At 41.8% G+C, this 72,089-nt stretch overlaps 1 protein-coding gene and 1 pseudogene across 3 annotated transcripts; both read right to left on the reverse strand.

Moving 5' to 3' along the window:
• Window positions 1–1,220: 1,220 nt before the first annotated feature.
• On the reverse strand, window positions 1,221–19,845 carry LOC309654030 (diacylglycerol O-acyltransferase 2-like protein 6; annotated as a pseudogene). Its single transcript has 6 exons — window positions 19,831–19,845; window positions 13,414–13,513; window positions 3,982–4,086; window positions 3,383–3,458; window positions 2,810–3,014; window positions 1,221–1,395 (listed from the first exon to the last, which is right to left on the reverse strand). The product of its transcript is annotated as a diacylglycerol O-acyltransferase 2-like protein 6 (transcript).
• A 3,150-nt stretch (window positions 19,846–22,995) lies between these two features.
• Window positions 22,996–59,180, reverse strand: LOC309654029 (immunoglobulin-binding protein 1-like). Of its 2 annotated transcripts, XM_082478689.1 has the most exons (6): window positions 58,955–59,176; window positions 58,274–58,567; window positions 49,880–50,075; window positions 48,219–48,298; window positions 47,388–47,500; window positions 22,996–23,291 (listed from the first exon to the last, which is right to left on the reverse strand). In XM_082478689.1, exons 1-6 carry the CDS (start codon window positions 59,143–59,145, stop codon window positions 23,152–23,154), a joined length of 1,014 nt encoding a protein of 337 aa, XP_082334815.1. In that variant the 5' UTR covers window positions 59,146–59,176; the 3' UTR covers window positions 22,996–23,151. The 2 variants fall into 2 exon arrangements, with proteins under 2 accessions (XP_082334815.1, XP_082334816.1); XM_082478690.1 differs by lacking the exon at window positions 47,388–47,500 and having other exon boundaries at window positions 58,955–59,180.
• Between the last annotated feature and the right edge of the window lie 12,909 nt (window positions 59,181–72,089).

Raw genomic sequence — 72,089 nt, forward strand, 5'->3', positions numbered from 1 at the left:
AAGAGACCCACTTTATACCTAGGGAGACATACAGACTGAAAGTGAGGAGATGGCAAGAGACATTCCAGGCAAATGGAAATCAAAGGAAACCTGGAGTTACAATTCTCATATCAGACGAAATAGACTTTAAGATAAAGACTATTACAAGAAACAAACAAGGACACTACATACTGATCAAGGGATCAAACCAAGGAGAGAAATAAGCTTAAGACTTATTTGCAGGAATAATGTCCCAGACAGACGGGACAGCTAGAGCAAAGACCCTAAGGGAGGAATGTGTGGCTTGTTTGAGGGATAGCAAGGAGGCCAGTGTAGTTCTAATAGAGTGAGCAAGGGGGAGGGCAGTGGCTGATGAGATCAGAGAGGTGGCAAGATGATTTAGGGTCTTGCAGGTCCTTGCAAAGACTTTGGTTTTTCTCGGGGTGAAATGGGAGCCACTGGAGCATTTGGAGTAGTGACATGATCTGACTCACACTGAATAGGATCATCCTGGCCATGGTTGAGAATAGACTCTTGGATGTGAGGGAGGCAAGGATAGAAGCAGAGAGAGCACTTAGGAGACTGTTGTAATAATCCAGGGGCGAGACGATGGGCTGGTAAACCACGGGGCGATAGTTGAGATGGTAAGTGGTTGGCTTCTGGATATATTTTGTAATTATATGTGAACATGTCTGTCTTCCATCGGACTGTGAGTTCCTTAAAGGCAAGGACTAGGTCTTATTTATTTTTATATCCTTAATGCCTAGTACTATGCCTGACACACAGTAGCTGTTTAATAACTGCTGAATGAATGCATTCTATTTCTCAAAAAGATTATATGCTCTTTGGGGGCAGTATGCATGTCTTTTGCATCTTTGCAATCCGCTCAGCATCAAGCCCTGTGCCTTCCTTGCCCTGGGTAAGTTTTCTCGGCCTCACAGTTCATGGGTTGATATAGGCTAAAGCCCCACTTCCCCAGACCCCCAGCCTACCAGGCTAATGGGCAGAAGGTAAAGGTCTTTTACTGTTTTTTCTCCAACTTCAAGTTTTAAAAGTACCCACCAGAATGTGTCTGGAGGCCCAAACACCCTTAAGGCACAGTGTGAGCGAGTAGAGAAAAGCAATCAGAATGAAGAGGGAACCACCTCTAACAGGTTTCCAAGGAAGGTTACCATTCTGGAGAGGTGCTACAGAGGACCTATGGCACCCTGATGATAGGGCATCAGAACCTAGGGACCCACCCTGTCTTCAGTGCCAACCTCGCAAAACCTTTACACTGTTTAAGGAGGACGGTAGAGGCTCCTGGGTGGCACAAGAAGGCTTCAGCAGCTCCACACACCACAATAACCACAGCATTGCCCGAACCTTTCTTGGTCAGCAAATACTTCAAGGCCAACTCACTCACTGGGCACACACCTGTGAAACCAAAGAGTCAAGTGGTATAACAAACTTGGTGCTTGGGAACGGGATAAGGGGTTCCTCCAGGGTCTTCCTGCTGGAGACAGTTCTTCTGTCTCCTGACTGTGCTTGTTTCCACTCTTCTGTCTTTCACCTCCATATCCTGGGTTAGCCCTGAGGTTGGTCCTTAAGGTCAGCTTCTTGCCTTGCAGCTCTGAGCTACTACAGTTGGGGCTACATTGAGTTCTTCTGCCTAATTTCTCTTAACTCTATAGGATTTAAGCCCATCCCTTCCTTCTCTACCCAGGAACCACAGCTGTCTTCCACTCTCCCCAGGCTGATGGCAATGGAGGCTCTCCAGAGTTCTCTTCCCTAGGAGTAATGAGGAATAGTCACCACCAACATGTTTCCTCCTTAGAGCAACCTGGCAAAGGGAAGCCATTGGCTGGGGGTTCTGGAGAGTAGGCAGACCCAGAATCCTGTCCAAGCCAAATTGAAATGTAGATGAACCGTGGAATGAGGATGACATCTTGCTGCTCTACAACAGTCACAGAGTCTTTCCACACCTCTGTTTTCCAACTTTGCCCTGTGCAAAGTTCTGTTCTCTCTTGGGATGGCAGACATTGGCTCCAGGCCACAGTCCTAGAGATCCATGGTCATACCAACCTCAGAGGGGAGTAGAATCATCCTCTGGGACTCTAGTGGTCCCACCTGGCCCCTCCAGATATCAATGTATCTTACATTTAATGTTTGGCTTTGGTTGTTTTCTGGTGTCCAGAAGGATGGATATTCATCCAAAGAAAAGGACATTTGGCACAGTACCATGGCTTGAAGCCTGGCATGTGGAAGTTGTCCTGGATTCTGACGGATGCCTATCCTTTATCCCTTGATGTCTTATGCAAGTTCAAAGGGGTTCTCAGGAGATGAAGGTCATGGGCCAGGAGGGTACCAGCTAGTATGAAAGACTTAAAAGTGTCTTTGAGACACCCTGAGATGAGAGCTGCTAAATAAATGACTAGTCAAAAGAAGCCAGTTGACATCCCTCAAAAATCAGGCAAAGTTCATCTGAGCTGTCCCATTCATGCCTCATTTTCCCTCTGTTTGGTTTTGATATTTGGTTTTTGCTTTCTGCTTTCCACTTTGGCTTTGATCCTGAACTCCAGGCTTCTGCTTCCTCCTCTGAAAGGATCCATGGCAACGCTTACTAATGCATATAACTTATCCTGCTGCCTAATCAAACCCTGCCTCTCGGATCTTGGACAGAACCTGAGGCTTGGACACATATTCCTGTTACTGGCCCAGTGTGTTCTGGACTCATTTTCTACTAAGAAGTCCTCTTCCAGCAGGGAGTGAGAACTGGACTGACTGTCAAGTCTTATAGAAGTTGGAGTCCTGAGGTAGGTCAGAGAATGGAATGATTTCTTATACCCACCCACTGACATCATATAATCTCACACAATTGGGATCCAGAAGATCCCTTCCAAGGTCCCTACATAAAGAGTGATGGCTGGGAAATTCTGAGCAAAGCCAGTGGCCTCAGTGGCAAAGTTGATGAAGACACCATAAGAGAGAATGCCATGGGGGTGGTTGGCAATGATATAGTTGTGTTTGGGACAGAGGTCATGAGTCTTCACCAGCTGTTAGAGGGAGATTGGATCAGAGTAGTGGATAGAAGGAAGAGAGGACATGTGGACTCAGATCCCAGTAGGTAGCCTGTGTTGCCCTTGGGGAGCCCCAAATCCCTATTCACTGGGATGTCTTCACTGCCACAGGATTGCGAGGGATTATGATGCTCAGAGAGGCTGACCTGGGTCTGCCACTCTGAGGCAAGGTGTTATCCATTTGTCTCCCCACCTGCCCATCCGTCTTGGGTCTCTATTCTGCAATATGCCTCTGGGCCTTTATGTCCACTGCTGGCCACCAAAGCCTTTGAAACCATGGGGCTGAATAGGGAGGAAGAGTCTGAGTAAGAGGGAATGAGGGTACTCAGAGGTAGCATAGTCACCATTACTGGGAAGTAATTTGGAAATAATTCCAGAGCGTCCAGTTTCATACCCAAGTTGAACGCCTACCACCAGCAGGTATGGAAGGGAAGGGAAGACTGGGTGAGATCTTGCCAATCCCTCTACTTCTCTCGGAGGTGGAGGGTTCTTCCTAAAATCTTCAGGTCACTAGAGGGGCCTCCTTCTCACATTTCCATATCTTGGGCACAGAGCTATAGGTATTGTCCCTAAATCCAACTCCCAAGGAGACACAGGAAGTCCCGGCTCCTCTGGAGCAGTCAGAAAGGTGGGAGGGAAGTAGTAGGATGCTGGGAGCACCCTCCCAGAAACCAGGCTCAATTCTTCCTGGGAAACCTGGCAGAGACCTCTGTTCCTTGCTGGGCTTTGCCCTCCTGTCTCCCTTTGCCTTCCTGTGCTCCTCTCCCTCTCTCCTTCGCTTCGCCTCCCTGACCTCCTTTCCTTTCCCTTTCCTCTTCTTTCCTCTCCCCACCTCTTCTCCATCTGTTTCTCCCACTCTCTCCTTCCACGCCCACCCCATCCCTGTGGTTCCATCCTTGGTACATACAGGGACCACCACTCTTCCCCTGTTTCTTACCTGGACTGTGGGTGTTTCAGTCATAGGCGAGCCAGGCTAAGGCGAGCACGCACAGCATCCCGAATTTAGTGAACACCAGAAAGTAGGGTATAAGAAGAATAGGAATAGCTCCTGAGGGGACACAAAGGGTTCGTGCCCTTCAGTTCCCTTCAAGTTTAATACACCTATCATAACCCCAATCTCTGCTCTGTAGTGAAGGAGCAGGTCGAGGCCGGTGTGAGACTCTTCTCTCCTCATCACACCCCCCAACACCCTACCACACTCCTAGCTCTGCTGTGGTCCGGGATGACCTCTGAGTCCCTGGATCTGGGTCCCCTTGATGGCTGGTATCTTAACTGAGGAAACAGCAGATCCATGACGTTCTCAGAGGAGCTCCTCAGCTGGGGTCAAAGGACAGCACTACTTGGCAATTGGAAGGAAACAGCATCTTGGGTCGGTGGCTTACATCCCCATTCTGGGACCTCAGGAAGTCCTTTCTGAAAGCTCAACCCTCCTTCCTTTGTGCAAATGCTCTGTCAGCACATTCCAGTGGAGAGGGGCAGCCTGCAGTCTATGGGCTGTTTGATGCTGAGAAGAAAACACATATTAGAAACTGCTTTACTTTGTTCAATTTTGTCCCATTAGAAATCTCTCAAAAGTTCAGAAGGGAGAAAAATCATCTCTGTTAGCAAAGGGTCACAGCAGGCTGTGAAATGCAGACGGGATACATCTTACAGCAGTGGAAGTTGAATTCCATTTTAAAATCTGCATTCATGAGAATGAGGGGCTCAGTACAGATATTGTGAATTTAAAAATACCCAGCTAAAAGAATGACTTCTTTGACAAGATAATATCATAGTAGATAAAAGTTTCAGAGAAGGGGAAGAAACTCAAGAGTTACCTGCCAGCAGGTTTGTCTCTCGCATTTTGGGCTTAGATGAAAATAACAGGAAAAAGATGGAATGGAAATTAAAAAAAAAAAAAAAAGTCGTGTTATGGAGTAGAAGAAACCTTAATGATAGGCTGAATTCCCCTTACAAGAGCTGGCTGAAGGGGTTGTTGTAAGCATACCAATTAAATAGGAAAAATAACAGGGGGAGGAATTTATGGGAAGATTGCCATGGATACAAATCTTGCTACCTCTGACCCACATAAAAGATGAGAGTAAATTTGCTGGGTAAGCTTCAGAAGAAAACTTAGGTAATGTTAAATATGAATCATTATTATTATTTTTTCAACTTCTTTATTGGAGTATAATGGCTGTATAATGGTGTGTTATTTTCTGCTTTATAACAAAGTGAATCAGCTATACATATACATATATCCCCATATCCCCTCCATCTTGCATCTCCCTCCCACCCTCCCTATCCCACCCTTCTAGGTGGTCACAAAACACCGAGCTGATTTCCCTGTGCTATGTGGCTGTTTCCCACTAGCTACCTATTTTACATTTGGTAGTGTATATACGTCCATGCCACTCTCTCACTTCGTCCCAGTTTACCCTTCCCCCTCCCCATGTCCTCAAGTCCATTCTCTAGTAGGTCTGCATCTTTATTCCAATCCTGCCCCTAGGTTCTTCAGAACCATATTTTATTATTATTTATTTTTTTAGGTTCCATATACATGTGTTAGCATATGGTATTTGTTTTTCTCTTTCTGACTTACTTCACTCTGTATGACAGTCTCTAGATTCATCCATGTGTCTGCAAATGACCCAGTTTCATTCCTTTTTATGGCTGAGTAATATTCCATTTTACATATGTGCCACATCTTCTTTATCCATTCATCTGTCGATGGACACTTAGGTTGCTTCCATGTCTTGGCTATTGTAAATCGTGCTGCAATGAACATTGGAGTGAATGTGTCTTTTTGAATTATGGTTTTCTCAGGGTATATGCCTGGTGGTGGGATTGCTGGGTCATATGGTAACTCTATTTTTAGTTTTTTAAGGAACCTCCATACTGTTCTCCACAGTGGCTGTATCAATTTACATTCCCACCAACAGTGCAAGAGGGTTCCCTTTTCTCCACACCCTTAGAGGGATTTTTTTTAGTAGATTTTAAAAGTATTTAATTTAATGGGATTTTCTACACAGATGATCATGTCATCTGTGAATTAGGAAAGTTGTATTTCTTACTTTTCAATGTGTATGCTTTTCTTTCTATTTTTTTTCCCCTCTTGCTTTACTGCACTTGCTAGGACTTTTAGTATGATGTTGAATACAAATGGTGAGAGTGAACATCCTTGCTTTGCTCCCCATCTTAGGGAGAAAGCTTTCAGTCTTTCACCATTAAATATGATATTACCTGCAGGGTTTTTTTTTTTTTTACAGATGCTCTTTATCAAGTTGAGAAAATTGCCTTCTATTCCTAGTTTGCTGAGAGATTTTATCATGGATTAAAGTTTGTCAAATGCTTTTTCTACATCAACTGATATAATAGTGTGTGTTTTTTCTCCCTTTGGTGGTTAATATGTTAGGCTACATTGATTGATTTTCAAATATTTACACTTGCATTCTGAGACAGAGCTCACTTGGTCATGGTATATTAATCTTTGTTTGATTTGCTTGTATTTTTTTGAGGATTTTTGCATTTATATTCATGAGGAATATTGGACTGTAGTTTTCTTTTTTGTACTGTTTTGTCTGGTGTTGGTATCAGGGCCTGGCCTCATAAATGAGTTGAGAAGTGTTCCTTCCTCTTGTATTTTCTGAAAAAGATTGTTTAGAATTTGTTGATATATCATCTTTAAAATGTTTGGAAGAATATGCTGTTGAAACCAACTGGGTCTGCAGATTTCTGTGTTGGAAGGTTTATAACCTTCCAAAATTAAAATTTTCTTTAATTAATAGTTACAGGTTATCTATTTCTGTTGGGTGAGTTTTGGTTGTTTGTGGTTTTCAAGGAAGTCTTCAAATATAATTGTTAATTTGTCTATTTTTTTCCAGTTCTGTCAGGTTTCACTTCATATATTTTAAAGCTCTATTGTTAGGTGCCTAGAAATTTAGGATAGTTATGTCTTCTTGGTGAATTGACCCTTTTACCATTATGTAATATCCTTTTTCACCCTTGGTCTTGATTTAAAAAAAATAAATTGAAACCTGTACACCCTCACATTACTAATGATTACTAGTTTAAGTTAAAGATGGTACCAATATGAAGCTAAGTGGGTCCTTTCTTCAAATCATTTCTGATTCATTTTGCTTGCTAACTTTTCCCATATAGTAATAGTCAACATTTACTGTACACTCATCATGTAAAACTAAGTATTTTATTAGTGTATTTTATTTAATCTTCATAAAACACCCATTAGGACAATAATCATTCTCATTTTGTGAATGAGGAACCCAGGTTCAGAGAAGTTAAATAACCACTTAAGGTCACACAGCCAGCTAGTGGGTGATCCAGAGTTAAGAACTCACACTCTTCCTCCAGAGACTGTACTCTTTGCCACTTAGCTCTAATTATTGCTTTCCTTTAGTCAATTATTAATTCCCATCAGTTCTGTCCTCCAAACATCTTTCAAATTATTCTATTCCCCACCTCCATGCTACCATCCGGTGCAAGCCACCATTCTCTCTCTCTAAGCTGACTGCCAATGTCTTCCCAACAGGTTACCTGCTTCAATTTGAACCATGATGCAGCCAGCATGCTAAATGCAAATCTCTGTCCTTCTATAGTCTATAACCAAGAACATGGCTGGTTTGTCAAAGAGACATTTCTGTGGTCCTGTGATTACTTAATGGATCAAAATTAGTGATAAATGTGAGAACCTATGGGGGTTAATGGTAATTCAATAATTCAACAACTCACATGTCTTCCTATGACTCTTAGGATGCAGTCCAGTCTCATAACCTTGGTTCTGAAGGTCCTCGGTGATGGAGCCCCTGGCCATCCCCTGGTTCTCTGCATGCCACCATACTGTTCTTCTGTCAGTTTCTTCAACTCATTGTGTTCCCCAGTCTCTGGGCTTCTGTGCATGTTGTCCCTTTTGTCTGGAAGACTCTTTCCTCAGCTCGTTGCCTGGCTAGCTCCTATTCATATTTCAGGCCTCAGGATAAATGTCACAGTTTCAACATTTTGGAGCTATCTTTAACTTCTCTCTCTTTCCAAAAAAAAAAAAAAAAATCTCTCCCATTCATCCTCCTGCCTCTGTCTCCATTGCCACTGCTGTGGTCCAGAACTTGATCTCCTCTGGTCTGGACTGCAGCCTCTTGTCTATTCTTGCCTGCTGGTCTCTTCCCCTCCAGTTTATTTTCCATGCCGCAAATATATTTTTAAGGCACAGTCATAATGTTGTTTGCCTCCTCTGAAACCTTCAGTATTTTCCCACTGCTAACAGGATAAAGTCCAAACATGTTAGCCTGCTGTTTAAGGCCCTCCATGGGCTGGCCCCACACACCTTCTTGGCCTCATCTCTCAGCACCGGCACTCACACCCCTTATGATCTAGCATGAGGTGATCATAACCACACTACTGTAAGGACACAGGGTGATCTGAAGTGGTTCATGGATGGAAAGTTATTTTAATGTGTAGTGAATAAAAGTGAATTCATGGTGGTAATGTAAAGTTTCCTGTTAGAATATATTAACTTAGGTTACAGGAATGAGTCAATTTGGGGAAAAAATGTTAAGTAATAATAGCATAAGTGGTACTCAGCTGTGGGAAGAACCAGAAAGTGGGATGCAAATGACTGAAGAATGGGAAACGGGGGTCCAACCACCTTAGTCTGCTCCCGATTCTTTCAACCCACCGTGCAATTTCACCTCTCCATGCCTTTGGTGATACTGTTCCCTTATTCTGACTACCCGCTCTCCAACTTTCTGTCTATATCAAAATTCTCTCAGCCCTCAAAGCTTAACTCAAATGATACCTCCTTGATGATATCTTTGCTTATTCTCTGGTCAGAATGAAGAGTTCCCTCCTCTACACACCCACAGCACATTAATTCTGCATCTATTTGGCCCTGTTTCATTTTGCTGCTTGTGTAGTTAGCACCTTACATGGCTGGCCCTTTGCCTTTTAGACAGTAAGCTTCTTTTTTTTTTAATAAATTTATTTATTTTTGGCTGTGTTGGGTCTTTGTTGTTGTGCACAAGCTTCTCATTGCAGTGCCTTCTCTTGTTGCGGAGCATGGGCTCTAGGCACGCAGGCTTCAGTAGTTGTGGCTCTCGGGCTCTAGAGCACAGGCTCAGTAGTTGTGGCGCATGGGCTTCGTTGTGCCATGGCATGTGGGATATTCCCTGACCAGGGCTCGAACCGTGTCCCCTGCATTAGCAGGCGGATTCTTAACAACTGCGGCACCAGGGAAGCCCTAGACAATAAGCTTCTTGAAAACAGCCTTCAGCACAGTGCCAAGCACAGGAGGATGACTCAGGATAAATGTATTTGTTACATTCAGTTGTAGCACAGGGAAGTTTGATTTCAAAATTCTCCAAGTGACAGGTGAATGTTAACAGGGAAAGAAACCACCAATGCCCTTATTCCAAATAAAGAAAGGCCTTCTGAGGTTCCAGGGTGTGCATGAGTGTGTAAGGCTATGGACAGCCTGTCATTTCTAGTGTAAAACGAAAACCCGGTGTCTTAATCAGTTGGCTCAAAGCCTTCAGAAATCCAAGAATGTGGCTGGTTTGTCAAAGACGAGTTTCTGTGGCTTTGTGATTACTTATTGGATCTGTATTACCATAAATATGAGAACCCGCGAGAGTAAAAAAAAGATAACTTAGTAATTCAGCAAACATAGACGAAGCATACCTCATGTGAAATATCTGTGCTAGAAGCAATGGGGGCAGGCTTGGGGCCTGGAAGGAGGAGGGTGAAAAGCATAAGTATGAAAATGATGAAAATACCTTAAGTATGGTTACTGATAAGTTGTAAGAGCATTTATTGTCAACAAGCACACTGTTCAGCACTTAATGTACATTAGCTCATTTAATCCTCTCATGACCCTGAGAGGTAGATAATTTGTTATCCCCATTTTACATATGAAGAAACTGAGGTTCAGAGACATCACATATCTTCATTTCAAGCTTTGGGGAAGAAAGTAGGTAGCATTTGTTGAGTCTTTATTATGAACCAAGAGCTACTTTAAGCACTTTGTGTATGTTTAATTAATTTTAAGTCATATTAAGACATGTAAAAAATAAAGTTCCTGCTTTCCAGAAACTCATAGTCAAGAGGGGAATACTGACACCATAAATAATGGATATATCCTAGAGAGTGAGAACAATACAGTTAGGGTTCAAATGTCATTTTATGGGGACCAAAGTAGAAGGCCATTCTTTACTACCAGGCAACCTAGAAAGCCTTCTTGCAGAAGGTAAGAGTTAAATTGAATCTTGAAGGAAGAGTAGGGTTTTGACAGATGGATTTGTGCTGGAAGGGCCTTCCACGCACAAGGAAGAGCTCAAATGAAGGCCTGGAGATGGAAGAGTCCAAGGTCTGTGAGTAATACCATAACCTGCAAAATTACAGGGAGCATGGGAAGCCATGGAACAGGAGATGACACTGGGAGGGAGCAGGGGAGCTCAGGTCCCATGTTGAATGGAATGAGCAACCAATGATTGTTCTTAGCAGAGGAAGACCGTGATTATATCTGCGTATCAGTAAGATCATCTGAGACGACTGTACGAGCAGGAGAAACGGTAGGCAGAGAGGTCAGTTAAGAGTTGCAGTGACTTAGATGAGAGGCAATGGAAACGTGAAATCAGCCACTACTTCAGAAATCAATTTGAACGATACTATGGAGGTAGAATTTTCAGGGGTTTTCAGTTGACTGGATGTAGGGGGTGAAGGAGAGGGAGTAGTGAATGATGCCTTGAAAGGGCCTGTGGGAATGCTCGGCAGGTATCAGAGTCTCTGCCTCATTTTCTAGGATCTAGTTACTCATTAGTCTTCCTGAAGGTGCAATAAATTTAGAGTCTAGGGTGCCTGTCTCAGAAGTGGTAGTCACTCTTCTGTTGATCAAACGTCTTCTAAGGTGGGGTGGTTGGGCTCTGATGTCAATTTCTATAACAGAAAGAAAATGAACATCTACTGAGGGTTTTCTTTCCTCTTTGATTTTCAGAATGGTCTTGAGAGCTCTGTTCTACAATGGTAGAGGGTGACTGACTTACTTGCACAAGCTCACACAACAAGTAAATGGCAGACCTGGTCTGTCTGACTCCCAAGAGTATGTTCTATTTTTTGTATTATCAGCAACCAGAGATAGGAGGCAGACACACACACACACACACACACACACACACACACACACACACACACACACAAAGATGTCCATGAGAGAGAAAAAAGAACAAGAGGTGGACTGAAAGGTCTTTACTGAGGAGAAGAAATCTGAAAGAATCAACAGTGTCAAGCTTGGTCTTGCAAGAAACATAACAATGACAAGACGTGGCTCCTGTTTTCATGGAGCTTACTGGGTAGAGGAGGCATAGGGTATAAAGGCTGCTATGCAACCAATTTTTCCAAAGTGCTCTGGACTTTCAGAGATAATGTAGTCTCAGGTTGCCAGGAAAATGTTGCAGAGAAGGTATGACTTGAGCAATATCTCAAAGGAGGGGTTGTCCATGGATAGTCCAGGAAGGGTGTTCAGGGAATCTTTTAAGTGGAGGAAATAGAGCAGAGGTGAAGGAGTGCGAGAGTAAGTACCCTTCACATTTGTTCTGTGAATAGATTGCCTGGAATATGAGCTTTGCCTAGGGGAAGAGTAGGGGGATGAGCCGGTAAAGAGTTCGAGGCAGAGAGTGCAGCAGTGCTTTGAATGCCCAGGATAACACATTTGTACTTCATCAAGTAGGCAAGGGAAAACCGCTGACTATTTTTGAGCAGCAAAGGGCTGTAATCAAAGATGCATTTGAAAGACTCTCCTGGTTGTAGGCAGTGGAATATATGGGAGAGGGTGGAGAATAGAAGGCCAAGAAAGAGGATATTGCAACAGTTTAGATAGATGGCAATACAAGCCCAGAAAAGAAGAGACAGATGGAGAGCCATCTTTTAACTGGAAGCTGGGCCTCAGAGGGGCTCTCAGGAGCATTGCCTAATTCCAAGGGTCATGAATATTTATATTCCACATCTCCCCCAAACCATCTCTTCATTCTTCTCTCCTCGCTTCTTTTCTCCTTCTTGTCCCTCTGCCTTTTCTCTCCCCCTCTTCCCTACTTTTTCCCCCATCACTCCCAGTAGTGTTCAGTAATCAGCCATGATTCTCAACATCATTCAGGAAGGAGGAGAAGCGCTGAGGGAGGCTCTGAGCAAGACAGAAAGAATGAAGGAAAGAGGGTGAGAAAAAGAAGGAAGAAATGAATTAGGAAGGAGGAAGGGAGGGAGGAAGGAAGGAAGGACACTTTTCTGTAAGGAGCATTTACTGGGAACCAGGCCATGGACCCCTTTGGCAGTCTGGTGAAGCCCTTTTCTGAACAGTATTTTTTAATGCACAAAATAAAATACACAGAGTTACAAAGGAAACTCATCATAGTAAAATACCGTTATCAAAATATTGCCAAAAATGTCATACAGTAACATGGGCTTCTTGATTTATGCATTAAATAACCACACCTAATGGTAGTTCCAATAACTGTTGGAATTTGGACGTGGTAACGAGCATAAATGAACTTTTGAGATGACTGCAACAACTGGCATGTGAAATGTAAATCTCTGTGATGTCTATTATCGACAAATTCACAGGTATTTCTGTGGTTTGCTGCCTACATTCATCATTTCAATATGAAGTTAGTGAAAATAAACAGGTAAGTTTTTCCATCCAAATTCAACGTTGTCCCTCCCTGCCTCATTCTAGGTCTATAGGTCCTTAGTTAAGAACCACTGCTCTACGGGGTCATATAGCTTCCCACAGATTGGACTTGGCAGCCTCCTAACCTCTCCCATCCTTCAGGATGACATTTCTCCACGTCCAGTTTCCAAACTTGCCCCTGTAATTGGCTGCTCACAAAGCCCTGGTTTCTGACTGAGAAAAGCTTCAAGCTCTCAGCCCATTTGCCCAGCACTGATGACTGTCATTCTCTGAGTCCATTGAAGAACTGGCCCTTTCTCAAAATTCTGTCTAATGAGTCACTCATGCAGCCCATAGATTTTCCATAATTCTCTCATCATAGTCTTATCCTGGAAAATCACCTTACATCTACCAGTAACACCAACTCTGCCCCTGCCCCCGAATAGGTCTCTTTTCAGCTAGTTCACAGGGGACAGTCCTGAGAGAAGGTTGGGGTAATCTTTAAACCAGGAAACCTGCAGCCTCACTCCTGGTCTTCATGCCCCTCAGATGGGAGGAGAAAAATCTAATGAACTCAACAGTAGCCATCTCTCTGAGTGGAGAGGCACAGTCCTTCCCAGAGAGAGAGGACCAATGAAATGATCTCTTTGGAGCCCTCCTCATCTGGAGATTCCTGGTCTCTTTCTTCATCTGTTCCCTTGTGCTTTCCAGCCCCTGGGGTTCACTCACCTACAAAGACATAGGCTGGGATCCACTGCAAAACAGAGAGTGTTTGGAGGCTTTCCTGAAGATACCGATGGGAGAGAAAGGCAATGGCTACGGTGCTGTTCTGTTATGGTAAGAAGGCTGGTGCCTCCAAAGCTGAGCTGATTGCAGGTGCTTTGCTTTAATCTCATCACTGAGTCCTTTTATCTGCTGGAGGTTTTAGCCTTGACTTAACGTTTCTCCAGTCTTCCCTGTTCTCTTCTCACCTCAACTTCCTACACACACACACCAGGCTTTAGATCATACTTTCTAATCTCTCTAATATGCATCCTTTCCCCATAGATGCTCAATTGCCTCGGGCTGGTTCTAGCTGTGTGTGTGGGAGGTGGGGTGGGGAGGAGGGGTCCCTCACAAATTAGTGCAGGAAAAGGGAATGGCTTAGGCCTCAAATAGGATCTCTGAAAAGCAGTCTGCTCTGGTGGATGCTCTTTGACTCCTCCTGTCTTCTGCTGAGAGCCACCTAGTCGACTAGAGCCTTTTTTTGCATGAATATCTAGACTTCTCAGATCCCTCCTTGTGCCTCTGTTCCCAGGGGTTCTGTACCAGTGGCCAGTGGGAGAAGCATTGCACAGAGAGCAGACCTGGCTTTCGGTCCTGGCTCCGCCAAGTTCCTCCCCGGACGCTGTGGGGGAATCGCTCTGTTTCTCCAGATCTGTTGTTGGGAGGCATTCTAGTTGCTAAAGGCATGGACTTTAGAGCCAGATAGCTGGGGTTCAGATCTCAGCTCTTCCACTTACAAGTTGGCAAATCTCTGTGGCTCAGTTTCCCCAACTGTAAAATGGGGATAATAATGGCACCTGCTTCATAGGGTTGTTCTGAGGATTGAGTGAGTGAATGTAAAGCACTTAGCACAGGGCCTGGCTGGCACACAGGAGGTATTACTGTAAGTGTTTCCTATTATTATTCTTCGTTTAATTAAATGAATGACTACTGAACATCTATTATGTTTCAGGCTAAAAGGCTTGCTTCTGAACACCAGCCTTTTCAAATTTAAAGATTGTCTCCAGGTCCCAGGCCTGTGGATTCCTTTTTTCGGTAACTATCTGTTGAGTGATTACCGTTTGCCAGGTTCTGTTCTAGGTGTTGAGGATTCATTGGGGAAGAAGATGGGCATGATTCCTGCCTTCGCTGAACTCACAGTCTAGTGGAGGAGACAGACATTAAAAACTTACAAAACTGTCTATACACTTGAATTTCTGATAAGCATCCTAAAGGAAAAGGCCAGTAATTCTCAGCATAAGGCTTCTAATGTAGGTGCTCAAAAAAATCTTTTGAATGTAATCAAAAAGGTTGCTAGGAAAATCAAATACAAAAAGGTATCAAGTGTCTTACAAGTACAAGGAAATATTGATTCCTTAGCCTTTTCCAGGAATATTAGTGGAACTCTGTCTCCCTCCCTATCTCCCACTCTGGCTTGGGCCTCCTCGATTAGACTGACTAATATGAATCTTCGGAGTTTAGCTTAGGGGATGGTTTTGGTGCACCTTGGGATGTATTGTCCTCCCCAAATGTACCCTCCATGGCCACTTGACATGCCACCCTTCCTCCTCTTCCTCTTTCTTTTCTTCCCCTTGGTTAGCTGGGGTTACCAAACTGCTTCTTGGGGGCTAGTTGGCCACATACAGGGTGAGACATATAAGAGCACATCTGCTCAGAATCTGCAGGGGAGAAGGGAGAGAGGTAAGAGGTGGGCCTGGGCTCTTCCAAGGCAAAGCACAGATGTGGGGAGGGCGAGAGTATCCTGGATAGATGAGTTCCAAAATGCTGCCAGCTCCAAGGCTGCTTACAAATCAGGTCTCTACCCCGCTTCACTTTCAGATGGGTAAATGGAAGAGGCCTAGAAAGGGCTCACACATGGTGCTAGATGCAGGGCAAAGACGCACGGATTTCTATTTCTGTCTCCCTATTGTCCGGTTCAGGGCCTGGTACAGTGTAGGCATTCAAGTAAATGCTTGTGGAATAAATAATGAGGTCTGGTTTCCTGGTTCTTTAAGCAAGATGGACTGGCAGGGCTGGGCCATGACCCTGATTTGCCAGCCATTTCCCCCCCAAAACAAAGAGCATACCATCTGAGCTGGAGCCTCCCTGAGCCAACAGGACAAGGATAACACGAACACCAGTGAATGTAGTAAAAGCAGGAAGAAGAGAAGTAGGTGACCAGACAAATCCTGAATAACCAGCACTCATGATTTCTCAAGTACAATCCAACCAAGCAATAAGCAAACCCTTAGCTGCCTCAGAGTAAACAGTATCAAAGGAGAGGTGGCTGAGAAGCACAAAAGGGTCTGGTAGTTTCCTTCATAGACATTTAGGGCTGATATGATTGTAACCCTCAAGAAACTCACAGTCCAACATGTGAGGTGGATGGAATCACAGACACCCGAATGGGGTGCCGTGGGGTGTGCAGACACAGATGAGAGAAGCATCCGCCAGCCTGAGGAGGACAGGGAAGCCTCTATGGAAGCAGAGGTGCTGCGGTGAGGAGAAAGGGTGCAAAAGGCATGGAAGGACAGCACGGGGAAGACTGCAATTAGCTCACCAAACCAGAAGCTAAGAAGCTTTGCAGGAACAACAGAAAACCAAAGAAGACTGGAAGGAAAAGGAGAGCAAGGGCACTTAGGAGCTCAGGAGAAGTGGGTGGAAGTGAGGGAAATGCTGAGAAAGAAGCAGCCCTAGGATTCCTTCTTCCTGGATTCTGAAGGTTCACCCTCAGCCTTCAGAATGACTCATTTCTAGAAAGCTTTGGATAGCTGAGGTTTGCCATAATGTGTTTTCTTCTGATCGTTCCCCTTCAATCATACTCTTACTTGTTTCAGTACTGCAATTTCAGCAATACCTGCATAGGAGAACCTATTTAATGCCAGTCAATGGGCTAGGTACTATACAAGGGACATACATAGTCCCTTCTTTCACCAAAGTTTTATTGAGGTTCTACTCAAGCCTGGCATTATTCTAGGTTGATAATCATGTGTGTGGTGGGTCAGGGGGCTGGCAGGGAGTGAAAAGTACACACATCATCAACACAAGGATTGGGGCCATCAGAGAAGTATAAAGAAGACGGAGGGGAAGGCTAGTACCTGTGTGACCTTGGACAAGACACTTCCCTTCTCTGAGTCTTGGTTTCCTCCTCTGGAAAAAGGGACTAATCATATTTATTTGCTGTGAGGAGTAGTGGTAATGTTTGAAATGTTCTCGGGCAGTGTCTGCCACTCAGAAGCTTTTCCATGGTACTGGTACTCAGCTGTGCAGGGGGGTGGCATTTGCAATGGGCTTCAACAGGCAGAGAAGTAGGAAGAGTGATCTGTCTTGTGGTGGCTGGGGAGACACAAAAGTCTGCAGGTTTGCTTTGTTAGAGGGACTAGTTTCATTTGATAGGACCCTCAGGTTTGTGGAGGGGAGCAGAAAGACAGAAGATTGGACGTTGGCAAGTGGGGATGTCTTCCTCATAAATCCTTTTATGTCTGGAGATCAGCAGCTCTAGAAAGAACCTACAGAAAGTAAATGAACCCAGGAGTAGTGGCTGGAGGTGGGGACCGAGGAGGTAGAGGGTGGGACAGAACAGTGTATTTCAAAATCTCTTGGAAGTCACTGGATCACTTCTCAGGGCAGGCAGGCTCTGGGGAACAACAGCATATAGTGCCTTGGTTCAGGCTAGAATGACCAACTATGTCTATTTGCTAGGGGCTGAGGAGTTGCCCGGGACTCAGGACTTTCAGTGCTAAAACCAGGGTGGTTTGGGACTTATTGGGACAGCTTGTCCTCTAGTTCAGGCCTTTGTCACTGTCTCCTGGACTTCAGCAGGTTGCTCCCCACTGCTCTACCTACCTTTGGTCCTTTGCTGCTAGAGGATTGCTATCAAACACAGCTCTTACCCTCTGCCCTGTTTCTAACCCTCCAAAGGTTCCCATGGCCTCCGGGATCAAGTTTGAACCCGAGAGCCTGGCCTCCAGAGCCCTTGCTCCACTGGTTTCTGCCCTCCTTGAAAGTCTCACTTTCCATAACTTTCACACCACACCAGATACAGCCTCCTTTCCCAACCAGGAAGTGCCCTTTGCTATTCTGGGCCTTTGCCCACGGTGGTCTCTTATCAGCCTACGCATGCTTAGCATGTCCTACGCATGCTTCAAGTTGCTGTGAAAATGTCACCGTCTGAGATTCTCCACCCTGCTCTCTCCTCTGGATTCCCAAGGTACATTATACAGACTTTTGGGAGAGCAAATATTAGGAAGTTAGTTTGAGAGTGTAGACCCCACTGCTATATCCAGCTTCTAGTGAGATGCTTCATGTACAGTAAGCTTTTGGTATATATATCTTGAATAGTCAGCATATTCACATGATTCAAAATTCAAAAGGGTCTATGGGGAAATTCAGTGAAAAGTCTCCTTCCCACTCCTGGCCTCTAACAATCCCACACCCCTCCTCCTCCTCCAGGGAAATTTTATGCGTGCCCAAGCAAATAAGGTAATTTGCTTTGTTAAATGAATAAAGGAAATAACAGTAGAAATCTAGAAACAATACAAATGTTCAAAATCTGGACCTGGCTAAGTAAGCAATTATATAGGAATCTTATAGACAATCTGCAGTCATTAAAAGTCATAAAAATTATTATAAGGTAGACTCAGTAGTATATGACATGGTAAGCTTTCAAAGCAGAGTATAAAGCAGACCTCTCCACTGAATACACTTTGTGAAGTGATAGGATGAAAGGGGGTCTGAGAGAGAAATGATTGCTGCTTTAAGGTGAAGGGATTCTGGGTTTCCTTTTATGTAAAGTTGTTTGAATATGAAAAGAAAGAGGCTGCATTATTGTGAATCTGCCTGACGAAGAAGCATGATTCATGATGGGACTCATTCATTCAATAATTCATTCTGCAGACACTGAATGCTGGCTTTGTCAGGAGAAGGCCAGAATCAGTGCTGAACTTCCCAGGAAGAGCACTAAGTAGGCGACAGGCCCTAAGAAACTCTAATGGAGCCAGAGGGGTGGGGAGTGTGATGAGTTCATTGCCAGGCTGTTGAGTTCGAGTTTTTGTTCATCAAGAGGAGTGGTGTGGTAGATAGATGATAGGATATGGGTCAGGGAGCTCAGCAGAAAGGTCAGGGCTAGTGCTGGCCATCAGCATACATGTGGTGTGTCATGGAAGCCGGAGGTGGGGTGAGCTCACCCAGGCAGAAGGTAGACAAGGAAAGGAGAAGACAGGTTCCATAAAGCGGGTGAGGAGTATTTCTGCCAATCTCTCAATGTCTCTGAGCCGGGGACAAGGGCACCAGGGTAGCAGAGGTGGTATCTGTTGCTGAGTGTGGGAGGGCCTCAGAGTTCAGGCAGAAATCCTCCCTCCCAGCCCCTGGCTGCCAAGTCTCATGCGCTCACAACCTGGGTCTGGTCTTAGTAGTCCAAGAGGGCCTGGTAGATCAAGAGGGGGGGCTTTGACGGGCTTAGAAAATGTGTAGGAACCCTTAAGTGAGAGGGTGGAATAGAGAGAGGGTTTAAAAGATTCACTTGTACCAAGATTGGATGGGGCTGGAAACAGGTGAGCCTGGCACTGGGAGCAGGAATGTTCTACAGGTTGAGGGATGTAGGGCCCCAGGAAGGGGAAAGTTCTGAGTCCGGGGTATTCCCCTAGTGAGCAGGTCTCATATGTGCCCTTAAAGGGCCTGGCCAGCAAAGCTGATAGAATCATTGCTCAAAATTTAGACAGAGAAAGGGGAGGGGTGATCCCCAGAGCAGTGTGCCAGTGTGGTATTTCGCCCGCCTTCATATGTCCCCCGTGATTTGTGCTTCCCAGGGAATGTGGCAGACTGGAAGGACGTGGCCTGTGGAATCAGGCCCACCTGGAAGCCAGGCCCAGCTCGACACTTAGGGCTGAGTGATCTTTGGGAAATCCCTTCTCTGAGCCTCAAGTTCCTCATTTACAAATTGAGGCAATAATAATATCTACCTTGGGACGTTGTTGTGAGGATTAGAAATAGTCAACTCCTAGTATACAGTAGGTGCTCAATACATGAATTCTTGTTATTTGTGCTACCAAATGGGAATAGGATGGCCTAAGTCATTGCTGAGTTGTATTCTCTTGGAGGGATTTATTGCCAGTTGGGACAAGAAACTGAAATCTTTTTGTTTACCATCTTTTCACATATGTTTGTCAAAGGCGGTCTGGTGGGCAGATAAGTAAAAACCGTTCTCAATTTCCACTGCAGGTAACAATTCTCTCCTGTGCTGGTCATCTCCAGCACACAAAGAAAAGCATGTTCACAAACCTTTTCGCTGGTGGTGATATATATAGAAGACTGAGAAAGCAATAGGGGGGCAGGGGTTAAAATAAGTTGTGAAATACTGAATTTAAAAAACAATGCATCCCCTCCTCTGGCCGCCAAACTTACAAACATTTGCGCCATGTTTTCTAATTGTTCAAAGTGCTTTTCCATATTTTATTTCATTTGTTTCTTACTCTGGCCTGTGAGGTAAGTAGGCCAGATGTTGTCAGCATCTGGGAGGCGCTAAAACTGAGAGAGCTGGTATTAGAACCCATACCTCCTTGCTATGGAGCGTGAGTGAACTGAGCCAGGTTAAACCTTGGATGAATAGGTGAAAAGCAATCTGTGAGGAAATGATGTGCAGGTGTTGGAAGGAGCTGTTTTGCAAGGAGACAAAGGTCACAGTGCCATCTTGTTGTTGGGTGTCTGAAAGAGCTGGGTGGCAGTGTATCTTTTGTGCTGATGAGCAAACCAGAGGCCCACAGTAAGGAGAGGAGGACTTTGGAACTCAGTTGACATAGAGAGGTGGATTTGGGTTCAAAAGTTTTATCCTTTGCACGTTGTTTTAAATGACAGCAGTGACCCCGGTGACCTGGGTGGCCCTGGGTCACCCGGCTAGGGAGGGGCAGAGCACTGAGGATTGAGACTCAATTCAGAACCCTTAACTCCAACTTCTTGGGCTTGAAATCAGCTCATTCAGTCCCCTGCCCTGTCTTTCTTACAGGGGTGTTGAAAAGAATAAGAGTGGAAAGGACAAATCACCACATGATGGCATTAAAAGAAGTAGTGCCCAGCGTTCACCTTTTCCAAATAACTAACTGGCCTCCATGTGAGAGCTACAGAGGGCAAATATTTTGGCTACACTGATATGTTTGCACGGTCTACGTATTAGCCGTGTGCTGAAGTAAGTCACTCACTGTGTTTCCCCAAGCCAGTTTCTTTCCCTGTAAAATGAAGGCATCATCTCCTGCCTGACGGGTTGTGAGAACGAACTATGCAGCATACGTGAAATAAGCATAGCGCAAACGATGAGGCAGTACTGTTATCTGTGGAATGCTTTGAGTCCTCGCTTGCCGCAGTCCACCACACTCAGCTCACTCTAGGACCCTGAAACGCCTTCTTCTGGTGGGAGTAGAGAAGGTGGTTCTCTTTTTGTTTTCTCTAGCCGCCAGGCAGGCAGACTGAACTAGGGAGGAAAATGGAGGAAGATGGGTTTGCTCACCGCCTCTCTCTTCTTGTCCCCCATCTGAGGGGGAAATGGCAGGGGGGAAGCAGGGTGGCATAACCTTTTCTTCGGTGAGTCAGCTAAAAAGGAATTTCTAGAGCTCCAATAACATATAAGTGGTGGTTTGGGTTTGGATTTTTCAAGCTGCTCCCTCTTTTTAAGCTGCTTTGAGATGCACAACTAAAAGCACATGCAATTGGGAAGCACATGGAAAATGACAGAAGCACAGCTTGTTACCAATGTGAACTTGAAGAAATCACTCAGCGTCTCTGGCCCTGTTTTCTCATCTGCAAAACGGGGACGATGCTACCTATTTCGCAGGGTCATTGTGAGTATTAATAGCATGTGAAAGTGCCGGGTCTGGTGCCTGGCACAGAACAGAGTTTCGAACACCTACCTTTCCATTCCCTTTCCCTTCCTAGTGGACAGACCATAGTCACTGAGCTCAGAGGAAAACACTTATTATTCAGCCTATTATCATGGCTGCCATTATTCATTTAATTTTCACAACAACCGTATGAAACAGCTCATCTATGAACATAGAGAAAACAGAGGAGCAGTTCAGAGAAGTTATATTGCCCAAGGTCACACAGCTTTCAACTTTTAAAGCCAGGATTCAAACCCACTTTGTCTAGTTTGCCTCTTCGATATCAGAATGTGAGGGGGCTTCATCAGGCTGGATCTTCTGGAAAGACCATCTTTAAATAGACTCAGACCAAGGGGATAACCCCAACCTGGCCCATTTTGGGAATGAGCTCAGGGTGGAGTTTCAAGGGCACGAAATAGGCCATTGCTAGGGACAGCCTGGCAACAACTGGAAGAGAACTACAAATGAATGTTTGATTCCCAAATCTGTGGGGAAGTTAACCTGTGCTCTGACAGTTTCAGGAGCTTATGCTGTGAGGGTGACATGAATTCTTTATTAAGCAGTATATGTTTAGCAATAAATATATCATTGGTAGTCTTCTGTCATCTCTCACTAAACATAACGTCCTATTCATCGTCTGACAGCCCTCCATTTACCACGCTACAAAGGAGAGGGATCTGAGTCTCCTTTTCAAACCCCTGTCCGAAGCTAGACTGCAGAAGCTAGAATAGGAAGGCTGAGTCATCTTCTTAAAAGAAAATGAAGTGTACCAAAGCCACATAGAACAAAAGTATGTTTTCTATAGGTATCATTTGTTTTCACACATGGCTTCTTTTCTAGGGTATTAACCCGGGAGCTGAGGACGTGTCTTCTCTTTACCGCAGAAAGTAGGTACCTTTCCTTGTCATCTGTGCTGTCCCCCCTCTTTCACCCCCAGTTATTGGCATGACTGCAGGTACCTTATTAACTAGCAAAGTAACTGCCACGGCACACTGACCGCTTGGGACTGTGCCAGGTATGGCACAGCATGGGCAAAGAGGGCCAAAATGGTCTTCCAGCAGCCCACTTAAGAGCTAGGCTATGGACTGAGCTGCTCTTACCCTCAGGGCTCTAGATAGATCCAGAGTAAAGGCCCCGGCCTCAGATGCTCACACAAAGATGGCTCTCATAGTGCCTTATCGGTTTCCTCATTTCTCATGGCTGAAGCAAGGAAGATTGGGTAGATAGGATTGTTATGTTCTGTTCATTCACAGCTGTAATTCCTGAAAATAGAGCCGTGTGGCAGGGCAAGTCCTGGCTTTTGTGCTTGTCCCTTGTAAAGCAAGTGTTGGGTTAGTTCCCAGCACTGGGGTAGAAAGGAGAAAGCAAGCTCCAGCCAGTCTGGGCAGCTCTGATGCTGGGTAACTCACTGCCCACATCAAAGGGAGATGACCAGGATCTCTCCATAAGCCCAGGGAACTACAGCTGACCCCCTCCCCTCACCCCCTGGAAGAAAGCAGCTGATACTTATATTTCTGCACAGTCTCACATCATAGAGGGGACTTTTCTTTTTCAAAGAGAATTCATACAGCCATTGATTATACAGAACCATTTCTTAGTACTCTTTTCTTTCCATTTAAGAAAAGTGGAATATACCATGATGAGGATTCTAATGCCAAGACAAGATTGCTGGCTCATCATCTAGGGTACAAATACACACTTAATTGTTTGACATTTTAATGAACGCAAAGCAAGATTAAGCATCTCTGCCTTCGTTGTACACAGCTGAACCAGGAGCCCAGGGAGGGGAAGACTGCACAGCTTTCCTTGGTGGGGAAGACAGAAGCCCCTGTAGTCCTGTCTTGTTGTGGGGAGACTAACCCATGTTCTGTCGGTTGCCATAGCCCCTAGGATGGGTGTCCTTCCAGTCATCCCAATCCCGAGCTCTGTGGAGTGCACATTCATCATCCTCTTCCTCCTGTTCCTGATCTTGTCGCTGAGCTGCTGTTCTGAACTCTGCCCAAGTGGAAAAATGAGAAAGCAGGGTGAGGCAAAGAGTGACTGATACGGGCCCCAGCTCCACTCTGAATACAACCACATAACAAGAGAACAAAGAATATATCCCTAGCTGCCTACCCTGGGGCCAGCAGAACTGGGAAGAGTACTTACTATTACTTAACAGGTGACATGTTAAATAATAGTGAGACAGGATCCTCTGAGTGGTTTTCATGAGAAGGCAAAAACATATAAGTTGCCCCTCAAAATGAATTCTATTTTGGGAAAGAATTCTTGCTAAAATGGCCAACCCCTCACAACAGAAAACAAAAACACCAACTGACCAACAGTACCCCAGCAAACCAGAAACACTGAAGTGTTTCCATAGTATAGTGGTTATCACACTTGCCTGACAAAAACACTAAAGTAAAAAATATTTATGGTGTTATGATTTGTGATTTGCCAGGGAGGTGGGACTACAGCTGACTTCTCCTTCATCCATTTCCTTTATTACAGTTCTACAATTCTGTGTGTGTATAAAATTGGAAATCACGTGGCAGTTGAACCTACCAGAAAAGAATGTGTGTTATTTTGCACGTTTGGAACAGGGTGTGAGGTCCAAATGGCACTTGTCATGCAGTGTACCAAATACTACGTCTCTTTTGCACGATTTTTTTCTTTCCTTTGTGAGGTAAAGGAACAATTTCCTAGCTACTTTGAATTTGCCCACGAGAAATACTCTCATTACCATGATAAAGGATGAAATATGTGGGGAATCTGATCTCTCCTTACAGCTTAGGAGTCATGTGTTCTGCTTTATTTAACCCTTTATTGTAAAATATAAGATACTGGAAATCACACAAAAATATATATATCTTAAAATTTGGTAAGGAGGCTATACCTTTATAGCCTTCACTTGGGTCAAGATATATATTTTCTGTACCCATCCCCAAAGTTTCTCCATGAGCATCTACCAAATGACACACTGTGCTCCCTGGCAGTTAATTCCCATTCCTTCCCTCCCTGGAAATCACCAATCTACCTTCTATCTCTATAGATTTGCCTATTCTGAACATTTCACATAAATGGAATCATGTAACAAGTGGTCTTTTGTGTCTGACTTCTTTCACTTACCATAATGCTTTTGAGGTTAGTCTTACCCATTTTCAAATATTTTGGTATATTTTTAATCTACAGGTTTCTTCTTCCAGCCCTTTCTTTCCTTACAAGTTCTCTACTGAAGAGGCAGGGGCATTTGACCTGTAGTTTCCCCAAATCTGGATTTTGCTGACTGCAGTCGTGATGGAGTCCAACATGTTCTTCGGTATTTCTGCAGATTGGCAAGTGGACACAGAGCTTGATATGACTCAGGGTTGATCCCTTCGCATGAATACAGGTGGTGCTGTCCTCCCCCAGCAGGTGGCACATAGTATCTGTGTCTCCTATTTGTGATGTTAGCAGCTGTTGATGCTCAATGCCTAGATTCGTTAATTTTCCCAGGGTTTCAAAATGGTGATACTCTTTAACATTTCCTTTTTTATTAAGTAGAATGCTTTTTATAAAGAGAGGCTTTCCCTCATCTACTACTATTTACAGGAAAAGAAAACAAGATTAATGTTTGATTCTTCTGCTTTAATTTACCATTTCTCAAGGTAATAAATTGGTTCCGTATCATCCTCTGAAATCGAACAATTTTTGTTTTAACTATAGTTATGAACTCATGGATTTAAACATATTTGATGAGTTTCAATGAATTGCAATGATTTCTAAAAAATATTCAAATAAGCTTTCTAATTTTAGTTTTAATTTACAGAAAAATTGAGAAGATAGTACAGAGTTCTTATACATCTGTACCCAATTTATTTTATTGTTAACAGCTTACATTCCTATGGTTTGTGTGTCATAACTAATGAACCAATACTGATACACACATAACAACTAAAGTTCATACTTTATTCAGATTTCCTTAGGTTTTACGTAATGTCCTTTTTTTTGGGTTCCAGAATCCCATCAAATATTCCATATTACATTAGTCCTCTGTCTCCTTCGTCTCCTCTTGGCTGTGAGAATTTCTCACTTTCCTTGTTTTTGATGACCTGGACAGTTTTGAGGGGTACTCATCAGGTATTTTGCAGAATGTCCCTCAACCTGGGGTTGCCTCATATTTTTCTCATAATTAGACTAGGGTTATGACTTTTGGAAGAGAATAACACAGTGAAGTTTCCTCCTTATCACATCAAACCAAGGCTACACACCACAAACCTGACTTATCACTGTTGATGTTAACTGGGATCACTTCAGGTAGTGTTTGTAGGGTTCCCAACTGCTCCCCCCTCCTTCTATACTATAGTCTTTGGAAGCAAGTAACTAAACATAGCCTACACTTAAGGGGTGAGGAGTTATGCTGCATCTCCTTGAGACAGGTGTATATACACAAATTATTCAGAATTATTCTGTAGGGGAGATTGGTCTCTTCGCCCCTATCTATTTATGTAATCATTTATTTCTATCACTATAGACTCACGGACACATTTTATTCCTTGTGTTATAATCCAATACTGTTATTTTCCTGCTCACATTCTTCCAGTTTTGGCCAGTAACAGTTCTTTCCAAAGGCCCTGTGTCACATTAACATACCTCAATATTTTTTTGTTTGTTGTTATTGTTTTTTGAGTGCTTCTTTATTTTCCAGTACTACAAGATATTTCAGGTTCATCTTGTATATTCCTGGTCCAGCCCTAGAATTATCCATTTCTCTAAGGAGCCCTTTAATTGGAGAATAGTATTAGAAACCAAGATTTGGGCACTAGATGTGCTCGTTGCTACTGGCAATTATCCTTTTTCAAGCCAAACTGTCTTTGGCCAGTGGAAACGTCTTCAAAGTGGCTTCTGAGTCCCTTTGACATGACCATAGCAGTCTTTGAAAGCTTCTTTCCTATCCTTTATGACAAGATGTTCCAAGCTCATCTTATTTATTTCCTGCTGCAAACTTGGAATTAGCTATTTCTCTAAGACATCCTGGTTTATTTTAATGGGAATGGTATTTCAAGAACAGAACCTGGGTTACTAGGTGTGCTCATTGCTTCTGGGCTGGTCATTGTTTCTAAGCCTTTTCAGTGGAAAAAGCAAAAGTGTGTGTGTGTGTGTGTGTGTGTGTGTGTGTGTGTGTGTGTACTTTTCAATAAAATGTCTCATGAGTTCATATTCAGGACTACAGGGGTGTTTTGTTTCTAACTCAAATTCGTTTGAGTTACATCTGTGTTCTTCCACACTAAAAGTCTTAGCTCTCAAAGACAGAGGATGATGGAATTTGAATATCTCATAATTACTCAGTTAATATTATCTCACATTACACAGTCCTGGAATAACATTAATACTGTTACCAATATAATTGCTGAGAACAGTTCTTTTTTTTGGCATATTCTTTCCCCATTTCTCCATGGGGAGATCTACATTACCAGAGCACTGGGCATATAGGCATTATTACTTTCTCTCTTTCAAATCTCATTTAGTCTTAGTTCTACAAGTAACTATATATTTAATGCTGACTGATATTACTTATATCAATGTCTCTCACATCACTTTGGTTGTCTTAAGCTCATTCTCTAGCAAATTTCTCAGAAAGGGATCATGGGACCAATATTTCCTGACTTCGTGTATGTTGATAAATACCTGTACCCTTTATACCTAAAAGTCAGTTTTACCAGATATAATGTTCTTGGCTCACATTTTTTCCCCTTGAGTATCTTAAATGTTACTCCATTTTCTTCTGGCATAAACTGTTGGTGTCAAAAAGTTTGAAGATGATTGAATTTTCCTTCCTTTACAACCCACCTGCTGTTTTTGCTGAAGTATCCAAGGCATTTCTTTTAAAAAAAGTCTAGTAATTTTATTAGAATGTGTCTTGCTGTTGGTCATTCTGGAGCAAAATTCTTAGGTACGCGGTGTGCTTTTTAAAAGCAAATCTAAAGTTTCCTCAATATTAGTTTTTTTTAAAAAATATCTTTATTGGAGTATAATTGCTTTACAATGTTGTGTTAGTTTCTGCTGTACAACAAAGTGAATCAGCTGTATGTATACAGGTATTCCCATATCCCCTCCCTCTTGCATCTCTCTCCCTCTCACCCTCCCTATCCCACCCCTCTAGGTGGTCACAAAGCACTGAGCTGATCTCCCTGTGCTATGCAGCTGCTTCCCACTAGCCATCCATTTTACATTTGGTAGTGTATATATGTCCATGCCACTCTCTCACTTCATCCCAGCTTATCCTTCCCCCCCACCATATCCTCAAGTCCATTCTCTACATCTGCATCTTTATTCCTGCCCTGTCACTAGGTTCATCAGTACTGTTATTTTTAGATTCCATATATGTGCGTTAGCATATGATATCTGTTTTTCTCTTTCTGACTTACTTCACTCTGTATGACAGTCTCTAGGTCCACCCAATATTAGTTTTAAGCATTTTTTTCTTTTTCCTTGCTTCGGTATCCTTCTTTAGATAATCTTATTATCTATATGTCAGGTCTTCTTTGCTATCTTTCATATTTGTCACTTTTTCTAGAAATCTGTTCATCTTTGCCTCTTTTTGATTTAAAGCATTTTCCTTTTTACTTTAGAAAGGCATTTTCTGCTATATTCAATCATTCTTGTTTTCTTCTAGTTTAGCCTTCATTTCTTTTCTTTTATTCAAATTGAAGTCTAACTGATTTACAATATTAGTTTCAGGTGTACAACATGTTGATTTAATATTTTATATATTATATTCCATTTAGGGTTATTATAAAATATTGGGAAGATGGTGGAAGTGTAAGAAGTGGAGATCACCTTCCTCCCCACAAATACAACAGAAATACATCTACATGTGGAACAACTCCTACAGAACACCTACTGAACGCTGACAGAAGACCTCAGACTTTCCAAAAGACAAGAAACTCCCCACGTACCTGGGTAGGGCAAAAGAAAAAAGAAAAAAACAAAGACAAAAGAATAGGGATGGGACCCACACCAGTGGGAGGGAGCTGTGAAGGAGGAAAGGTTTCCACACACTAGGAAGACCCTCCATTGGCAGAGATGGGGGTGGGGGGGGAACCTTCAGAGCCATGGAGGAGAGCGCAGCCACAGGGGTGCAGAGGGCAAAATGGAGAGATTCCCGCACAGAGGATCGGTGCTGACCAGCACTCACCAGCCCGAGAGGCTTGACTGCTCACCCGCCGGGGTAGGTGGGGGCTGGGAGCTGAGGATCGGGCTTTGGAAGTCAGACCCCATGGGGAGGACTGGGGTTGCCTGCATGAACACAGCCTGAAGGGAGGTGGTGTGCCACAGCCAGCTGGAGGGAGACCAGGAAAAAGTCTGGAACTGCCAAAGAGGCAAGAGACTTTTTCTTGCCTCTTTGTTTCGTTGTGCGTGAGGAGAGGGGAATAAGAGCACCACTTAAAGGGGCTCCAGAGATGGGTGTGAGCCAAGGTTATCAACGTGGACCACAGAGACGGGCATGAGATGCTAAGGATGCTGCTGCAGCCACCAAGAAGCCTGTGTGTGAGCACAGGTCACTCTCCACACCTCCCCTCCCAAGAGCCTGTGCAGCCCGCCAGTGCCAGGGTCCGCTGATCCAAGGACAACTTCCCTGGGAGAACACACGGCACGCCTCAGGCTGGTGCTACGTCATGCCAGCCTCTGCCACCACAGGCTCGCCCTGCATCTATAACCTTCCTTGCCCCCGACCTGAGTGAGCCAGGTCCCCTGTATCAGCTGCTCCTTTAACCCCGTCCTGTCTGGGCAGGAACAGATGCCCTCAGGCGACCTACACACAGAGGCGGGGTCAAATCCAAAGCTGAACCCCAGGAGCTGTGCGAACAAAGAAGAGAAAGGGAAATTTCTACCATCAGCCTCAGAAGCAGCGGATTAAAGCTCCACAAACAACTTGATGTACCTGCATCTCTGGAACACCTGAATAGACAATGAATCATCCCAAATTGAGGTGGTGGACTTTGGGAGCAATGATATATATATATTTTTCCTTTTTCTCTTTTTGTGACTGGGTATGTGTATGCTTCTGTGTGTGACTTTGTCTGTATAGCTTTGCTTTAACCATTTGTCTTAGGGTTCTGTCTGTCTGTTTTTTGGGGTTTTTTTTAGTATAGCTTTTAACACTTGATATCATTGGTGGATTTGTTTTGTTTGGTTGTTCTCTTCTTTCTTTTTTCTTTTCTTTTACTACTTATCTAAATTTACAAAAAATTTAATAATTATTTTTTATTTTAATAACTTTATTTTATTTTTTCTTTCTTTCTTTCTCCTGTTTATTCTAAGCCTTATGGATGACAGGGTCTTGGTGCTTCAGCCGGGCATCAGGTCTGTGCCTCTGAGGTGGGATAGCCAACTTCAGGACACTGGTCCACAAGAGACCTCCCAGCTCCACGTAATACCAAATGGCAAAAATCTCCCAGAGATCTCCATCACAACACCAAGACCCAGCTCCACTCAACGACCAGCAAGCTACAGTGCTGGACACCCTATGCCAAACAACTAGCAAGACAGGAACATAAACCCACCCATTAGCAGAGAGGCTGCCTAAAATCAAAATAAGGTCACAGACACCCCAAAACAAACCACTGGATGAGGTCCTGCTCACCAGAAGAAACAAGATCCAGCCTCATCCACCAGAACACAGACACTAGTCCCCTCCACAAGGAAGCCTACATAACCCACTGAACCAAACTTACTCACTGGGAGCAAACACCAAAAACAATGGGAACGAACAACCTGCAGCCTGTGAAAAGGAGACACCAAACACAGTAAGTTAAGCAAAATGAGAACAGAGAAACGCACAGCAGTTGAAGGAGCAAGGTAAAAACCCACCAGACCAAACAAATGAAGAGGAAATAGGCAGTCTAGGTATTTCTGAAAATAATTTAGAGTAATGATAGTAAAGATGATCCAAAATCTTGGAAATAGAATGCAGAAAATACAAGAAACATTTAACAAGGACCTAGAAGAACTAAAGAGCAAACAAACAGTGATGAACACAATAAATGAAATTAAAAATTCTCTAGAAGGGATCCATAGCAGAATAACTGAGGCAGAAGAACGGATAAGTGACCTGGAAGATAAAATAGTGGAAATAACTATTGCAGAGCAGAATAAAGAAAAAAAATGAAAAGAATTGGGGACAGTCTCAGAGACCTCTGGGACAACATTTAACGCACCAACAATAGAATTATAAGGGCCCCAGAAGAAGAAGAGAAAAAGAAAGGGACTGAGAAAATAATTGAAGAGATTATAGTTGAAAACTTCCCTAACATGGAAAGGAAAGAGTTAATCAGGTCCAGGAAGCACAGACAGTCCCATACAGGATATATCCAAGGAGAAATAAGCCAAGACACCTATTAATCAAACTATCAAAAATAAAATGCAAAGAAAACATATTAAAAGCAGCAAGGGAAAAGCAACAAAAACCATACAAGGGAATCCCCATAAAGTTAACAGCTGATCTTTCAGCAGAAACTCTGCAAGCCAGAAGGGAGTCACAGGACATAGTTAAAGTGCTGAAATAGAAAAACCTACAACCAAGATTATTCTACCCAGCAAGGATCTCATTCAGATTTGATGGAGAAATTAAAACTTTTACAGACAAGCAAAAGCTAAGAGAACTCAGCACCACTAAACCAGCTTTACAACAAATGCTAAAGGAACTTCTCTAGGCAGGAAACAAAAGAGAAGGAAAAAAAACTACAATAACAAACACAAAACAATTAAGAAAATGGTAATAGGAATATACATATCAATAATTACCTTAAATGTAAATGGATTAAAGGCTCCAACCAGAAGACACAAACTGGCAGAATGGATACAAAAACAAGACACCTCCTTCAGACCTAGGGACACATACAGACTGAAAGTGAGGGGATGGAAAATGATATTCCATGCAAATGAAAATCAGAAGATAGCTGGCATACCAATTCTCATATCAGACAAAATAGACTTTAAAACAAAGACTATTAGAAGAGACAAAGAACGACACTACATAATTGATCAAGGGATCAATCCAAGAAGAAGATATAACAACCATAAATATTTATGCACCCAACATAGAAGCACCTCAATACACAAGGCAAATGCTAACAGCCATAAAAGGGGAAATAGACAGTAACACAATCATAGTAGGGTACTTTAACACCCCACTTTCACCAATGGACAGATCATCCAAAATGAAAATAAATAAGGAAACACAAGCTTTAAATGATACATTAAACAAGATGGACTTAACTGATAATTATAGGACATTCCGTCTAACAACAACAGAATACACTTTCTTCTCAAATGCTCAAGGAATATTCTCCAGGAAAGATCATATCTTGGGTCACAAATCAAGCCTTGGTAAATTTAAGAAAGTTGAAATCGTATAAGTATGGTTTCTCACCACAACGCTATGAAACTAGATATCAATTACAGGAAAAAAAACTTTAAAAAATACAGACATGTGGAGGCTAAACAATACACTACTTAATAACCAAGAGATCACTGAAGAAATCAAAGATGAAATCAAAAAATACCTAGAGATAAATGACAATGAAAACATGATGACCCAAAACATATGGGATGCAGCAGAAGCAGTTCCAAGAGGGAAGTTTATAGCAGTACAGACCTACCTTAAGAAACAAGAAACATCTCAGATAAACAATCTAACCTTACACCTAAAGCAGTTAGAGAAAGAAAAGCAAACAAACAAACAAAACCCCAAAGTTAGCAGCAGGAAAGAAATCATAAAGATCAGATCAGAAATAAATGAAAAAAGAAATGAAGGAAACAATAGCAAAGAGCAATAAAACTAAAAGCTGGTTCTTTGAGAAAATAAACAAAATTGATAAACCATTAGCCAGACTCATCAAGAAAAAAAGGGAAAAGCCTCAAATCAATAGAATTAGAAATGAAAAAGGAGAAAAAACTGACACTGCAGGAATACAAAGGATCGTGAGAGATTACTACAAACGACTATATGCCAATAAAATGGACAACCTGGAAGAAATGGACAAATTCTTAGAAAAGCACAACCTTCCGAGACTGAACCAGGAAGAAACAGAAAATATAAACAGACCAATTCCAAGCACTGAAATTGAGACTCTGACTAAAAACATTCAAACAAACAAAAGCCCAGGACCAGACGGCTTCACAGGCGAATTCCATCACACATTTAGAGAAGAGCTAACACCCATCCTTCTCAAACTCTTGCAAACTATAGCAGAGGAAGGAACACTCCTAAACTCATTCTACGAGGCCACCATCATGCTGATACCAAAACCAGACAAAGATGTCACAAAGAAAGAAAACTATATGCCAATATCACTGATAAACACAGATGCAAAAATCCTCAACAAAATACTAGCAAACAGAATCCAACAGCACGTTAAAAGGATCATATACCATGATCAAGTGGGGTTTGTCCCAGGAATGCAAGGATTCTTCAATATATGCAAATCAATCAATGTGATACACCATATTAACAAATTGAAGAATAAAAAAACATATGATCATCTCAATAGATGCAGAAAAAGCTTTTGACAAAATTCAACACCCATTTATGATAAAAACCCTCCAGAAAGTAGGCATAGAGTGAACTTACCTTGACATAATAACGGCCATATATGACAAACCCACAGTCAACATCGTCCTCAATGGTGAAAAAATAAAACCATTTCCACTAAGATCAGGAACAAGACAAGGTTGCCCACTCTCACCACTATTATTCAACATTGTTTTGGAAGTGTTAGCCACAGCAATCAGAGAAGAAAAAGAAATAAAAGGAATCCAAATCAGAAAAGAAGAAATAAAGCTGTTAATGCAGATGACATGATACTATATATACAGAATCCTAAAGATGCTACCAGAAAACTACTAGAGCTAATCAATGAATCTGGTAAAGTAGCAGGATACAAAATTAATGCACAGAAATCTCCTGCATTCCTATACACTAAGGATGAAAAATCTGAAAGTGAATTTAAGGAAACACTCCCTTTTACCATTGCAACAAAAATAATAAAATACCTACGAATAAACCTACCTAAGGAGACAAAAGACCTGTACCCAGAAAACTATAAGACACTGATGAAAGAAATTAAAGGTGATACAAATAGATGGAGAGATATACCATGTTCTTGGACTGGAAGAATCAACATTGTGAAAATGACTCTACTACCCAAAGCAATCTACAGATTCAATGTAACCCTTATCAAACTACCACTGGTATTTTTCACAGAACTAGAACAAAAAATTTCACAATTTGTATGGAAACACAAAAGACCCGGAATAGCCAAAGCAATCTTGAGAAAGAAAAACGGAACTGGAGGAATCAGGTTCCCGCGTACTTCTGTTTAGACTAAAAAGCTACAGTTATCAAGACAGTATGGTACTGGCACAAACACAGAAATACACATCAATGGAACAGGATAGAAAGCCCAGAGATAAACCCATGCACATAGGTCACCTTATTTTTGATAAAGGAAGCAAGAATACACAATGGAGAAAAGACAGCCTCTTCAAGAAGTGGTGCTGGGAAAACTGGATAGCTACATGTAAAAGAATGAAATTAGAACATTCCCTAATACCATACACAAAAATAAACTCAAAATGGATTAAAGACCTAAATGTTAGGCCAGACACTATCGAACTCTTAGAGGAAAACATAAGCAGAACACTCTATCACATAAATCACAGCAAGATCCTTTTTGACCCACATCCTAGAGAAAGGAAGTAAAAACAAAAATAAACAAATGGGACCGAATGAAACTTATAAGCTTTTGCACAGCAAAGGAAACTACAAACAAGATGAAAAGACAACCCTCAGAATGGGAGAAAATATTTGCAAACGAATTAACGGACAAAGGATTAATTTCCAAAATGTATAAACAGCTCATGCAGCTCAATATTAAAAAACAAACAACTCAATCCAAAAATGAGTAGAAGACCTAAACAGACATTTCTCCAAAGAAGACATACAGATGGCCAAGAAGCGCATGAAAAGCTGCTCAACATCACTAATTATTAGAGAAATGCAAATTAAAACTACAATGAGGTATCACCTCACACCGGTTAGAGTGGGCATCATCAGAAAATCTACAAACAACAAATGTTGGAGAGTGTGTGGAGAAAAGGGAACGCTCTTTCACTCTTGGTGGGAATGTAAATTGGTACAGCCACTATGGAGAAGAGTATGGAGGTTCCTTAAAAAAGTAAAAATAGAACTACCATATGACCCAGCAATCCCACTACTGGGCATATACCCTGAGAAAACCATAATTCAAAGAGTCACATACCACAATGTTCATTGCAGCTCTATTTACAATAGCCAGGACATGAAAGCAACCTAAGTGTCCATTGACAGATGAATGGATAAAGAAGATGTGGCACATATATACAATGGAACATTACTCAGCCATAAAAAGAAAGGAAACTGAGTTATTTGTAGTGAGGTGGATGGACCTAGATCTGTCACACAGAGTGAAGTAAGTCAGAAAGAGAAATACAAATACCATATGCTAACACATATATATGGAATATTAAAAAAAAAGTTTTAAAAAAAAGGTCATGAAGAACCTAGGGGCAGGATGGGAATAAAGACACAGACCTACTAGAGAATGTACTTGAGGACACGGGGATGGGGAAGGGTAACCTGGGACAAAGTGAGAGAGTGGCATGGACATATATACACTACCAAATGTAAAACCAATAGCTAGTGGAAAGCAGCTGCATAGCACAGCGAGATCAGCTCGGTGCTTTGTGACCACCTAGAGGGATGGGATAGGGAGGGTGGGAGGGAGGGAGATGTTAAGAGGGAAGAGATATGGGGATATATGTATATGTATAGCTGATTCACTTTGTTATAAAGCAGAAACTAACACTCCATTGTAAACCAATTGTACTCCAATAAAGATGTTAAAAAAAATTGGCTATATTCCCTGTGCTGTACAATGTATCTTTGTAGCTTATTCATTTTATACATAGTAGCTGGTACCTCTTAATCCCCTACCATCTTGCCCTTCCCTCCCTTTTCTCTCCTCACTGGTATCCACTAGGTTGTCCTCTGTATCTGTGAGTCTGGTTCTGTTATATTTTTTATTAGATTATTTTTTTGATTCCACATATAAATGATATCATACAGTATTTGTCTTTCTCTGACTTATTTCACTAAGCACTAATACCCTCTAGGGCTAATACCCTCTAGGGGCCATCCATGTTGTTGAAAATGGCAGAGTTTCACTCTTTTTAGGGTTAATACTCCACTGTATATATAAATATCTATATATTTTGGATATTAACCCCTTATTGGGCATACCATTTGCAAAATATTTTCTCCCATTCTGTAGGTTATCTTTTCATTTTGTTGTTGGTTTCCTTTGCTGTGCAGAAGTTTTTAAGTTTAATTAGGTCCCACTTGTTTATTTTTGCTTTTGTTTCCTTTGTCTGAGGAGACAGATCCATAAAGATATTGCTACGATTTATGTCAAAGAGTGTTCTGCCTTAGCTTTCATCTCTATTATTTTTATTTTTATTTTTTGGCCACACCACACAGCATGTGGGATCTTATTTCCCCAACCAGGGATCGAACCTGTGCTCCCTGCAGTGGAAGCATGAAGTCTTAACCACTGGATCACCAGGGAAGTCCCAGCCTTCCTTTCTCTTTTCTTTTCTTTTTTAACTTACTTGGCTGCGTTGGGTCTTAGTTGCGGCATGCTGGCTCTTTGTTGCGGCATATGGGCTCTCTAGTTGTGGCTCATGGGCTCTAGAGTGCATGGGCTTACTTGCCCCACAGCATGTGGGATCTTAGTTCCCTGACCAGGGATCGAACTCACATCCCCTGCATTGGAAGGCAGATTCTTAACCACTGACCACCAGGGAAGTCCCTCAGCCTTCATTTCTCAAGTGATTCTTTCTTCTTACTTCCCCCAAGTTGTCACTACATTTCTGAGTTTTTCTAATCCTGCTTTGTATTGTTCTTTCATGTCTTATTTAATTTTCTTAATGTCTTCCAACTCATTTTTAAACAGTATATTTTAAATTTGTTGTTTTCTGAATGTGTCTTTCTGGAATTTTTTCCCCCTTTTTCTCTTTTTTTTTAGTTGAAGTATAGTTGATTTACAATACTGTGTTAGTTTCAGGTGTACAGCAAAGTGATTCAGTTATGTATATATATATATGTTTTTTCAGTTTATATCCTTTATTATCAATTACATGTGGAATCTAAAAAATAATACAAATGAAACTATATACAAAACAGAAACTGACTCAAAGACATAGAAAACAAATTTATGGTTCCCAAAGCAAGGAGGGAGGGAGGGACAAATTAGGAGTATGGGATTAAAAGATACAAACTACTATACATAAAATAGATAAGCAACATGGAATGCTTTTGATTCTCTCCTTTTTCTCCTTATAATAATTTTGTGAGGGATCTGACCTTGATTAATTTTCCATTCATTTTTCTCACAGTTTTATTGAGATATTTTTCACATACCATAAAATTCACCTATTTAAAATGTACAATTCAGTGGTTTTTAGTATATTCAGAACTCTGCAACCATCATCACAATCTGTTGCTCATTCTTATGTGTGCTAAACTTTCCTGAACTTTTAGAAAGAACTATGGTTCAGGGTGGCTTTTCTAACTTCACAGAGGCTCCCTTTGTGCTGTTTTTATGTATGTTAAAGGAATACGATGACTTGCTTCATTAGAGTTCTTGGTTCTGGTCCTCTCTCCCATTCTTATTGAGACCTTTTCTTTCCTTATTCTTTTTTGTCCCTGTTCTACTCAATTTGAATTCTATTCTCAGCAATTTCTCCTCAGTGTGAGACTGTGTATGAGTCGGGAGATCTGGTGGCTCATTTTCAAGAGTTCATTAAGGGTTAGCTTGCTCCATCCCTTTCAGACCTTCTGACCACAGGTTCTTTGTATTCATTCAGTTTTTATTGGAGGGCAAAACCCCTCCCATTTCAACTAATATTCTTAAACTGAACTGCCACACTTCTATTTTTTTCATTAAAAATGTTTAATTGAAGTATAGTTGACTTACAATATTTGTTTCAGATGTACAACATAGTAATTCTATATTTGTATCAATTATGTGCCATACAAAGTTAATTTAATATTATTGATTATATTCCCTGTGCTGTGCATTACATCCCTGTGACTTATTTATTTTATAACTGGTAATTTGTATCTCTTAATCCCATTCACTTATTTCACCCATCCTCCCATTCTCTCAATCACTAGTTTGTTCTCTGTATCTATGAGTCTGTTTCTGGGTTTTTTAGGAGTCATTTGTTGTATCTTTCTCTGTCTGACTTATTCACTTAGCATAATACCCTCCAGGTCCATCCATGTTGTCATAGATTGCAAGATTTTATTCATTTGTATGGCTTAGTGGTGTTGGGAAAACTGGAGAGCTACAAGTTAAAGAAACTAGACCATTTTCTCACATCATTTACAAAAATAAACTCAAAATGAATTAAAGACTTAAATGTAAGACCTGAAACCATAAAACATCTAGAAGAAAACACAGGGAGTATGCTCTTTGAAACTGGTCTTAGCAATATTTTTTTTGATCTGTCTCCTCAGGCAACGGCAACAAAACCAAAAATAAACAAACGGAACCATATGAAGCTAAAAAACTTTTGCACAGCAAAGGGAACCATCAGCAAAACAAAAAGGCAACTTAACTGAATGGGAGAAGATATTTGCAAATAATACATCTGTTAAGGGGTTAATATCCAAAATATATAAAGAACTCATACAACTCAGTACAAACAATCTGAATAAGAAATGGGCAGAAGACCTGAATAGACATTTTTCCAAAGAAGACACAGAGATGGACAACAGGCACATGAAAAGGTACTCAACATCACTAATCATAAGGGAAATGTAAATCAAAACCACCTCAACTGCAATGAGATACCACCTCACACTTGTCAGAATGCCACGCTTTTTAGTGAATACTTGTTTGTTGTTTTGGAATTCTCCTGTTTGTCAGGCCTTTCACATGGTCTGTCCACTCCTTGTGCTTTCTCCTACACAGATGTCCATTCCTTGTTGATCTTGTGGCTATGAATGATTTGCCCTTACCTGTTTTTATTTTGTGTTTCATGAGGATACACTGTCACTTAGTTTTGCTGTAAATATTATCCATGAATTTTTTGTCTTTTTACTGAAATATAACATACATGCAGAAAAATACACACAGTATAGTTCAATCAATTTTCACATCTGAACACATCCATGTAATTGGTTACCCAGATTAAGATACAAAACATTACTAACTCTTCAGAAGTCCCCCTCAGATCCAGTTCCATTCATGATCTCCCACTAAGGGTGAGCACCATACTGGCTTTTAACCAGCATATACAAGTTTCAGCCATGTCTGAACTTTATGCTCTTTTGTGTCTGACTTTTTTTACTCAAATTATGTTTGTAAAATTTAGCTATATTTGTTACTTATAAGTAAAGAACTATAGTCTGTTTAACCTTATTGCTAAATAGTATTTCACTGTGTGAATATGACAAAATTTATTTATCCATTTCTACTATGTATGGGCACTTAAGTAGTGTTCAGTTTGGGGCATTACAAATAGTGCTGCTATGAGCATTCTTGTACAAGGCTTTTGAGGAAATATGGTCTCATTCCCCTTAGGTATATACCTGGGAGTGAAACTGCCAGGTCATGAGGGTATACACATGTTTGACTCTTGTGCAACAGTACAACCACCAACCCCCCCGAGGTTCTCAATCTTTATTGTTTCCTTTCTTCCATATACTTTAAGCTTATTTTGTTCTTGTTTTCTCCAACTTCTTAAGTTAGTACCTTAGTAACTGATTTTACCTTTCTTTTTTCTAATATAACTACTGAAAGTTATACCTTTCCCTCTCAGCACTGCTTTAGTTGTATCCCACAAGTTTTAATGTATTTCATTACCATTCAGTTAAAAATACTTAATTTTCTTTGTGATTTCTTCTTTGACTGATGGGTTATTTATAAGTATGTTGTTTAATTTTAAAATATTTAGGGACTTCCTATATGTCATTGATTGCTAACTGAATTAGACTGTGGTCAGAGAACATAGTGCAATTTCAGTCTTTCAGAGTTTATGGAGGGACTCCCCTGATGGTCCAGTGGTTAAGAATCCACCTTCCAATGCAGGGGACAAGAGTTCGATCCCTGGCTGGGGAAATAAGAACCCACCTGCCATGGGGCAACTAAGCCTGTGCACCACAACTCCTGAGCCCACGCATTCTAGAGCCCATGCGCCACAACTAGAGAGAAGCCCGCGCGCTGCAATGAAGAGCCCATACACCACAACAAAAGATCTCACATGCCGTGATGAAGATCCCACGTGCCACAACTAAGATCCAATGCAGCCAAATTAATTAATTAATTTTAAAAATAAATTAATTAATTAAAAAAAAGAAAGTTTATGGACACTTATTTGGTGGCCCAGACTATGGTCTAAGTTAGTGAATGTACCACGTGCATTTGAAAAAAGGTGTATTTTGCAGCTATTGGATATATTTTTCTATAAATGTCAAACAGGTTAAGGTGGCTGTGAGTTTTCTCCAGATCTTTTATGTCCTTACTGATTTTCTGTCCAGAAATTCTTTCAGTTACTGAAAGAGAAGTATGAAAATCTCTAACTATGGCTGTAGATTTGTCTATTTCTCCATTTAATTCTGTCAATTTTTCTTCATGTGATTTGAAGATTGTTATTAGTCACAAACATGTTTATGATTGCTATGTCTTCCAGATAAATTGCCCCTTTTATCAGCACTAAATGTCTTTTTGAAAGTCCAGTAACACCTTTTGTCTTGAAGTCTACTTTATCTGACATTATATAGCTTCTGCAGCTTTCTTATGTTTACTGTAAGCATGGTATATTTAAAAAATCTTTTTACATTCCACCAATCTGTATCTTTATATTTAAATGCATCTCTTGATAGGAGATCAAGAGGGTGGTGTAAGAAGAGGTGGAGTTCACCTCTCCCCATGAACACATCAAAAATATATCAACATGTAGAACGATTCTCACTGAAAACTAACTGGAAATTGGCAGAAAGACTCCTGTACAACCAAGGTTGTAAGAAAGATACACAGAAGTCCATAGAGAAACCTGGGCTCCACTCATGAGTACTGCATGGTAGATTGTCCCCAGGTAGGGTAGAGAAACCAGCAGTCTGCTGCCCTAGGCTACTGGTTTCATGCAACAGCCATGCTGTGCTCTCCAGCCAGAGTTGAAAGTATGTTCTAGCTCTGCTCACTTCATGCCACAAGCATGGCACTGGATCTAGGGTGGCCAGGACCTGAAAAAAGACTTGACCTTGAGATGGAGAGGTGACCTGGCCCTAGGGTGGAGCCCACGTGGGGCAAGAGTGGTGACCATTGCTGGAATTTACTCAAGAGGTGCCCCAGAAGCTGCCCAGACTTCTGATGGCAGCAGAGCTACTGGGTTTCCCACAGCTGCTTTGCTGCATGTGTACCCCAGCCCCAGCTGAATGTTCTGGCCCTGCTCACTCCATGCCACAGTGTGGCACTACAAAAAAAGGAAAGTACAGGCCAGTATATTTGATGAATATAAATGCAAAAATCCTCAACAAGATATTAGCAAACCAAATCTAAAAATATATATAAAGGATCATACACAACGATCAAGCTGAATTTATTCTAGGGTCACAAGGGTAATTCAATATATGCAAATTAATCAGTGTGATACACCACATTATCAAAAGGAAGGATAAAAATCACATGAACATCTCAATAGATTTAGAAAAACCAATGTGACAAAATTCAACATCCATTAATAATAAAAACTCTGAAAGTGGGTATCGAGGGAACATATCTTAACATAATAAAGGCCAATTAGGACAAACCCACAACCAATGTCATACTTAACGGTGAAAAGCTGAAAGCCTTCCCGCTAAATTCTGGAACAAGACAAGGATGCTCATTCTCCCCACTTCTATTCAACATAGTATTAGAAGTCCTAGTCACAGCAGACAAGAAAGAAATAAAAGGCATCCAAATCAGAAGGGAAGAGGTAAAACTGTCATTATTTGCAGATGACGTGGTACTATATCTAGAAAACCCTAAAGTCTCCACCCAAAAACTATTAGAACTAATAAATGAATTCAGCAAGGTTGCAGGATACAAGACCAATATACAGAAATCTGTTGCATTACTATACACTAACAATAAAATATCAGAAAACAAAACAAAAAAAATCCTGCTTAAAATTGCATCAAAAAGAATAAAATACCTAGGAATAAACTTAACTAAGAAGGTGAAAGACCTATACTCTGAAAACTATAAAACATTTATAAAGGAAACTAAAGATGATACAAAGAAATGGAAAGATATCCTGTGCTCTTGGATTAGAAGAATTAATATTATTAAAATGGCCATGCTGTCCAAAGCAATTTACAGATTTAATGCAATCCCTATCAAAATACACATGATATTTTTCACAGGACTAGAACAAATAACCCTAAAATTCATATGGAACCACAAAAGATCCTGAATTGCCAAAGCAATCTTGAGGAAAAAGAACAAAGCCAGAGGTATAATGCTCCCAGGCTTCAGAATATACTACAAAGCTACAGTAATCAAAACAGCATGGTACTCACACGAAAACAGACACACAGATTAATGGAAGAGAACAGAGAGCCCAGAAATAGGCTATGGTCAATTAATCCATGACAAAAGAGGCAAGAATATATAATGAAGAAAGGACAGTCCCTTCGGTAAGTGGTGCTGGGAAAATTGGACAGCTACACGTAAAACAGTGAGATTAGAACATTCCCTCATACCACATACAAAAATGAACTCAAAATGGATTAGGAGACCTAGATACAAGACCTGAAACCATAAAACTCCTAGAAGAGAATATAGGCAGAACACTCTGACATAATCGTAGCAATATTTTTTTTTGGCTCTGTCTCCTAAGGCAAAAGAAGTAAAAGCAAAACTAAACAAATGGGACATAATTAAACTTAAAAGCTTTTACACAACAAGGGAAAATATTGACAAAATGAAAAGACAACCTATACAGTGGGAGCAAATATTTACAACTGATGTGACCCATAAGGAATTACTATCCAAAATATTATGAACAGCTCATACAATTCATCATCAAAAAAACAGACAACCCAATAAATGGGCCGAAGACCTGAAGAGACAGTTTTCCAAAGACATACAGATGGCTAACAGGCACATGAAAAGATGTTCAACAAAACTAATTATTAGAAAAATGCAAATCAAAACCACAATTAAGTATTACCTCACACCTGTCAGAACGGCTATCATCAAAAAGTCTACAAATAACAAATGCTGGGGAGGATGTGAAGAAAAGGGAACCCTCGTACACTGGTGGTAAGAATGTAAATTGGTGCAGCCACTATGCAAAACAGTATGCAGGTTCCTCAAAAACCTAAAAATAGAACTACCATATGATCCAGCAATTCCACTCTTAAGTATATATCTAGAAAAACTGAAACCACTAATTCGAAAAGATACATGCACCCCGATGTTTATAGCAGCACTATTTACAATAGCCAAGAGATGGAAGCAACCCAAGTGCCCATCAACAGATGAATGGATAAAGACGATGTGGTATATATATATATACATATATATATATATATACACACACACACACACACACACACACACACACACACACACACACAGAGAATGGACTATTACTCAGCCATAAAAAAGAATGAAATTCTGCAATTTGCAGCAACATGGATGAACCTAGAGAGTATTATGCTTAGTGAAATAAGTCAGACAGAGAAAGACAAATACTGTATGATATTACTTATATGTGGAATCTAAAAAGTAATACAAATGAATGGATATGAAAAACAGAAACAGACTCAGAGATATAGAAAACAAACTTGTAGCTACCAAAGAGGGCGAGGAAAGTGGGGAGGGACAAATTAGGGGTATGGAATTAACAGATACAAACTACTATGTATAATATAGATAATCAACAAGGATATATTGTATAGCACAGGGAATGATACTCATTATCTTGTAATAACTTATAATGGAGCATAATTTACAAAAATACTGAATCATCTTGCTGTACACCTGAAACTAATATTGTAAATCAACTATACTTCAATTAAAAAACAAATAAAATGAACCTCTTGTAGACAGCAGGTGGTTGAGTCTGGTAATCAATCTCTGATTTCTAATTTGAAGGTTTACTCCATTTATATTTAACATAATTACCGACATGGCTGTATTGGGATTTACCATTCTGCTATTGGTTTTCTGTTCATCTCATCTGTTTTTTGTTTCTCCATTCTTTCTTGCCTTCCTCCCTTTTAATCTCTCCATTGACTTTATAGCTTTCTCTCTTTGCATTATTTTTTAAAAATAGGCCTTAGTTTTAGAGCAGTCTTAGGTATAGAGTAAAACTAAATGAAAAGTACACAGCGTTCCTATATACACCCTGCCCCACAAAGACACAGCCTCCCCATACTATCAACATTGAGCCACAGTGGTACATTTGTTATAATCAATGAACCTACACTGATGCATTATCATCATGCAAAGTCTACAGTTTATATTAGGGTTCACTCTTGGTGTTGTACATTCTATGGATTTGGGCAAATGTATAAAGACATATATTCACCATTACAGCATCATACTGAGTAGTCTACCTGCCCCAAAAATCCTCTGTGTTTTGCCTATTCATCCCTTTTCCTCTAATCCCTGGCAACCACTGACCCTTTTACTCTCTCCATAGTTTTGCCTTTTCCAGAATGTCATGTAGCTGGAATCATACAGTATGTAGCCTTTTCAGATTAGCTTCTCTCACTTAGTAATATGCATTTAAGTTTCCTCCATGTCTTTTTATGTCTTGATAGCTCATTTGTTTTTAGCAATGAATATTATTCCATTGTCTGTATGTACCACAGTTTATCCGTTTGCCTACTGAGGGCATCTTGGTTGCTTCCAAATGTTGGCAATTATGAATAAAGCTGCTATAAACATTTGTGTGCAATTTTTGTGTGGACCTAACTTCAACTCATTTGGGTAAATACCAAGGAGCATGACTGCTCGATACCATGGTAAGAGAATGTTTAATTCTGACAAACTGTCTTCCAAAGTGTCTGTACCATTTTACATTCCCACCAACAATGAATGACAGTCCCTGTTGCTCCATTATCTATGCCAGCATTTGGTGTTGTCAGTATTTTGGATTCTGGCCATTCTTATAGGGGTGTAGTGGGATCATGGTTGTTTTAATTTGCAATTCCCTAATGACATATGATGTTGGGCATCTTTTCATATGCTCATTTCCCATCTATATAATCTTCTTCAGTGAGGTGTCTAAGGTCTTTTACTCATTTTTAACTTGGGGTGTTAAGGGACTTCCCTGGTGGCACAGTGGTTAAGAATCTGCCTGCCAACGCAGGGGACACGGGTTCGAGCCCTGGTCCGGGAAGATCTCACGTGCCACAGAGCAACTAAGGCCCTGTGCCACAACTATGGAGCCCATGTGCCACAACTACTGAAGCCCAAGCACCTAGAGCCTGTGCTCTGCAATGAGAAGCCACCGCAATGAGAAGCCCAAACACCACAACAAAGAGTAGGCCCCGCTCGAAGCAACAAGAGAAAGCCTGCACGCAGCAACGAAGACCCAATGCAACGAAAAATTAAATAAATAAAATTGGGGTGTTTAATTGAGGCATTGCTTTACTATCTCTGGGACCCACTGTTTCAAATGGGAAGGTGACAACAATTCAAATCATTGTTCTTCTGTGTGTAATATGTACTTTATCTCTGGCTGCTTTCAAGATTCTCTTTTTCTTTTGTTTTTGGCAGTTTGACTACGATGTGCCTATGCTTGGTTTTCCACTGTATTTAAAACCTGCTTAGTTAGGGCTTACTGATATTTCTAAATTTGAAAATTTGTGTTTCACAGATTTGGGGAACATATCAGCCATCATTTCTTCATTTTTTTTTTAATGGCCCCTTCTCTCTCTTTCTTCTCTCCTACTGGTATTCTAATTGTACATATGGTAGAACTTTTTACATTGTTCCACAGGTCATTGAGGCTCTTCATTTTTTACCAATCTTTTTTTTTTTTTTCAGATTGGCTTATATCAAGTTAACCAACTCTTTCTCCTGTCATTGCCTATCTGTTATTAATCTCATCCAATTTTAAAAAATTGAAATATAGTTGATGTACAATATGTTAGTTTCAGGTGCATTACAGTGGTTTGACATTTGCATACATTATGAAATGATCACCACCATAAATCTGGTAACCGTCTGTCCCTACACAAAGTTATCACAATATTATTGACAACGTTTTTTATGTTGTATATTACACCCCTGTGGCTTTATTTATTTTATAACTAGAGGTTTATAGCTCTTAATCCCCTTCACCTATTTCCCCTCTCCAACCTCCCTCTCCTGTGGCAACCACCCATTTTTTTGTCTGTATCTATAAGTCTGGTTTGATTTTTAAACTTCAGATATTGTATTTTTCAGTTCCAGAATTTTTTGTGCAGTTTCAACTTCTCTGAGATTTCTTACCTTTTCATTCATTACAAGTATATTTTCCCCTATGCCCTTGAGCATAGAAATAAGCTGCTTTAAAGTCCTTATCTGCTAATTTCAACATCTGAGTTATCTTGGGGTTGGTCTTCATTGATTGCTTTTCCTCTTGACTATAAGTCACATTTTCTTTTTTTTTCTCCCGTACGTATAGTATTTTAGGACTGAATCCCAGACTTTGTGAACGGTTATGTTGTAGAGATTATGAATTCTGTTTTGTTCCTCTAAAAAGTACTGATTTTTCATTTTAGTTAGTTTTCATTTGTCTAGAATGAAAATTCCAAATTCTGTTTCCTCTGCATTGGGCAGTAGCTAGATTATCCATTCAGTTATTTTACCTCTATCGAGGGTGCTTGGCGTCAATCCTGTATAGCTTAGTAGTCTGCCAGAGATTTGGGCAGGGTTTATACAATTAGGGCTCCTCCTCTGTGGTTCTCTCCTGGGATATCTTCCCAGTTTTCAGTTGCTACAGTCACCCTGAACTCAGTTCTCTCCTTCCTCATCCAATAAGACTGGTTTCTATCCAAGTTTTACCTACCTCCATATAACAGCAAGTGTAGCCTGCCCATGGGTGAAAAGCTATACAAATAACAGGAAACCTTTTCAAATGATCACTCTTCTCTTTGCTACAGTGGAAACAGCATTGGAAGTGGGAATTTTAGGGCCTGTATTAAGACCCTAGCCTGGCCACTTTCTAGCTATGTTTACTTTGGGTTAGTTCTCAGACACCATTTCCTCATTCTAAAATGGGAGTAAGAATGTTTGCTTCATGGTGTTGTTAAGAGTATCAAGTGAGATAATACGTGAGATAAGGAAAATAGGCTAAGAAGGGCTAGATGATGTCCTATCTAAGTGGTAGGAGTAATTGGTTACTCCAGATCTGTCCATGCTTTTTCTGCTATGCCATATTGCTTCCATCTTTCTAATGACTAGCAGCTCCACCTTTCCCTCCCAAAGACACTTCCAAGTACCTACCATGATCTAATTACCAAACTGAGCACCAAGAACACAGTAAGCCAAAGTCCTTGCCCTCAAGAAGTTCCAAGTACCGTTCCCTTCTTATAAGTGTTGACTGCCCTACAGTTTATGTCTGATTTTGGTCACTCTCAGTGCCTTCAGATAGCTGTTTTGTTATATTCTGTTCAGTCTGTAATTGTAATCTATAGGAGGGGTTGGCCTGATACAACCTATCTACTGTTACCAGAAGCAGAACTGCTATCTATGGATTTTTGGCTTTGCTATCTAGCTGCTCAGTCTGTTTTTATGCCATGATATTTAGAGAAATTAGAAAACTATGCTGTCCCACTGCCTCCATCCTCCCAAAATCATGTGCTATTTATTTTAATAATAAATGAAATAAAATACTGACTAGAATCTATTACTCAGAATCCTTGTCCAGATTTCTTTTGCTTCTAAAAGGCAAAAATACTTGGTCTGAATTTAATTGCTCCAGAGTTAGGGACCAGTAGTGTAGTAGTATAACTACCCTCCTCCCACCCCTCCATACCTGATGTTTTCTTGGCTATACCCTGATCGGGTAATGCTCCAAATTTCCGATGCTCTTCATACCAGTCATTCACTGTCATAGATGCCAGACTTGGGTAACAAGCTCCAAATACTCTGCAAGAATCACACTGCATTTAGAAAAGTAAACATAAATAGCTCTATTAAAAAGCCTCTTCTCTTTAGTGATAAATCCTGTGTCTGTTTCATCCTTGCTCCCCTACCCAGCTATCTTCTGGGGGATTTGTGCAAACTGCTGTTAGGATATGTAAAAAGAGGCATCCAGGAAGGAGAATTAAAGGCAAGAGCTTTCATGAGAAGATAAATAGCCCAGAATCATCTCTCAGTAAGCAATCCTGGAGGCTAACGCCCCACAGAGGAGTGATGATACGATGGAAGGAGTATTTATACTTGGAGGGTATAAAAGATACACAGAGGAAGAAGACTCTTCTGCCACCCTATGGAAAAGCATCCCAAAACTCAGAATTAAAACCTAGATAGGCAAACATGTCCTTTTGAGAACTGTAGCTGAAGGAAACAGTGGGAAACAATTTTAAGGTCTACAATTCTCCCTTAGATTCTTTACTTCTTTCTGTTTTTAATTAGTTAATTAATTAATTTTTGTTGGTTTCCTTTCTAGCCTATTTTTAAGCTCGAGTTTGTGAGAGAAATGTCTGATGAAGACAGACAGAGAAAGTATCAGAAGAGATAATATCCCTCTGATGAAAGAACAGCCTCCCCAGGTGAAGCCATTACCTTCTGTTACTCATGCACTGTAAATGAACCATAAAAGCATGGGGCTTGCAAAGGCAACCCACTTTTTAATACTACCTACTTGGCTTGGACCATGTTCCGAGTGAGAACAAACGGTTTCACTGGACGCCTGTCCTGACGAGATGAGTGAAAAGTTGATGCCTAAAAAGGAAATTAATTATCAGAAGTGTACTTGTCATTCTGCCCACCCCACTATGCAGGCTCTTATGTCTTTAGGTGCTTGAAAAGCCCTATTTATCAGTCTCTAAAATATATCTGCAGAATACTAATGGTGGAGGTTGGTTAGCTCTCCTGAGGTGGCCCAAGTATCTTGCTGGAAAGGAAGGAAGAGAAAGCTCTCCCAGGAATCATTTCACCACAAGTGAAAAATTACTTGACTTTAAAATACTCCCCTCCAAAGAGGAAGATTCCAAAGCCTTCTTCCATGTTCTATCTAAAACCCTTGAGCTGAATTTGAAGCCCCTTTCCTTAGCCTGGCCTTCAGTGCTAAAGCTGAATTATGAAGACCCTTCTGCTAAAACCTTGTCCAATGTAATTTTGCTATTAACTGTCATGAGCTCCCTAGGATGTTTTAGAAGTGGATGTTCCTAAATGCAAGGGGGGGGGGAAGAATGGGTTAGTATCTTTCATATATAGGTGTATAGAAATGTTTCAAGGAAACTTGGCTGTCCAGGGGCACACCAAAACAAAGAAAAGATCAAAGAAAAGATGTTCACTTGGTTCTAAACTCCATCACTTCCAGAGCCAATCCCAATACCAAATGAGAGAGCATAAAAACAAAAAAACTAAGGAGATGGGAGGATCCAGAAGAGTCCAGCCTCATGATGCTTGAAAACCACTGATTTAGATATGCCCAAGGGGCCTTAAGGCTTTAGAATACTAATTGTTCATTCTTTGATCCTTTCACACGAGAAACTAGGTTGATGTTACCCTGAGGCAAAAGCTCCTGGGCTAATCAGTGAAAATCGAATTAGCAAGAGGTTTCTCTGAGGACTTAAATGCCTGCGACTAGCTGATAAATTGAACTCAATTCATGTTATATTGTGAACCAAAAAAAAATTGGCAGCAGAGCCTAATATTTTGAAGTAGCAGCTCCAAAACACATTTATGATCTTTAGAGACAGCCAAAGTGCCGTTACAACAAGTTTTCTTTACCAATATGCCCGACATTTTGTGCACAGAGATGTCCTTGCTGTGTTTCATACTTGGGTGACCTAAGGTGTGAGAGTGTATCATTGTGTAAGGTTAAATCCTGGTTTCTCCCCCAACCTAAACACATTCCATGTCTTTTGCTTTATCTTCTTTTTACTCTTTTCTCTTTCTCAAGTTACACTCTTCTTCTTCATTCCCATCCTATCCCTCTTCCTGTTTATTACAGTCAAGTACAGGTTTTCAAGGCCCACCTCCCTATGCCTTCCTTCAGCAGTCATGACTGCTCACAGCCCAAACCAATTTTCACTTCAGAGAAGCCTCTCTCCCTCCTGGCATGTCACAAAATTACAAAAGACTGGAAGTGTGTTACAGGTTAGAAAGCAGTGGGGAACAATACTATAAGCTAGAAAGAAAGCTATCCTAGTGAACCTTCAGCCTTCCTCCACTAATCTTAATAAGAACAATGATTTTATGGAGACTTAAAAGGATTTTAATTCGATTACTCTCCTCTAGAAGATTCAAATCTCTGACAGTAGCTTTTTTAGCAATATAGACAGTGACGAGGCTTACCTCTTTTGAAGAGTCTTTTCCTCTCAAGATCTTTATCTCCTGGTCAATGCTCTCAATCTCTTCTAAGCTGATACAAATCCACCTTCGAAGGTGAAGGAGGTAATATTCACGAACACGCTCATCATCTGCTTGACCACTTTCCACAGCAGATTTCAGTGCAGACAACCTATGCTCCACCTCCTTCTTCTGCTTGTATCTGTTCCACAGAAACGCATTACCATGAACTTAAAAATAAAGAGGTGTTCCTTCAAAAGAAGGCCACAATACAATTTTAACTTTACAAATGACCGGGTACACCGATTTCCATTTAGGCAAAAATACAGATTCTATACCTCAGAATTTGCCACCAAGGCAGTTCTCTCAAGACTACAAGGCAAGGAAGGTATCAGCAGAAGCTGAGAAATACATTCTGAAACTAGAAAAATATCAAAGTAACCTGATCTGAGCAACTCTTCCCATCATATTTTGAGATGGGAGTGTCTTAGTAATTTTATGACATCAACCTTTACTAGGTTGGGTGCTTAGTATATACAATGTCTATTTGGGAATTACAGCTTCAAATAGTCATAGAATCTTAGGGGTCATTTACCTGCCATTGATGCAGGAATTCCTTGTGAAACAGCCTAAAAAATGGTCATCTCTTCTTTTCTTCTGGGCAAAACATTTCCAACTCCTCTAACTCATCCTAGTATAATCTGAAGACTCATATCCACCCTGCCTGCTTTTTTCAAGATGCCTTCTAGTATGTCACCTATCACTCACTGGACAACTATTTACTGAGTACCTATTGCGTGACAGGTACTGTTCTCAGTGCTTGAGACACAACAGTGCATACAAGAAAGTCCTTGCTCTCCTTAAGCCTTCAATCTAGTGTGAGAAGACAGACAAAAAGAAATAGATGAGTCAGGTGGTGGTGAGGTGCTCTGAAGAAGCAAAAAAAGCAAGGTAATGTGGATAGAGTGATGGTGCGAAAGTAGGGGTGATCAGGAGAGACTTCTTTGAAGACATGACATTTGAGCAAAGACTTCAAGGAAATAAGGATGGAAGCCATGCCAGTATCTGAAACAGTGTTCTAAGGGGGAAAAGCAAATATGAAGGTCCTGGGGTGGGAGAGTGCTGGCCTGACATCTTTGAGAAATAGCAAGGAGGTCAGTGTGGTTGGCATGGAGTGAAGAATAATAGGAAGTGAGGTCAGAGAGATAGTCAGGGCCATAATTTGTAGAACCCTGTAGGCCAAGAAGACACGAAATATCAAACGTCATGATATTTTGAGAAGAGAAAGCCACTGGAAGCTTTAAAATAGAATACATGAAATGAACATTTTTTTAATGGACTACTCTGTTGTGTGTAGACTTGGGGGGGTGGGAGGCAAGGGTGGAGCAGGAAAATCAATTAAGAGGGTATTGCCACAATCCAAGTGAGAGACAGTGACTTGAAATAGGGAGGTGGTGAGATGTGGACATAATTAAAATATAACAGTATTTGCTGATTTATTGGATGTAAAGTCTTGAGGCAGAGAGGAACCAAGGGAAAACTCCACAACTTCCAAGAGAAGTATCTTGAAATATCTATGTCTGGAACCCCACTCTAGACATCCAGAACCAGACGCTCCTCTGTGGGCGTTCACCCAAATCTGAAGTTCTTAACCTGAGGTCCATGGACAGAGTTTGGAGAGAGGGGTGTTCTTGAACTCCCCCAAATTTTGTATAGAATTCTACGTGTATGTTTCTTCTTCTTCTTTTTTTTTTTTTTTTTTTACTGGGGAGAGGTTAAGGAGGACCACGACCCACAAAAAGTCAAGAACCTCCCCTCTGGAAACATTCTTTATTATAAAAACTTTGAGGCTCTTCTGCTTCTTTTAATCAACAAGTGGGCACTTTATGTAATGTTACAAATAACTGTCACAGCACCATCACAGGTGGCCTTCTGAGTCAAACACTACACAGGTCAATTCCTAGTTCATGAATGCTATTACAGATATCACTTGAGAACACTTAACTCTGGTGCCACTCCTACCCCCACCCTCTTTCCTGGATGCACCTAAGTCAGGGAAAAAAAACTATATATATATATATATATATATATATATATATATATATATATGTATATATATATATATATATATATATATATATACACACACACACACATACATACACACACACACACGCACGCACGCACATATATATATCAGGGCCTTAGAATGTATGTAATCAAGGGTATATTCTTGGTTAGTCTACTGGGCCTTTGAATAAGGTTCCTGTGCTTCCTTTCCCATCCTCTGCATGCATGTGGTCTAGTCACACTCTCTGGTCTTTCCTTCTTCTCTACTTCCTTTGCTTCTATGACTTTGCTCCTAGTCATCTTTGGGACTTCTAAGTTCCTGAACTCCTATTCTTTGAGGCCAGTATTTTTTAAACCTTTCTGTCTTAGCAGAAGAACCCTTTCTTCTTATGAGAGCTTATAGTAATAAAAAAAAAAGTAATAAAAGATAAAATCCGCCCTGTTTAAATCAGAGGAGGGCTCCCAACATGCCCCCTACCCAGGCACTGTGGTGGAATCTTAGGGCTCGAAGGAACAGATTGTAAACCACTGTCCTAGACCTGTGTTACTGTTCTAGATTTCCTATGGTGAGACACTGCATGCGAACACTCCCTATCACCCTAGAATTCCCCACTGCCTGTCACCCTTCTGACTCTGGGCAACTTTCATCATTCATTCCCCTTTTCTGTCCCCAAGCTGCTGAAGAGAGGTAACGAATTACAAATTTGTGTCAAATGAGTCAACCACAAATTCATATGATCAAACTTCAGTGGAACGGTCACTCTTGTTCAGCTTTTTGTTCATCTTTTGTGGATTCCATGCCACCATCATGCTCACCAGATGGCCAGCCAATGTAGAAATTCAATTTCCCTTTTTACCTTAAAATCTCTATAGCTTCACCTTTCCTCCTCTCCTCTTGCCTTTAAGGAGCTACTGTTGTCTTTACCATTCCACTTTGGCTATAAATCCTGTCCCCACCCACATTCTTCCAAGCCTCACTCAATCAATCATCCGCCCTGTCATTAGCAGTTACAATTTTTCACTCTACTGGTGCCTTTCCCCTATCCTAGAAACACCTTCCCTCAATCCATGTTCTGCCTTTTCAAATGACCACTCTTCTCTCTTTTCTAAACAGCAATAGAACTGGGAATTTGAAGACCTGAGTTTAATGCCTGGCCACTTACCAGCCATGTAACTTTGGAGAAGTCAGTACTCAGAGCCTATTTCCTTATTTCTAAAATGGGATAATATCTGCTTCACGGGGCTGTTAAGAGGATCAAATGAACAATATTCATGAAAGTGCTTTGTAAGCAGCAATATATTGTTATCTGATGGGAAAAATTGACGTTAAGGAGGGCTAGATGATGCCCATCTACTAGGTGGCAGAAATTGGACTGGTCACCCCAGGTCTGACTCCAAAGCCCAGGCTTTTTCTGCTATACTATATTGCTTCCATCTTTCTGATGACCACTCTGTCCTTCCCAAAGATACCTCAAGTACCTACTATGATACAATTACTGGTTGGGTACCCAGGATATAATTAGGATACTAAGGATATAATTAGTTAAGGTCTCTGACCTCTAGAAGTTCCAAGTCTAGAAAATAACAGATTGTTATGCCCTTATAAGTAACATAAACTAAGTGCTACAGTATCTGGGAGGGGAGACAGGTAGAGAGAAGCTTCAAAGAGGACATGACATTTGTTCTCTCTCTTCCCCAGGCTTCTTTCTATAAGTACTTTTACCTGTATCTTGTTGAGTCTCTTACCTCTGCTCTTTCTTTCCTCTTCTTTCTCCCTTAATTTGCCCCAAGGTTTTGCCCTTGACTTTTTTTTTTCTCTCTACATGTTTTTTCTTGGCAAACTATCCACATCCAGTGACACTCCTGAATTTTTAGCACTAGCAGCAAAACAGTCTGATAAGTTTTAGTTACACATTTACATCTGTCTATAGACATGGCTGTCCAGTTGTCACTTTAGGACCTAAATTCAGTAAATCTAAAACTAGACTCATTACTTACCCAGCTTCTACTTCTCCATTTCTGTCGAAAGAATGTAGGTAGAGTTAATCAAGACTTATGCCTCAAAGATGGGAATTAGAGTAGAGAAGATATGTGAAGAAACAGGTTTTGAGGGAGAGAGAGCACATACCATTCAGGTGTTTTATGTAGGATGGCCTCAGTGTGTAAAGTCCTGAGGTGGGGGATGGAGGACTTACAGAAATTAAATAAGGATTTGAACAATTTGTTTTCTAATCATATAAATGCTTCTTGCAAAACTAATATCTCTGATAGTTGTAACTTCATTTCTATCACTTCTTCCCAGTTGAAGTACTCTTATAACACGTTAACTTGTCTTTCTGCCCCTCTCTTCCCTTTCAATGTCCCATACACCTCACGTCCTTACAGTCCTCCAACCATACTACTCTTAGGTTCTGACAAATCAGACTATTCTCCATTTCCTGTACATACCTCCAACTACCCTGCCTTGGGCTTTTGCTCATATTGTTCCCCCCTGCTTGACAAGAATAAATACTTTTTGAGCACCTTCTATATACCAAGCCCTGTGCTAGACATACCACAGAGAACAAGAGAGAAATGGCTACTGCTTTCATGGAGTATACATTCCAGTAGGGGAGAAAGACAAAGCCCAGAAAGACAGATAAACGAAGAGCATTCCATGCAAAGAGAACAACATGCACAAAGACTCTGTAGAAGGAAAGGACTGGATCTGTTCGGAACTGAAAGAAGGCTATTACGGCAGCAGTCTAGTGAACAAGGGGAGTATGATATATGACGAGATTGTAGAGAGGCAGATGCCAGATCATCCAGGTCTTTATAGTTAACGGCTTGGATATTTCAGGTGAGAGATGCTGGTGGCCTAGAGGAAGGTATGACAGTGGAGAGAGAAACAGAAGGACATAAGGTACATTTTGTAGCTAGAACTGGCAGGCCTTGTTGATGGACTGGATGTGGCAATTCAGAAGGGAGGAACTGAAGCTAACTCTGAGGTTTCTGGTTTAAAACCTGGGTGAGTGGTGGTCTGCTTATTGAGATGGTAAAGACATAAGTGTGGGGGCACATTTGGGGATTAAAAAGCCAGCCGTTCAATTTAAGGCATGTTAAGTTTGAGATGTCTGTGAAACATCCACGTATGGTGTTCAAAGTCAGGAGAGGTCTGGGTTAGTGATATAAATATGGGAGCCATTAGCGAAAAGATAGTGTTGGTATCTCATCTGTCAGGCATTAAAAAAAAAAAAAAAAAAGTTCAAAGATCAAGCTTTCTAACCAAAGAAATGCAAATCAAAACAATGAGGTATCTTTCCTGCTTGCCCATCTGGATTTTCTAAGTGTTGCCATTCAGTACTGTTGCAGTGGGACATACTTTGAAACTTTGTTATTGTGGAAAGCAATATAATTACCATCAAGAGTCAAAATATTCAAACCCTTTGATTTAGCCACTGGTTCTTCTAGAAATCTGTCCTACAGGAACAGTGACAGATGCAGTTATGTTTCCTCGTAACATTACTTAGAATAGCAAATAAAACATCAACCCATAAACAGGCTAAGCATTTGACAATATTAGTTTAAATAATTATGATATGACTGTTAAGCTGGAATACTATTTAACCATTAAATACCATGGCTTCAAAAGACATGGGGAAATCAAAACAGGATGTTAGGTTTAAAAAAAAGGATTAAAAAAATCTATATTTATGGTATTCTTCCGAATTTATTAATTATAATAACTATATATCCGGAAGGAAATAAATCAGATAGTTAACAAAGATCATCTCTGAGTGCTAGGATGAAGACTTATTTTTAATTTAAAAAATGTTCTGTTTTCCAACTTTCTACAATGAGTATTATTACTTTTACATTCAGGCTAACCTGTATTTTGCAATGTTTAACCATCCTTCTAGTCTCACCTCAAATGCCACTACATTCGGAAACCTTTTCCTTAACCCTCCAACCAGATGTGATCACTCCCTGGTCTTTGTCCATAACACCATTTGTATCTCTCTAGTGCATTTACAGTCTTTTTTTTTTTTTTTTTTGGATATATTATGATTATTTGGATACCAAACTCACTGTTTAAACTACCTGTTATATCCCAAGGGGCTGCCCCTACCTTCTTACAAAGGACATGATACTGAATTCCACTTCATATCAGTCTATCCCATTTCCTCAAAAATTATTCTCTGTCGCTCACTAGCTCTTAACCATACTTTATTATTCTTTAAAGCCCTTACCACCTAAAATCACATTTTTATTTACTAGCTTACTGTCTGCCTCCTCCACCAAAACAAGAGCTCCATGAGGGCATATGGACTTTGTCTGGATCTCCATTACTTAGCACACAGTAAAGTCTCAATAAATATGTTAACTGAATCAATCACTTTTCAGCTCTCTAGACCAGGCCTCTCCTCTGAGCTTCATGCTACAGATACCTTGACTTGAATGTCTCCTAGGCACCTTAAATGCAACATGTCTCAATATACAACTCATACTCTCCCCTATCTGTTCTTCCTCTTCTATCCCCCCATCTCAATGAGTTCCACAGCCAACCACCTACATCAGAAACGTGGACATCTTCCTTGCTGCTTCCTTCTACCCTACCTGTCACAACTAATTGATCGTTTTCTGCAGATTCAACCCTATAAATAAATATATCCCCTCCATCCCTTCTGCCATTGCACTAGTAAGGTCTCATCACCTCTGTGACCTACCCGGATCTAATCTTCTCCCTCAGAATGCTTCCTAACTGCTGCCAGAGTATGCTAGTTAAAATGCAAATATGACCTTGCTACTCTTTAAGGAAAAAAAAAAAAACAAAAAACCTCCAGTGGATCCCTAGTCACCAAACAAATCTCAAGCTCTTTAGCATGGCCTAGTAATAGGTAACATTTATAGACTATTTACTAGGTAATACATACTGTGCTAGCTGTTTTATGTGGTTTATTTTATTAATGCCTCTTAACCCTATGAGATAGGTACCACTGTTACTTAGACTTCACATATGAGGAAACCTGAGACTCAGACAGGTTACATAAGTTACCCAAAGTCCAATGGCTTATAAGTAAAGCTGGGTCTCAAACCCAGGTCTCTCATTCCACGACCTGTACTCAGCTACAAAGATATGACAATAGCTGACTTTGAGTGCTTACTGTATCAGACAATGTAAGAGCTTTTTATGCATTTCTCTTCTATCTTATAGGACCTATTATTATCCAATTTGACATCTGGGGAAATTAAGGCACCGAGGGATTAAGCGACCTACGCAAAATCAGAATGATTAAATTTTGGAGCTGGGATTCAAACCCCCTTCCCAAGTTCTCAGGAACAAGGTCGTTCTTTCACCTTCCTCACACCCTAAGCTCTCCTTGGTCTGAACCCTACAAATTCTTCAGCATCATTCTTTCCCCTCCTTCACCACCCACTTTGTGTTCTAGCATCACCTAATTGCTTATGGTTGTTCCCCACCCCAGCACTGCGGTCTTTAATGTCCCTGTAGCTTTACTAATGCTATTATCTCTGCTGGCTAAAGCCCTCCTTTCCTCTTCCTCTAGATGATACTCCTATTTATCCTTAAGCAACTCATCACAGGAGTCACCTCGTCCAGGGAGACTTCTCCTCTCTCCTGCTCCCTCTTTGGTTAGGTGCCCCTCCTGTCTGCTCTCATGATACCTTGTGCATTTCCCTATCACATCATTTTATAATTTATACTGTTTCTATGCCTCTTTTCCTCACCACACCGTATGCTCCTCCAAGGCAGAGACCACCCATATTCATACAAACGCCCATACTCAGTTTGAATCCCCAGTGCCTAGCAGAGCTCCTAAACACTGTGAGCACTCTTTTTAAAAAAAACTAAACTAAGAGAGTAAGCAAGGTGTTCAAGGTCACATAATGAAGCTATGCCAATACTAAGATTAGTTCAGGATGTTACACATCTCATCCAGTATTGTTAGAACAGAGCTTCTCAATCAATTGACCATAAGTGGACTATAGCTACAAGATATTTGTGCCCTTCAGAGATACTTACCTCACTGTACCATGTGGGTATTGCTGTGCTGTGATGTGGGAGAGACTGGGAGACACTCTGCTAAACTACATTGCTGTTGTTGGCAACCATAAGGTGCTAGGGGTTTGACAGTTAGGTATGATCATTTCAACCAAGGCAGAGGTTTCTTGAAAAACTCAGGAGTTTGCTCTCACCAGGGCCTATGCTAAATAAGAACCCAAGAGTGACACACACCATTGTTTCCCACCACCCCAGGAAAAAAAAAAAAAACAAACATGCACCCCTCCCCCGCAACAGCACTGCCATTGGGCAGTCCTCAAATGACCCACCTCTCTCTTCTAGCCTGTCTCTGAGATGCCATAGCAACGAGGCTAGAATAGGGCAAGGAGGAATTAGCAGTGTTATTTTCAGCGGAGTTGGTCTTGGTTTTGGGCAGCTCAAACTCTGCCACATGATAGTATTGGCACTGAGTTAAGTAGTTTAAAAAGTGTTCTCGAGCCCACTGCAAATGATCTAGGCGCTTGCCGGGGTTGACTTGTTTCATGGCGAATGCTCCTTGAAATGCTGGCACCATCAGGTACTTCAGATCGCAGGAGGCAATCTCTTCCAAATCTTCATTTCGGCTGGAAAGAGCAAAGAGGAGGCTGTGAAGTCTGGCTGGGCATTCAAACTCTGGCCCTGGCTTCCTGGGGGAGGGAAGGGCTGGGGTGGATGTGGGGGTGGGACAAAGGGAGGAGGCACCGGGAACAGCTGCCAGTTTTCTTCATTGACAGTGGCTGAGCGCTCACACCCAGTGCCTATGCAAATAGCCAACACTAGGGAACCGAGTCGTGTGATATTAAGTATCTCGGAAGAGACGTGGAGAATGTAAACAATGTACACAAGGTCGCAGTGGGAGGAAGGAAAGAAAGGCTCCGGGTTTTAAAGTTCTCCTGCACCCAGGATCAATGGTTCCGCCCTTGGTAACTATTATTACCTACTTTCTCAGTCGTACTACCCTCTCCCCATACCTGAACAAGTCGAGCTCCAATAACATTTCGGCAGCCTTCTTCAGGAGGGCCAGTCCCTTGAACACCTTAGCTTGGATGATCTGGGAGCCGGCGGGTTCAGTCGCGACTTCCACTTCATCCAGAAGCTGCTTGCTGGTTTTGAACAGCTCGGGGAGCCGCGGCAGCGGTAACGCGCCTACGGCCGTTGCCATCTTGGGGCAAGGAAGAACACAGAAGACCTCACTTCCGGCCCTGGGACAGATGGGCTGGGCTGCCAGCAACGAAACCGGAAGGGGCGTAACATTGGTCCAGTGGCTCCATTGTTACCTAAGCGTCGGACAACTGCCAGAAGCCGCTGTTAGCTAAACCTAGCAACCGTTTCCATGGACTCATTTTACCAGGCTGCCTATTACCGGTAGTAGGCATCTGTTACAGACACACAACGCGCAAACAAACAAGCAAACCCTAGGTGCTGCTTTACGCGTGTCTACTCGTCGCCGATGTGCTTTCAATGTAAAATATACACCGGATTTTGAGAACTTATTACGAAAAAATAATGTAAAATATCTCAATAACTTTTACACTGACATGTTGAAATGCTAATGTTTTGTACATAGTGGGTTAAACATATTATTAAAATTAATTTCACTTGTGTCTTTTCACTTTTTTAATGTGTCTACTAGAAAACTTAGAATTACGTTTGTGGCTAACAGCTACTGTACGGCGCTGATGTAAAAATATAATTCCAGGACTTTGAAAGAAGGGACCTCACTGCTTTGAACAAATCAATATAAATATGTACTGATTACCATAGGACACACCCCCAGTTGTCCTAGGAGATTTAATTTAAGTAAAATGCATGTTGCCTGCCCTGGAAAATAAGCTTTTAAACTAAATGTAGTTTACACTATCATTGAGAAGAAAACAATTTTCATGTAAAAACAACTAGAGGGCAATATAGTACAGTATATAACTAGGGGATATGCTGTACTGCATAGGTTGTTGGAAACCCAAGAAATGACAAATCATTTTATGTTAGGAGTAGTCAGAAAGCTTCTTAGACATGACATGCAGTCACAGAATTTCAAAGTTGGAAGAGGATCTCAAAAATCAGAGGAAAAAATCCGGAGACCAGATAAGTGACTTGCCCAACGAGTTGTGACAAAGCCAGTGTCTTCTAAGTTCAATTGTTTTTACTCCATCTATCTTAAATTGAGTAGGATTTAAAAAGATGGAGAGGCCTTTCATGTGGGACAGAATGAAGCCCCAAGCTAAACCAGTGCTTGGCAAGAAGGAGAGGAGAGTGGGGCGTAAGTGTGGGTTGAAAAAGCTTCCCAGGTGATTCTAATATGCCTTCCCTTGCAACCTGCTTTAGAAGCTGAGGAGGAAAGGAAGCTCTGGTGAATCACGAATTTCATTTGTCTGGAACCTCTAATGAGTCTTGTAAACTGAACTTTCAGGGTCAGCCTTGGCCAAGAATACAAAGAAGAAAGATAGTACTTGTGAAGGAGACTTAGAAACAGTAATTGTGACACTAAAGATAATTCGTTCCTGCACATTTGCTTGGATTAAGACATAGTTTTACTGTTGCCCAAGAGAGAAAAAAAAATATGCAGAATTTGAATTTGGTCTTGAACTTTGTAAGCCATTTTTCTATGGCTTTCAAAATGACAGTCTTCATGAGAATCACCAGTTACTTTCAGAGTGCATATCATATATTCACATCATCATTTTAAGTATTGCATTGCAACTTACTGAGATAACACCAAGACTAAAAAGTGGTTAGAAAAAAAGTGATAATAAAAATGAGTCATTTATTGTGTTTCTGTGTGTAAACACTTTATCACATTAAATCCCTGTTGTGTATGAGAGATTTTTTTTAAAAAATCCTAGTTTAGGGGAACCAGAGGGGCCCTTAGAAATCTTGTAAGTAAAATGTCACTTAAACTTTTTGTAGTAGCAGAACTCTTTTTCCAAACCAAATTTTAGACAGGCCCATAGTTTTCAAAAGGGCTGCTGTGTTTGAAGTAGATACACAGAAGCCTGCCAACTCAGCCCATCTTTTCCCCAACTTGTGCAGTGGCACCGAAGGCACCAAAGCACTTCTGAGGGACACAAGGGCTTAAGTAGCACAGTATTAAAAGCACTAATCTAGCACAGCCCCCTCATTTAGCAGATGAAGAAACTGAGACCCTGAGAAGTTAAGTAACTTGCCCAAAGTTGCAGAGCTAGGATGACTAACTGGTCAACAGTATATAGAGTGAGTCGGAATGGGGAGAAACTAAAGTCCAGGAAAATAGTAGAAAGCATTTTAAGTAATCTATGCATAACTATAGAAATGAGATGACCTTTCAAGTATTTCCTATTGTGACTCCCCGATCGAAATGATGTTCATTTGTCATGTTTGGATGAACACAGATTTTTTTCTCTTAGATAAATTTTGTGAGTCATGAGATAAATGGTATAGTAGACATTTTCCTGCCTGTCTGAATTAAGGCGTTCGGCAATTTAGACCTTCTTTGGTCTACTGCTGTTTTGTCTTGAGTGAGTAATGTTCTACTGCTATGTGTACCTGTAATGCCAGCAATAACACTAGATGAGATCAAATTGCACACAGTGTAAAGCCAAGCGCAGGCTGTAACTTGCCAAAAATTATATATGGAATAATGACTTAATCCTTAGTGTTCAAACTATCTTCACTAAGTATTTCTGAGATTTGAATTTGCCTGACTAGTAACAAGAAGTTCATTAAGCCATGAAAGGAAAAACTCTAGTACAATGAAGACTGAAGTAAATGAAAGATTTAAATTCCTACTTTTATATCCAACTCTGAGGAATGTGGTAAAACAGTTAAAAACACTCTGGAGACTGATATTTGAGTCCTACCTCTGCTACTGAGTAGCTGTGTGTCCTTGCAGAATTCCCTTCCTTTCCACATTAGTTATGTGCTACCTAAATCCTAGGCACTGGAAATTCAAAGAACAAGACACTGGGTTTGAGCTCTTAAGGGGCCCATAGTTCAATGGGAAAGACCAGTAAACAAATAATCAAATAGGAATTTGGTAAGAATGGAGGGAATAACTTTAGCCCTGAGGGGGGCATTCTGTTAAAGGTCAAACTCCATACCTGACTTTCTGATCCTTTCTGACTTGCTGCTGACATCCTTTCCATTCTGTTCACCCGTGGATCCTAAGCTCCACATTTAGTGGACTCTCCTAGTTCTCCAAACTATCATGTCCTCTTAGGCCTTCATGCATTTACATGGGTCATGCCTTCTGCCTGCAATGTCCTTCTCTCCCTTGTCTGCCTGGCAAATCTGTATTTAGTACTGACACCTTAGCTGAAGGATCACTTCCTCCAGGAAGCATTTCCTGATCATTTACCTGCAGGTGAGGTGCCCTCCTCTTAGCTCTTCCAGCACTTTATTCATCTCCCTATGACAGTACTGGACTATGGTTTTCTTTATCCACAGTTGTCTCTCAGTAGCCTGAGAGCTCCTTGAGGTCAGGGAGAGTGTCTTGTTCGACTTTGTTTACCTCAGCACAGCACCTGACACTGTGGGGTCATTAGGTAGGGACTCAATGTTAAATGAATTACAAAACAATAATACCTTACTTTCTCTGAGTGCTCATTTCCTGCCAGATGACTGTGCTAAGTATTTTATGTGCATTTTCTCGATGAATCCCTACAACTGCCCTAAGAAATAGGTATTGTTATATCCTGATTTTACAGATGAGGAAATTGTGGCTCAGAGAGTTTAAAGTAACTGGCCCTTTAGTGTTCCTTTACCATGGGATTTGAACCCAACTCCATTGAATCCAGATCCTATTCCAGAGCCCATGCTTTTAACCACTGTACTATACTACAAAAGAGGGGGGAAATTACAGACCCAGTGAAGAATGAAAGGGGAAATGAACATGTAACAGGTTGTGCTAAAAAGTAAAAGGAAACAAGGCTGAATCAGTAGGCTGGCCCACATTATGGAAGATGTGGAGTCAGACAGAAGTGTGTAGACTTGATGTGCTATAAGCAATAGGGAGGCATTTGGTTTAATTCAATATTTATTGAAGACCTATTATATGCCAGCCACTGTGCTAGCTGCTGGGATATAAATATGCGTAGTCTTTGCTCCCGAAGCTCTAACTGCCAGGTGAGGGAGACAGACGACAAGTCAATGTAAAGTGGTATATGATTTTATAGTGATACATAGTGATACATTGAGAGTGATACATCTCAAAGGAGATGATGCCACAACTGAGTCTTGAATGGTGATAGGATGTGTAGGGAACTTGAATCATTTCACTATTACTGGAACTTACAGTTGGATGCAACAAAAGGTAGGTAATTAATTCATTCAACATGTATTTATTGAATGCCTGCTATGTGCAAGACACCATTCCAGGCGCTGGAGCGAATGAGACAGACAAAACACCTGCCCTTGTGGATCGCAAGGCAAGCAGTAGCTACTGCATGCCCATTTGTACAGCACTTATTTCCAAAGAACTTAGATAATGTCTTAACTGTGCCCCACAGTAGCTCTGAGAGAGACTACAGTAGGTATACTGGTCAGTCTTTCCAAAATGTGGAGGCATACTGGTGATACGAGAGATGAATTTAGGTGGTACATGGAGGACCACTTAAAACATTTAAATAGCTCTAAGCAATACCCCTAGCAACCTTCTAGCATCAGAGATAGAAAGCTTCACCTCCCGCTGTTCCCTAGGTGACTCCACCTCTTCCCCATCTGTTGCCATGGAGATGAGTGGTTTCACTTCTCTAATTCCCCTACCTCCACCCCTAGGTGAGACTCAGAGAGCCCCCTCCCAATCTCCAAGGAAAGAACTCCATGATCCCCAACCTTTCTTCCAAATCACGTCCTGCTTCTCAGGCTGTCACCATAGAAACAGAAATGTCATCCCCATCCACCCAGGCATCTCCATGGTGACCCTCAACCTTACCCCCAGGACATAATCAGGATTAATCCCTACTAGAAGTCTAGAAATCAGGGGGCGCTGGAAGGAAGGTGAGGTTGACTCCCTGCTGTGGCTGCAGTCTTTGTCTCTTTCCCTCTGGCTTTGAATGAAGGCATGGGGACCCCTCTCTCAACAAACGGGTTAGGGAAATTACAGTTTATAAGTACCAGTTAGGTGCCAGGCACCGGGCTAGGCACTTTACATACTCAACCCATACATTTTACAGAGTTTAAGGGAGAAAGGCTCACAGAGGGGGAGGCACTTGACCTTGTTTCCCCTGCTGAGCCTCTTATCATCCTCACTGAGACCGGGAACCAAGAGGATTTTATTTCCACCATTCTTCTTTGCTGTATGACCTTGGGCAAGTAGCCTCCTGTCTCTGAGCCTCATTTTCCCCATCTGTAAAATAACAGTATTGGACTAATTGTCACCTTGAATATCCCCTTATTAATGTCAGATCATAAGTAGTTCTGATCTTCTCTTGAGGAATTGATTTTTTTCTAGGTATGAATGCTAGTAAATCTGTTAAGGTGTTTTTGTTTTTTTAAACGGACATAGTGGAGGTCTTCAAAAGTTTTTGACTGAATACTCTATAAGTTTATTGTTTAGAATCTCTAATGGTTTCTTCTAAGGTTTTTTGTTTGTTTTGAAATTTCTATTTTGAAGTAATTCACAGGAAGCTGCAGGGAGGACTTGTGTATCCTTTACCCCACTTCTGCCAATGTTGGCATCCTAACTACCAGTATAATATCAAAACCAGTCAACGGACATGGATACAATCCACAGAGCTTATTCAGATTTCACCAGTTTTACATGAACTCATTGGGGTGTGTGTGTGTGTGTGTGTGTGTGTGTAGTTCTAATGCAATTTTATCGCATGTGGAGATTCATGTATCCACAGCCTCAGAAGACACAGCGTTGTTCAATCACCACAAGGAATTCCTCGTGTTGTCCCTTTATAACCACACTCACCTACTTCCCTCCCTTCATCCCTAATCCCTGGCAACCATAAATCTGTTCTCCATGTCTACAGTTTTGTTATTTCAAGAATTTTATAAAAATGGAATCATATAGTATATAACCTTTTGGAATTTCTTTTTTCACTCAGCATAATTCCCTGGGGATTCATCCAAGTTGTTGCATATATCAAGAGTTCATTCTTTTTATTGCTGAATAGTAAGTATCTGATGGTATGGAGGCACCAGTTTGTTTAACTATTCACCTGATGAAGGACATCTGGATTGTTTCCAGTTTTAGGCTGCTATGAACATTCATGTCTTTTTGTGTGAGTCAAACATGTCTTTCATGAGCAAAATGTTTAATTTTGATGAGGTTCAATTTATCAATTTTTACTTTTATGGACTGTACTTTTCGAGTCAAGCCTAAAAACTCTTTGCCTAGCCCTAGGTCCCAAAGATGTTCTCCTATTTTTTTCTAAGAGTTTTATAATTTTATGTTTTATATTTAAGTCTGTAATCCATTCTGAGCTCATTTTTGTATAAGGTTGCAGTTTATTTTTTGCCTATGGTTGTGCAGTTGCCCTACTACCATTTGTTGGAAAGACTATCCTTCCTCCATTGAATTGCTTTGTACCTTTGTCAAAACTCAGTTGGGCAGATTTGTATGGGTTTATTTCTGTGTTCTCTTTTCCACTGGTCTACGTGTATATCCCTGTCAGTGCAGAGCACGGGCTTTTGAGACAGAATGCCTAGTGCCAGTTGCTAGCTGGGGTGATCCTGGGCAAGTTACCCTTCCATGACTTCCTACCTCATTCAGTATATAAGAAGGCCTTCCGAGCCTCACCTGATCTAACCCCGGCCTACCTCTCTGTGCATATCTCCTATTACTCCTCCCCTTATTCACTCTGTTCCAGCCACACTGGTCTCCTGACTGCTCCTTAATCACATCACATATGTTTCCACCTTAGAATCTTTTCTGGGCTATTTCCTTATCTCAGAACCTTCTTTCCACAGACATCTCGATTGCTACCTCCCTTATCTCCTTCAAGACTTTTCTGAAATTTCATCTTCTCAGTGAGGCTTTATTTAAAATGGCAAAGCCTTTGTCTCTCCCCTTTCCCATGTGTTTTTACCTCCGCAGCATTCATAACCATCTAATACACAATATCATCTACATATTTATTCTTTGTCTGTCACCCACCACTAGACTACGAGCTCAAGGAGAGCAGGCATTTTTGTTTTGCTCACTGCTGTATTCCCGGTGCCTACACTGTGTCTGGTACAATACACCTTTGTTGAATGAATGAAGAAATGAGTGGATAGATGGATGGATGAATGAATGAGTGAAAGAATGCTGTGAGCCAGGGCCAGCTCACTTGAGCAGTCTCTGCCCTGTAGCTTGTGCCAAGACAGGGCTCCAGCCAGCCCCATCCACTTGCCTTTCTAAGGCTGACCACCAGGTGGCAGTTGGAGCCTGAACTCTGGCTACATTTGCTTGCAGCACCACCCCCACCCCCGCCCCCACCTCTGGCTTTCTCCCTGCTGCCTGTCAGTCTTGCCCAGGACTGTTTGACCTTCTCTGCCAAGGCTTGGCCAGGGGATTTTGTGTGAGCTGTTGAAGTAGGCAGCATTAGTACCTGAAGCTTTGCATCTTTTTCTCCTTAGAAAGGTACTAGTTTCTTTCCTATCCCCTTCTGCTTTCTGTCTCAAATGGAAGAAACCATAGATAGTAGCCACTGGGCTGCTCCAAGGTCACTGTCTGCAGCCTCTAGGACATCAGGGAACATGGACCTAAAGAGATTATATCTCCACTTCTGCCCAGCCCAGCAAGCCTCTCCCTTAAGTGGTGTTACTACACTCCTTAAAGGGGTAAAGGCTAGGTACTTTAGTGCCAGGGTTAAGCCTTTTGAGTCAGCCTGGGTTTCAATCTCTACTGTGCTGCTTATTAACCCTGTATCTTGGGTGATGTTGGGTAACTGACCCAGATTCTTCAAGCCTTGGTTTTTTCAGCTGTAAAATGAGGATAATAATGGTTCCAAATTCACTGGGTGGTAAGAAGATTCAATGCGATAATGTGTGTATACAACATTAACAGAGTGCCTGGTATGGAAGAAGGCTCAATTGAAGAGAAATCAGGGGCAGCGGTGGGGATAAATAAGACCAAACATGACGAAAACTGACCAGGGAGTATGAGGAGGGTGCCGCTTAGGTTACTAGCAGGTTGAAGCCAAGAGAAGGTGAGAGATCCAGGAAGTCTTTGCATAAGAGACCATGTTTCAGCTGTAGCTCATAGGTCAGGTCAAAATCTGCCAGACAGTCAAGCTGGAAGGAGAGTCCCAGGAAGAAAGAGTGGTATGTGCAAATAAAGAAAGGCACAAAACAGTATGTGCATATCCCTGACTAACTGTAAGTAGTTAAGTATGGCTGAAATACATGTTTCCTGTGGGGAAGTGACAAGAAATAAAGACAGGGCCCAGATCACAAAGGGCCTCATGGAGAAGAAGATTGGGACTTGATCTGGCACGCAGTGGGGAGCCATCAAAGAATTTAAAACAAGGAAATGATGGTTACACTTGCTGGCTTGGAGATTCAGCTGCCTTGAAGGAGGGCAGAGACTGGAGGCAGGTGAGAGATTAGCTGGGCTTAGATTGGAGAAGATGTAGTGGGGATAGAGAACAATGGATGAAGACCATGGCTTTATTTCAGAGAAAGAAATCAGCAACCAGGTTTTTCTAAAAGCTTGCCTGAAAAAAGAAGGAGTGCTAGGTCCAGAGAAGGAAATTATGGTACAGTTTTTTTTTTTTTTTAATACAGGTGAGACTTGAGGCTCTTCTATTCCCCGTAGCACCTGACACCAATTAATTGAATGACTGGAGGGAGGGGCACATAGCCCAATACCTGCCAAGCGGTAGGGGCCTATCCCAGATTCAGTGGGGACCCCATCCTCTGACTTCCCTCTCATCTCTAAGCCGGAGTCCCATGACACAAGTGCTGAGAGGCTGGTGAATTTACTCAGAGCCTGGATTTCCCTTCCACTTAAGGGACTTCCCTATAATGGTCCCCAAGGACTGAGGGAAACTTATAAGCCAGCCAGAGAAGGTATCCCACTTTGTTCATTTCTTGGCACGTCAATATGTTAGGAAAGCCCAGCAATTCTCCTCTGTTTCTTTTTCACTTTCAAAGACCTTCACCCCCTTCTCTGCATTATCTTTCCCCAGGGAGAATTGTTGGTTCTTGATTTTCCCATCTTTTATCAATACTTCCTACTCAGCATGGGACTATTTAAAACTACCCAAGGTCCAGCCCAGGCCCACAGTTTGGAAGAAAACTAAAGGAGTCCAACAGCAAAGGCCATTCAGAACTCAGCCTGCTTTTGGCCTTGCTGTCTGTGCACCTCATGGGCAGTAGTAGAAATTCTGCCCCTCTGCCCCAAGGCTGCTATCTTCTCCATGCTGGGGACTTTTGCCTTCCTGGCCCATCTGGGGTGAAAATACAGGAGTTTGTGGTGGATAAGAAAGGGACAAATGAATACTTATATACGGGTACTTTGTGTTAAGTGTTTTGTAGATGTCATTGCATTGCATCTCCACAGCAACCCGATGAGGGAGGTATTGGTGTCATTATTTTATGGATGAAACTGAGGCTCAGGGAAATGGTAGAATTTGCCCAAGATTATTAGGTTAGTTAGTGGTAAGTCAGGAATTAAACCCATGTGTTTTTAACCTCAAAATGCATTTGTACCCAGTAAGTTATTTTGCGGGGAGAGTGGGGTGGGGTTGGGGGTGGGAGGAGAACCCCCCTGGTTGACCTTGTTTCTAAGAGAAAAGGCTAGAAATAGGTTTCTCCTGCCCTGAGTGGGTGCCACATCTCCCAAAATAAAAAAATTTTAAAAATTAAAAAAGAGTAACCAGGGGTAGGCAGTGTCTACCTAAGGAATCTATACATGGATTCATTGTTGCCTCTCCCTCCTTTCTTCACCCCCACTTGGTGAGCTCCTGGGGAACAGGGTGAGCGGGCAGACTCAGACGCAGGTTTGCTGTCCCCTCGGACAAGTCTCTTCCCCTCTCTGAGCCTTTTGTTGTTCCAGCTATAAAATGAGAGTATTGTCAGAGAGAAATGGTCTCTAAGGTCTCTTCCAGCTCTAACATTCAAGGATTGTATTGATTGTATTGTACTGTAGGATCGCCTGATTCATTCATGTATAGAAACAAATTTCCTGTTGCCATAGAGAACAAGGGCTTTTTGAACTAGAAAAAGATATGCTCAAGGAGGCAAGATAAATAGTGGAAAGGGCATAGGCTTTGAGTCAGCCAGACTTGGGTTAAAATCCTGTGCACTGGGCAGGTCACTTTGCTTCTCTGCACTTCTTTCATCATCTATAAAGCAGGAAAAACTACTCCTGTTTCTTGGAGTGAGGTAATGTATATGACAGTGCCAAGGGAGGTACTCAAGACCTTTTGTGTGTGTGTGTGTGTGTAAATGGGGTTTGGCTCTTCCTCCCCAACTCCACCCCACTCTGTCTAGCTCACAGGATATTCTTCTCTCTCCTCCTCCCTGACAGCCAGGCTGAGTGTTTCCTGCCAGGGCCTCGGCTTCCAAATTTTTCTGGCAGGGCTATCAGGAAGTGTGTAACAACTCGACCTCTCTCACAACCTTGTAAAAGCCCTAAAGGGGATGGTGCAACTGAGACCCGACCAAAGACTGGACTTTAGGTGTAGCTAGCTGGAGGCTCTGGCCTCAGAGGCCCTCAACCAGCTTTGTTGGCTCAGCTCCCTCACCCTGGCCTCCAGTCTCCTGGACCATAACTGCCTGGCTAATGACAGAGTGCGCCAGTTCTTGTGTCACCCTCAGGTTCTGGACCTCTCAGCCAATTGCCTCATCAGTGACATGACTGCTTACCAGGTGACCAAACTCAGCTCACTGGAGAGCCTAATCTCTCAGACAATCACATGACTCACCTGGCTTGGGCTGCCTTCTTGGATCCCCTTTTCTGTTGGGCATCAACCCGAGCAACAGCTACATTCTGGAAATTTGCTGGCTTGTCCATGCTGTAGGAGCTCATTTCGGCCAGGAATTCTCTTCATTGAATATCCACCTTCAGCCTCCCAACCTGTGGCAGCTCCACTTGAGCCCCAGTGGCCTGCAGTTATCCATAGCTGAGGGCATACTAGTTTCAGGTATTAGACCCGAGTCATTACTGACTGAGTACCTTCCCACTTCTACCCACCCAATACCATCTCCTCTATTTTAACCTCTTTGATGACTCCCTGGCCTTCCTAGAATCAAATCCCCTATCCCCAGCTTTGGGGGTTGCAGTTGGTACCATGATATAACATCCAACCTGAACGCATTATCTTGGCATATCCCACTTGACCTAAGTAGGCAGCAATCCCATGAGACTTCCTTGGTAGGCTTCTTGCCCTTCAGCACCTCATAATGGCCTGGAACTGTTTCCAGAATGTGACAACCCTCTGCCCCATGGCATCACCAGTTCTGAGGCCGGTCCCTACTTTTCCACTGTCCTTCTGCCCTTGACATCTCTGGATCTCTGGGGGAATATTATTTAGTCATTGCCCACCTGGTTCTTTGAAATTATGCCCAGGCTGGAAGCCATGGACTTGAGGAACAAGGGGTTCACTTGTGTTGGAGGCATGGGGCCACGGGGGAAGAGCCCCTCAATAGCCCCACCCCACCCCCTGCCCAAAGTCTTTTCAGGGCAGTCTTCCTAGTGAAGCATCTGGGCCTTCATGGAAGAAGCCCAGGGTCTTACATTCAGGAATCTGCCCCTGCCACCTTTTGCTCCCTGGATCTCTCAGGTAATACGGGGCTGACTTTAACTGCAGGGACATTCCGAGGCCTGCATTTCTGTTCATGGAAACTCTCTTTGTACGGTACGGCAATAGCATGACGGACTCCCAGGCACAGCCTCCCTGCCTCTAGGAGCTCAGTGCCTTGACTTCTCTGGCTACAAGCTGAGCAGCTTTCTCAACCAAGGGCCTTGGCTGTTATCCCTTGGCCAGTCTGGACCTTCATTACCAGAGCCTGCAAGCTGTGAAAGAGTGACCCTGAGGGTCGTGCCTGACCACCTCACAAGCTTGACCACTTCTAGCAATCTTCTCCACTGCTGGATGCTCTGCTTAGGGCCAGACCTAGAGGAAGGCCAGAGTATCTATCTATCTTGGTAGCAGAACAGCTGCTGGGCTTGACTAATGGGTGACCACAGTTTACCGTGTATGAGGCATGGGAGCCTTTGGACTATGTGGACCTGGCTGGTGGTGACTGGCCTGTTGGTCATCCGGTGTGGTCTGACCACCTTATTGAGAAAGAGTCATTGTTTGGCTTTTGGTCTGCAGTTCCACAGCAACAGTATCAGCCCAAGGCCTGAATAGGAAACTATGGGGAAAGACTGTGGGTGGGATTCTTTTGCAAGGCACGGCCCAAACCTCTTGGAGAGGGGTAAGAGAAATGAAAAACATGTGAAAGAAAATAACCATAAGCAGGCCACAGGGGGTTTCCTGTGTACAGAGGGAGACATGTTTCTCTCTAGCAGCTGAAGTGTGGATTCACAGAGGACTTTAAAGGTATCACATTTGGGTCTTTTTTTTTTTTTAATTTATTTTTATCTGCATTGGGTCTTCATTGTGGTGCATGGGCTTCTCATTGCGGTGGCTTCTCTTGTTGTGGAGCACGGGCTGTAGGCGCACAGGGTACAGTAGTTGTGGCACGCAGGCTCAGTAGTTGTGTCTAACGGGCTCTACAGCACAGGATCAGTAGTTGTCATGCACGGGTTAATTGCTCCACGGCATGTGCGATCTTCCCAGACCAGGGATCAAACCCGTGTCCCCTGCGTTGGCAGGCGGATTCTTAACCACTGCACCACCACGGAAGTCCCCACATTTGTGCAGCCAGAAAATGGAGATGTGCCAGCCTGCTGGCACTACAAGAGAACTTTAGACACATCCTCCCCTCCCCCCTTCCTGAATGGTCATGCAGCCTCTGCTTAGACATCCCTCTCCCTTCCCGGGAAGCCTGTTCTAGCCATGGACTACTCTGAGTCCTAAGACAGATTTTCTTCCTTGTATTGAGTCCAAGTCTGCTTCCATTCCTGGGTTCCAGCTCTGCCCTCTGGGGCCACATCCAAATTCATCTGTTCTCTTGGACTCTGACAGAAGTCTGAAGACAAGAGACCCATGAATCCTCTCTTCTTCAGGCTAGACAGTCCTA

Source organism: Balaenoptera physalus (genome assembly GCF_965194825.1).
Source record: "Balaenoptera physalus genome assembly, contig: HAP1_SCAFFOLD_1751, whole genome shotgun sequence".
Lineage (NCBI taxonomy): Eukaryota > Metazoa > Chordata > Mammalia > Artiodactyla > Balaenopteridae > Balaenoptera > Balaenoptera physalus.

Bases quoted from the DNA above. Each gene is read 5' to 3' on its own strand.
- LOC309654029 (XM_082478689.1), bottom strand. From the start codon at position 59,145: ATGGCAACGGCCGTAGGCGCGTTACCGCTGCCGCGGCTCCCCGAGCTG. The intron at 50,076-58,273 runs GTGGGTCATTTG...TCTGTGGAACAG, and splicing joins AGACAGGCTAGAAGAGAGAG to ATACAAGCAGAAGAAGGAGG. The intron at 23,292-47,387 runs GTATGGAGGGGT...CCACTTGGGCAG, and splicing joins TATAGCCAAGAAAACATCAG to AGTTCAGAACAGCAGCTCAG.